The 66299-nt window shown below is 60.5% G+C and overlaps 5 protein-coding genes across 9 annotated transcripts in view; 3 read left to right on the forward strand and 2 right to left on the reverse strand.

The window, feature by feature from the left end:
• Window positions 1-5075: 5075 nt before the first annotated feature.
• Window positions 5076-19183, reverse strand: SERPING1 (serpin family G member 1). Its single transcript, XM_074998100.1, has 8 exons — window positions 19042-19183; window positions 18237-18313; window positions 14741-15557; window positions 11998-12135; window positions 10897-11100; window positions 10443-10585; window positions 6635-6854; window positions 5076-6257 (listed from the first exon to the last, which is right to left on the reverse strand). The coding sequence occupies exons 1-8, from the start codon at window positions 19166-19168 to the stop codon at window positions 6007-6009; spliced, it is 1977 nt and encodes a 658-aa protein (XP_074854201.1). The 5' UTR covers window positions 19169-19183; the 3' UTR covers window positions 5076-6006.
• Window positions 19184-19946: 763 nt separating this feature from the next.
• Window positions 19947-35767, reverse strand: SMTNL1 (smoothelin like 1). Of its 2 annotated transcripts, none has more exons than XM_074998102.1 (9): window positions 35641-35767; window positions 33277-34240; window positions 32800-32956; window positions 31345-31387; window positions 30997-31164; window positions 30506-30608; window positions 29857-30008; window positions 28796-28984; window positions 19947-20423 (listed from the first exon to the last, which is right to left on the reverse strand). In XM_074998102.1, exons 2-8 carry the CDS (start codon window positions 34237-34239, stop codon window positions 28840-28842), a joined length of 1731 nt encoding a protein of 576 aa, XP_074854203.1. In that variant the 5' UTR covers window position 34240; window positions 35641-35767; the 3' UTR covers window positions 19947-20423; window positions 28796-28839. The 2 variants fall into 2 exon arrangements, with proteins under 2 accessions (XP_074854203.1, XP_074854202.1); XM_074998101.1 differs by lacking the exon at window positions 19947-20423 and adding an exon at window positions 27874-28019.
• UBE2L6 (ubiquitin conjugating enzyme E2 L6) lies at window positions 22359-26887 on the forward strand. Its single transcript, XM_074998103.1, has 4 exons — window positions 22359-22519; window positions 24902-24997; window positions 25148-25334; window positions 25967-26887. The coding sequence occupies exons 1-4, from the start codon at window positions 22493-22495 to the stop codon at window positions 26119-26121; spliced, it is 465 nt and encodes a 154-aa protein (XP_074854204.1). The 5' UTR covers window positions 22359-22492; the 3' UTR covers window positions 26122-26887.
• Window positions 35768-38886: 3119 nt separating the features above from the next.
• On the forward strand, window positions 38887-40490 carry TIMM10 (translocase of inner mitochondrial membrane 10). The gene is made up of 3 exons (XM_074998105.1): window positions 38887-39035; window positions 39326-39467; window positions 40174-40490. The coding sequence occupies exons 2-3, from the start codon at window positions 39397-39399 to the stop codon at window positions 40373-40375; spliced, it is 273 nt and encodes a 90-aa protein (XP_074854206.1). The 5' UTR covers window positions 38887-39035; window positions 39326-39396; the 3' UTR covers window positions 40376-40490.
• A 10793-nt stretch (window positions 40491-51283) lies between these two features.
• The window catches only part of SLC43A1 (solute carrier family 43 member 1), a 16363-nt gene continuing 1347 nt past the window's right edge, over window positions 51284-66299 (forward strand). The window contains exons 1-16 of one of the 4 annotated variants that reach the window (XM_074998106.1): window positions 51286-51757; window positions 52790-52992; window positions 53599-53775; window positions 54601-54784; window positions 55078-55133; window positions 56433-56509; window positions 58254-58346; window positions 58541-58674; window positions 59485-59663; window positions 61756-61902; window positions 63258-63293; window positions 63685-63823; window positions 64136-64277; window positions 64458-64531; window positions 64936-65059; window positions 65843-66299. The exon at window positions 65843-66299 is cut by the window's right edge and continues 1347 nt beyond it. In XM_074998106.1, the coding sequence (XP_074854207.1) occupies window positions 53622-53775; window positions 54601-54784; window positions 55078-55133; window positions 56433-56509; window positions 58254-58346; window positions 58541-58674; window positions 59485-59663; window positions 61756-61902; window positions 63258-63293; window positions 63685-63823; window positions 64136-64277; window positions 64458-64531; window positions 64936-65059; window positions 65843-66037 (1734 nt within the window). In that variant the 5' untranslated portion in view covers window positions 51286-51757; window positions 52790-52992; window positions 53599-53621 and the 3' untranslated portion in view covers window positions 66038-66299. Of the gene's footprint in view, window positions 51758-51878; window positions 51894-52561; window positions 52701-52789; window positions 52993-53598; window positions 53776-54600; window positions 54785-55077; window positions 55134-56432; window positions 56510-58253; window positions 58347-58540; window positions 58675-59484; window positions 59664-61755; window positions 61903-63257; window positions 63294-63684; window positions 63824-64135; window positions 64278-64457; window positions 64532-64935; window positions 65060-65842 lie in introns of those variants that run through there. The other 3 variants (XM_074998108.1, XM_074998107.1, XM_074998109.1) reach the window with 3 other exon arrangements.

Below are 66299 nucleotides of genomic sequence, written 5' to 3' on the forward strand. Positions count from 1 at the left end.
TTTATTCTGCACGTAGCTGTTGCTGAGGACTGCTCTGGAGAATGCTGCTGTCTTGTGGCTAAGGCCCTCGGCTGGGACCCAGGACATAATGGTTCAGTTTTTGGCTCTACCCCAGATTCCCAGTATGATCTTGATCTGAGGGCGGGGTTAATGCAGTGCTGAATACCCCTCTCTCCCCAGGATGCGGTGGTGATAAGGACCTCTCTGGAGAGGTGGGAGAGTCCCCTGGAATTAGCCCCAGCCAATGGGGTCATTCTCCTTGGGAGATGCAGAACATGGGCAAAATTAGCCTGTGATCCCCTCATCGAAGTCTGTACCCTGATGTACATGGCCGGGGGCGGAGCTGGATTCACCGTGCGGGGGTGGCTTTAGTTCTGCTCTTTGCTACCTGCTCAAGGATTCACTTTGTGACCCTTCACATTCTTCTACGGTTGCTTTCTTAACATCTAATTCCCTAGGAGCTTTAAAGAACCACCAGGTGGTGGGATGGGGGAACAGAGCTCCCCCGGTGGGACTGTATGGACCTTAGCCTTGGTCCTCAGCAGGGCTGGCTCCACCACACACTGCTCAGCCTCAGGAGTTAGTGGAATAAGTGGGTGCTTTTGTAGGCTGTCTTCCACGACAGCCAGGAGCTAAGAATGGCCACACTGGGTCAGACCAAAGGTCCGTCTGCCCATGGGTCTATCTTCCACGCATGGCCAATGCCAGGTGCCCCAGAGGACACATCAGCTAATCCATCCCCTGTCGTCCAGTCACACGTTTAGGGGCACCCAGCATATGGGGCCGTGTCTCTGATTATCTTGGCTAATGGCCAGTGAGGGGACCTGGCCTCCATGAACTTAGCTAATGCTTTTTGAGCTCAGTGTCCTTTGGCCCTCACGACAGCTCCGGCAAGCAGTTCCACAGGTTGTGTGAAGAGGGGCCTAGGACCCTTGGCTGGTGGGTTTCCCAGCTATTGAATGGCAGCAGAGAAAGGGAGACACTCAGGATGCCTGGGTTCCGCCTGCAGCTCTGGAGGGGAGTGTGACCTAATGGTTATAGATTCTACTGTCCTGTCCCCCTCTGATTTCTACTACTCCTTCACCCTATGCACACCAAGGCTGCTTCTGCTCCATGATGCCTGGGCCCCAGCAGAGGAGCACTGGGAGTACAGGAGAGACAGGCTCCCAGCTCTCAGCTACAGCCCTGCCGTGGCTCTTGGCAGCCAGGATCAGAAATTGCAGCAAAAGTGATGTTGAGCCCCTGCTGCTGTGGGCTGCCTGGAGCATGCTCAGTGTGGAGAGACACACTAGAGCTTTCAGCTGCCTAACTTTAACAAGCTCTACCCAGCATATGCAAAGTGTATAAGTAGGTCAAATATAGGGGGCTTTTCACAGGCATGAGAATTGCCCTAACTACTAGACATCCCTGCCCCTGCCAGGGTCAAGAACTAACGCCAGGCTCAAGAGCACCTAAGCTGTTTCTTCCGTGGCCCGCTCTGAAGGCCACCCTGCGACGAGAACGTTTTTTTTTTTTGTTTTTGATTCATTGGCCGCTCTGAAATTCAAGGGGGAAAAAATCCACGTCAGGTCGGCCTCAAGCCAAACATTTCTGAAATTGGTGTGCGATTTAAAACTGATTTGTTTCGGGGCAAATCGCACATTTCCTTAGGACAACGTGGAAACGTTTGGGTTGATTTGGACCATTTAAAAACGTTTTTGAAGATTTCCAAAATAAAACGCCCAGGCACTTTTTTAACAAAAACTCCTTTAAAGCTGAAAAATCAAGAGGGTTTGGAACAAAAAGCAGTCAAGTAGCACTTTAAAGACTAGCAAAATAGTTTATTAGGTGAGCTTTCGTGGGACAGACTCAATATTGAGTCTGTTCTGGTCTGGATATGGTCTGAAGAAGTGGGTCTGTCCCACGAAAGCTCACCTAATAAACTATTTTGCTAGTCTTTAAAGTGCTACTTGACTGCTTTTTGTTTTGATAGCGTATAGACTAGCACGGCTCCCTCTCTGTTACTATTCAAGAGGGTTTGAGTTTTGGAGCCGTGAGGTTTTGCCCTAGCTCCCTCCCCAAACAATTTAGTGAAACCAACACAAATTCCTGAAAGATTTCTGGCTCACAGAATCTGCCTTTTTCTCCGGACAAAGAAAATTATGGCTGAAAAATATCATTTCGCCTCAGCCCCAGAGCAACTGGTTTAATGTTATGGCTGCAGTACCGGCGAAAGGGAGCAGTGATGGAGACCTAAAATCAAAGGGTCAGATCCCTGTATGGGGAGCCTTGGTGAGTTTTCCTGTTCATGTTTCCCCCTGGCTTTATAAACCTAGTTTATTTCAGTTGTGTGGTATTTTCAAGTGGTTTGCTCCCCGGGGAATGTAGTGATCTGTCAGGCAGATCTATAGCTTGGCGGCTTTTGCAAGAGCGACTTCCTGACACTTCATTCTCCAACTCACTCCTTTTGCTCTGTTCAGGAGCCGCGAGCAGCGCCGTACCTGCCTCCCTGCAAAGGGACTTTGTCCAGTTCCGGCGGTTGGTGGAAGGTCTCCATGGTGCCTCAGCTGTCCCAGGAACTTCTTGAGTACTTGAAGCAGCTGCAGTTCCCCTGTGGCTGAAGACAGACTGGAGTGCAGCTGTTGTGTGTGTCTGCGTGTGCAACAGGTGTGTGTGTGAGTGTAGAAGGTGGTGTGTTTGTGCACAGCTCTGCGTATGTGTGCATGAGAGGAAGGATTATGAGCCCATGGCTCGAATTTTCCAACGTGCCTACGTGACTTGCGCACCACGGCCCAGAAACACAAAGTCATTTCAGCTCCTGACGTCCAGTGATTTCGACAGAAGTGGGACCCCTTTGCAGCTCTGGGTGCAGGTCCCTGAGCTGAAAGACAGACCCAGTCCGACTGAGACGCTGCACCCAAGGGCTTGAATTGCATTGACAGATAGGCACTGGGAGTCCAGGTCGCTCAGATGCTTTGCAAAACGCACCTGGCTGGAAATCAAAAACACCTTGGACGCGAAGAACGTGGGTCACAAAAACAAGATGGAAACCGTCCCCAGGGTCCCTGGGTGTATGACTGGGCATCTCTACGGCTGTGCTGCTAATAATTATATTTAATATCTATTGCTGCTCCCATCTTCCCACTGAGGTGCCCCTGCCCCCACAAGAGGCTCCACTAGGTGGCATTGTTGGCGAGTATATTTTAAATAAAATACACATCTTTTTTACTCCTGTGATTTTCATATTGAGTATCAGAGAGGAGCCGTGTTAGTCTGTAGCGTCAAGAACAACAAGAAGTCTCGTGGCACCTTATAGACTAACAGATATTTTGGAGCAGAAGCTTTCGTGGGCAAAGACCCGCTTCATCAGATGCATGAGTGGCGGGGGGGTGGGTTTCCAAAGGGGTATTTAAAGAGTGGGGTCCCAGTAAGAGGGAGGGCCAGAGCTGACAAGGTCTATCAGCGTGGTGGGAATAGCCCAGTATCAACAGCACTTATCAAAAGAGGAAAAAACAAGCCAGATCAGACAGGGGGATGTGAGCCTTTGTCAAAGCCTAATGGGGAGCTATTAGCACCCAGAGCAGAGAAACTGCCTTTGTAAACTGCGAGCCACTCCCAGTCCCTGTTTAATCCTTGGTTAATGGAATGAAATTTGCAAATAAATTGCAGCTCGGAGATTTCTCTCTCCATTTGATTTTTGAAATTTTTTGTTTCAGAACTGTCACCCTTAAATCTGCCACTGAGTGTCCAGGGAGATTGAAATGTTCCTCCACAGGTTTCTGTACATTACCGTTCCTGATGTCTGATTTATGTCCATTTATTCTTTTACAGAGAGACTGTCCAGTTTGACCAATGTAAATTGCAGTGGGGCATTGCTGGAGCACGATGGCATATATTATATTAGTAGATATGCACGTAAAGGAGCCCCTGATGGTATAGTTGGTGTTAGGTCCTGTGATGATGTCACTGGTGTAGATATGTGAGCAGAGCTGGCAGCGACCACTGTTGCAGGGGCTGGTTCCAGGCCCAGAGTTTGTGATTTGTGGTGGCTGGTGAGGATGTGTTTAAGGTTGGCAGGCTGTCTATAGGCTGTCTATATGTATTTACCCACAAAAGTTTATGCTCCAAAACACCTGTTAGTCTGTAAGGTGCCACAAGACTTCTTGTTATTCATATAGAGTGCATTCCTGCAGCTCATTTGCATGCAACACACTGATTGGCTGGACTGGTTGAGTAGACTATGTTCAGTCAATCCAAGCACTGCACGCTAATTACCCCCTGCTTCTGAAGCATATCGCTGGAAGACCAGCCCACCTATGACATCCCCCAGCTACCTTTGGGTGGACTATACCATTGGAGGGTGGGGTGGGGCAGCCCCATTGGATATGGTGCTAAATTCCCTGGGGTGGGAAAAGAGAGGAGGGGCGTGGCAGCGTGGGGCAAGGGGGATTCGCTGGTGTGATGGGGTCCCATTTACATGTACGTAACATAATTCTGGGATCCCCAACCAGGAAATCCTTGAGTCCTTCCAGGGGAATTGGGGGTCACTGAATCTGAATAATGACCTCTTGCTGCACGTTGGCGGTTCCCACTAGTGGCAGGGTGGCCTAGTGGCTAGGCCCCTTGCGGGGCTTAGAGGCCGGGTATACATGTCTTCAGCCCACTGGGCTGTAGTAGTAGGTTGGGGCGTGGCCCTGAGACTCTAGTCTCCCCTCCAAAGTGTGGGGGGAGGTTCGCTGGGATTGTCCCCTCTTTCCCTGGGGAAGGGTTCAGAGCCCCATCCTCTGGCAGCAGCTCTGGCTCAGGCCCTGCACATGTCAGAGCCAGCTCCTGCCTCTTGGCCGGTCAGCCCTGAACGGGGCAAGCTTCCCTGCTTTTGTCCTGCCTCCAGGCCTGACACTGGCGGCAGGTGAATCGGGGTGGGGGTAACTGGGCAAACAGGCTCTGTTTAACCCCTGCCCTGCCAGGCCTTCCTCACACTCCCTTACACCAATGGAATTACCCTCACCCCCTCCACTCCACAGTGTTTGTTCTCACGCTGCTTGTCTGGCTGCCAGCCATCTGGGGAGTGGGAAGGAGAGGCTCGGATGCCAACGCTTTCAGACTTTCTTTACTGTTGGAAGATGCGGCAGCTGCTGGCAGGGGGAGGGGGAGGCCGAGGGGGTACAAGGGAGGGACTCCCCCAACAAGTCAGCTCTTGCCTGTACGTTTCAGAAGTCTGTGCTGTTGAGGGCTGGGATGGTCACAGGCTACAGACAGCAAAGCAGGGACAAGGAGGAAGAAAGAGGATGAAGGGGGAAGAGACAGGGAGGAGGGAGAAAAATCCAGCTTTTAAACAGTTGACAGACAGCAATACAGCCAAAGAGAGGCTACGTGCTGGAGACATGTGGATAGGTAAGAAGGCATCTGAGCCAGCCAGGAGTTGAACCTACAGCCTTCTGACCTGTATAACAATCCTCCTTAGCTTGTCTACCACCCTGGCCAGCAGCAGGGCACCAAGTGCTTTACCAGGCAGGTCAGGAGCAGTGTTCCCAGTAAGTTGAGTCCTTGGGCAGCCACTCAGGAGACATTCAGGTGCTGCCCAGCTGATCAGCAGAGGCCCCACAGCTGGCAGCGTGTGTTTCTATTGGCAATGCACATCTGCACAGGCCCTGGTGCACAGAACAAAATTTATTCTGCCCATGGATGGAAAAAATTAGAGGGAAGACTGCTCAGGATCATTAGTCCCATTTGATGGATGGGAAAACTGAGGCACAGAGCTAGACTGTATCTCGACCAAGGTCACCTTGCAGCAGAACCTGGGTCTCTGGGAGTATCAGACCCCTGTGCTGAGCACTAGGCCACACTACCTCCCAGATGAGTCCCTTCATAGATGCTGTGCGTAGGGATTGATAGCAAGGTCGGAGGGGATGCATGGATGGTTATGTGCGGCAGGAGAGAGTTAGAGATACTCTCCCCACCAAAGCATCAGAGCCAAGCAGCACTCCGTGGGGCATCCTGTCAGTGCCAGGCCTGGAGGAGGGTGGCTCACATGTGGGGGTCGCTGACGTGGCCCATGAAGACAGGGAAGCCATGGTCATCGTTCCACAGCACGAAGAGGAAGGGCTGATGCACTTCAAAGAACCAGGCGTTACGGGCCACGGAGAAGGCCGTGGCAGCCGCAGCCTCCACCCCTTCCTCGTTCAGCTCCAGCACAGCGCGGTGCTGGGCGCCCGTCACCGCCAGGTCCTCCACCTCCGAGATGCCGCACAAGTTGGCGTAGAAGAAAATGCCATAGTCTGGAGAAGGAACAGAGCAGGGAAGGGGTAATCGCCACCCCTCTGTGCCTAAAAGGCTGCCCCAGGCCTGGAGACTGCCCTAGGCAGATGCCTGTAGCAGAGGTCAGCATTGGGAATGGGTCCCTCAGAAGCAGAGGTTTGATGCCATCCCTCAGTAAATGGCACCATTGCTCACCCGTTCCCTTCCAGGAAGTGAGGTCACAACCCAACAATCCACTGACATCATTGCTCACCCGTTCCCTTCCAGGAAGTGAGGTCACAACCTAACACGGCTGCTCTGCTGTCCCTCCCTGTCCAGAGGGAGAGGGGGCTTCCTCGCCTTTTCCCACACCTCCCAGCTCCTGCTGCTCCCAGCTCTCCACCAGCTCTTTCCTTACCCATCTCTCCCAGGATGTCCATGAGGTTCTGGGAGCTGTCCAGCTTGAACTTGGGCAGGCTGACCACGGTGGACTTGAAGGTGGAGCTCATTAGCTTCTTCATCACCGCAGAGAAGGTCTCTTTGGTCAGCTTCTGCTCCACCTGGGCGAGTGTCTGGGACAGGCTCTCAGGCATAATGATGACCAGGCTCATGTTGTGGGACAGCTGCAGCCGGCCAACCTTGGGAGAGGACAAGACAGAGGCCTCTCTGTGCTGTGGGGCTGTCTGAGCCTGGATCCAAAGGCCTCGGACCAAGCCCTGATCTCTCATCTGTTTCTTTGGGTGTCACAGCTGAGCCCTCATCTCTTCACCCATCCCCCTATTCCTGACACCCTTCCATGGGGCCTCCAAGCCACCCATGGGCATGAACCAGCATCATACCACTGACTGCGGGTGGGGCCCGCTGGGGATCAGGACTATGGCTGCCAGGTGTCCAGCTTTCAACCAGAACGCCTGGTTGAAAAGGGCCCTTGGTGGTCCGGCTGGCACTACTGACTGTGGCCCACCAGGGCGCTAAGGCAGGCTCCCTGACAGCTCTGGCTCCACGGGCAGCCACCAAATCCCTGTGGCTCAAAGGGCAGGGAAGCTCTGTGAGCTGTCCCCACCCTGACTACCACCTTCACAGCTCCCATTGGCCGAGAACCATGACCAATGGGAGCTGTGGGGGCAATGCCTGCAGGCATGAGGGCAGACCTTTGGGCTTCAGGCTTTGGGGCTCTTGGCGGCTGTTCCCAGGGAATCCCAGCCAGTGCAGCAAGCCCCTGCAGCTACTGCCCCAACTCGGAGCCCCCCTCCACCCAAACTCCCTCCCAGAGCCTGCACCCCCAACCCCCGCTATAGCCTGGAGCTCCTCCTCCACCCCAACACATCATCCCTGGCCTCACCCCCTCCCATATATGCTAACCCCTGCCCCAGCCTCCAGCCCCCTCCAACACCCCAAAAACTGCATCCCTCCCCCAGAACCCACACTCCCAGCTGGAGCCCTCACCCCCTGCCCTAGCCCCAGCCCCAAGCCTCCTCCTACACCCTGACCCCCTCATCCCCCACCCCACTCCAGAGCCCACAACTCCAGCTGGAGCCTTCCTCCTGCTCCTGCTCCCCTGCAGCAGCCTGGAGCCCTCTCCTGCCCCCTGAACCTCTCATTCCCAGCCCTGTCTGAAGCTAGCACCTCCCTTCCCCCCGCCCCCGTCCGTAGAAAGTGAGTCGGGGTGGGGGAGAGTGAGTGACGGGGGGGAGGTGTAGCAAGAGGGGATGAGGCCCCAGAGGAGCCATGGAGCTTTGGGGCAGAGGTTGTGTGACTGGGAAACTGGCAACCCTGATCAGGCCCCTTGGGGCTACCTCTGCCCGGCTCCCCCAGGCAGCCCATGCTGCCGTCTCACTCCCATCCATTTCTCCCACAGGCTCCTGCTTACAATCTGAGAATGGAAGGAGGTCATTGAGTCCAGTCCCTGCCCCAAGCAGGATCAACCCCAACGAAATCATCCCAGCCAGGGCTTTGCCAAACCGGGACTTAAAAACCTCGAGGGATGGAGATTCCACCTCCTCGCTAGGCAACGCATTCCAGTGCTTCCCCACCTTCCTGGTGAAGTAGTTTTTTCCCAATATCCAGCCTACACCTCCCCCTCTGTAACTACAGCCCATTGCTCCTTGTTCTGCCATCTGTCACCACTGAGAACAGCCTCTCTCCATCCTCTTTAGAGCCCCCTTCAGGAAGTTGAAGGCTGCTATCAAATCACCCCTCAGTCTTTTCTCTGCAAACTAAACAAGCCCAAATCTCCCAGCCTCTCCTCACAGGTCATGTGCTCCAGCCCCCTAATAATTTTCATTGCCCTCCGCCGAACCTGCTCCAGCACATCCACGTCCTTTCTATACTGGGGGCCCCAGAACTGGATGCAATACTCCAGATGTAGCCTCACCAGTGCCCAGTAGAGGGGAATAATCACTTCTCTAGCTCTGTTGGAAATGACCCTCCTAATGCACCTCAATCTGCCATTAGTCTGCTTGGCTACAAGGGCGCACTGTTAACATAAGAACATAAGAATGGCCATACTGGGTCAGACCAAAGGTCCATCCAGCCCAGCATCCCATCTGCCGACGGTGGCCAATGCCAGGTGCCCCAGAGAAGGAGAACAGAAGACAATGATCAAGTGATTTATCTCCTGCCATCCATCTCCTGCCCTTGTACTGAAGGCTAGGGGCACCATAATTTATCCCTGGCTAATAGCCATTTATGGACCTAACCTGCAAAAATTTATCAAGCTCTTTTTTAAACCCTAATAGAGTCCTGGCCTTCACAGCCTCCTCGGGCAAGGAGTTCCACAGGTTGACTGTGCACTGTGTGAAGAAAAATTTCCTTTTATTAGTTTTGAACCTACTACCCATCAATTTCATTTGGTGTCCCCTAGTTCTTGTATTATGGGAAAAGGTAAATAATTTTTCTATATTCACTTTCTCCACACCATTCATGATTTTATATACCTCTATCATATCGCCCCTCAATCGCCTCTTTTCCAAACTGAAAAGTCCCAGTCTCTCTAGCCTCTCCCCATATGGGACCCGTTCCAAGCCCCTAATCATCTTAGTTGCCCTTTTCTGAACCTTTTCTAATGCCAATATATCTTTTTTGAGGTGAGGAGACCACATCTGCACGCAGTACTCAAGATGTGGGCATACCATAGTTTTATATAGGGGAAGTATGATATCTTTTGTCTTATTATCGATCCCTTTTTTAATAATTCCTAACATCCTATTTGCCTTACTAACTGCCGCTGCACACTGCGTGGATGTCTTCAGAGAACTATCCACTATAACTCCAAGATCCCTTTCCTGATCTGTCGTAGCTAAATTTGACCCCATCATGTAGTACGTGTAATTTGGGTTATTTTTTCCAACATGCATTACCTTACACTTACCCACATTAAATTTCATTTGCCATTTTGCTGCCCAATCACTCAGTTTGCTGAGATCTTTTTGCAGTTCTTCACAATCCCTTTTGGTTTTGACTGTCCTGAACAACTTGGTGTCATCTGCAAACTTGGCCACCTCACTGCTTACCTCATTTTCTAGATCATTGATGATTCATATCCAGCCTCTCAACCACTGTAATCCCCAGATCCTTTTATGCTGCACTGCTACTTAGCCAGTCGATCCCCAACCTATAACAACGCTTGGAATTCTGCACTTCTCCTTGTTGAACTGCATCAGATTTCTTTTGGCCCAATCCTCCAATTTGTCTAGGTCATTCAGGACCCTATCCTGACCCTACCTCAGTGTCTGGTGAGCAGCTCTTGAGTCAGGTGGAAATGTTAGATAATAAGGACTTGTACTTGTCAGGCTGGCCACCATCCCTAGAGTCTTAACCCACCATCCACAGGGGAATATCTGAGGACCTTCTGTGTAGAGCCAATGTTCTGTGGAGAAAAGGCTTCCCAGGCACCGACTGGACCTGCTCTCTATGAAGCCAGGGAGATTGGATACCTTGAGTCGAGAGTCTTGGAGAGCCCCACACCCCACCTGTACCTAGGGGCTGCTAGTCTGAGATGCTGGCTTCACCTGGATGGAGTGGAGAGGCTGAGGGAGGGTGGGGGAGGAAGTGGAAGGGACCTTGCTACGAGACACTATGGAGGAGGTGTGAGGGAGGAGACAACAAGGAGAAAGTGGAGGGGAGGAGATGGGGAAGATGGAGCTGCAGCTGGATGGGGAGCAAGGCAGACCCAAGAGGAGAGAGGTGGGGCACAGAGCACCTGCGAGCGGAGGAAGAGGGGTTACCTTGGCTTCCAGGCTGGGGTCATTGAAGAAGGCCAGTGGGTACTTCTTGCTGGTCATCATGGGCACCTCGATAGGGTCCTTGCCCGGGCGGTAGAACTTCTCCTGCACTGTGTTCTTTCTCTTAAAGGTTGTCTTCCACTTGGCTGGCGGGCGAGAAGGCCGGGAGATGGAGCCGGCAGGAGCCCTCCATGCGGAGGTGTCACGGGGGTATCCCTGAGGGGCCCCTCGAGGAGCTTGGACGGGTCCCTCAGGGTAAGGAGCCCAAGGTGGGCTCCCTGGGGGAGCAGGTCCCAAGGGGGCAGGGGTGGCTATACGAGAAAGGGCAGAGGGACCGTGTTCCTGGAGACTCAGATACCGGGGAGGGGGCATCCCAAGGGACCTGGGAAGCTGGAGGAGGTATGGGGGCAGGGCAGTGGGGCCTGGGCATGAAACGATCCAGTGCCCGCTCCCTTACCTTGCAAATAGATGGCGTTGAGCAGCACCAGCTGGACGTCCGGTTCCAGCTCTTTCAACAGCTTCTTGATCTTGCCCTTGGTCACCTCGCTCACCCACTTGTTGATGTTATGCAGGTCAAGGGTCTCGTTGCCAGTGAGACTCGTGGGCACAGCACCATAGAACTTCTCCGACTGCTTGCAGAAGGCTTTGTTCAGGGACAGGCCTGCAGTGTGGGAAGGAAAGTGGAGGCACAAGCCACAGCCACAGCTGCTCCGTGATGGCCTCCGTGCCCCCAATGCCACTTGGGCCAGGCAAACCTTGCCTCACTCCTACCCCTGAGCCTGATCGTGAACCTGCCTCCTGACTGTGGGGCATTAGAGCCTCTCGCCCCGTCCTGTGCCTCAGTTTCCCCACCTGTGAGGGCTGCCTCTCTGCTGAGCCGGACTAGACGTTGGAGCCATGCTGGGGAAGTCACGCACTGATAACCTGTTTAGTTTATGCCATCTCTGCATGCATTGCAGTGGTGGGTCTCAGCAGGGGGAGGGAAGTTGGGGTTGGGAACAGAGGGAGCGTACCTCTGGAGGCATGGATAATGGCCGGGGGGGTAGGTCCCAAGAGATCCATGTGTCTTGAGGGCACGTAGGGATGCTCTCAAAGAGCACATGGACAAATCCCCTCTTCCAGAGATCTCAATCCAAACTCCAACTCCCCTTTGCGGGAAACAAGTCCACCCCCAGAACTGTCGCTAGGCAGAGAGGAAACCCTTCCGTTGTTCCTGACAGCCCCTCCCCAAAAGTAGCTGGCTCACAAGGAGTGTGTCTTTCCCATGGAAGTGCTTCACCTAATAAATAACATTGTTGATCTTTAAGGTGCTACAGGACGGTTTACTTTGTTTTGTTAGCATGTCTCCAAACACTGAACACTCGCTCGCACTCTTTAAAAAAAAACAGCTTGTACAAGCTGGTGAAAGAGCACCACCTGGGGATTCCTCACACAACAACACCTCCTTCCCTGACTGCATGCGGGGGCAGGTGCTTTGAGATCCTCCATGGGAAGAGCACAGGGCTGGTGTTTCTCTGCTGATCCAAGAGCCCGCGTGAAGCCCTCACGCCCAGCTCACCTTGGCGGAAGAAGAGCTGGGAGCCAGAGACAAAGGCCTCGGATTTGAGGAGCTGCCGCAGCGGAGCGTGGACACAGACGAGGTCTGAGGGGTAGGAGAGGATGGATTCCAGGCGCGTTTTGGTCTCGTCCCGGGCCCCTGCGTGGGGAAGACAAGGACTCAGATGAGAGGCTGGACGCTCATCCCCATGGAATTGCCTGATTTGTGGGGTTTCCTCCCCCTCTCCAGAGGGGCTCCCAGCACCATTGGGAACACCCCTCCCCCCCGCATCCCAGCCACCCTGCTATGGTGCCTTGGCCCGTGGCCAACGGGGAGGAGATTCTTGGTGCTCCAACCAGGGACCTTGGCCTGGCCTGTCCCAGTGGGGGTGAGCAAGGGAAGGCTGGTGGGGGAGGGGGGAGTGTGATGTGAGCGAGAGGCGGGGGGGGGGGTGGCCGTGTTTGCGAGGGGCGAGAGTTGTGGGTTGGGCTGCGTGTGGGGTGGGGTTGTGCCCAGTGGCTGTGTGAGTGCTGGCTAAGTCTGTGGTCCGGCTGTGGGTGTGAGCCTGCTCCTGAACCTGCCTCCTGTCCGCGGGGCATTGGAGCCCCTTGCCCCGTGCTGTGCCTCAGCTTCCCCGCCTGGAAGGGCTGCCTCTCTGCTGAGCCGGACTAGATGTCGGCGCCCTGCTGGGGAAGTCACGCGCTGCTAACTAGTGTCATTTATGTCATCTCCGCAGGCCTGGCAGTGGGTCTCCGCAGGGGCGGGGAAGTCGGGGTTGGGAACGGAGGGAGCGTATCTCTGGAGACATGGATATTGGTGGGGGGCAGGTGCAACCCACACATCTAGGTGTGTTTCACCGTCCCAGCTGGCTTTTAGCTCACAACGTAGAGGCGCTTGGATGTGTAGGACAGCTGTGTGCCCCGTGCGTGGCGGACGTGCGTGCATGCTCTGGGTGGGTGTAGGCTGGTTGTGTGTCTGTGGTGGATGTGAGTGTGACAGGGGGTGGGGGGCAGGCCTGGTACGTGTGGGGGTGGTGGCTTTGTGCGTGTGATGGGGGGACGTGCGAGAGTGGCCTGTGGTTGCTGCGCATGTGTATGATGGCGCTGGGGGTGGGGGTGCACTTGATGGGTGGGTGGGTGTAATGGCCGTGTGGTTGTGTGATGGTTATATGTATGACGGTGTGTGTAGGTGACAGGTGCGGGTGTATGCAGTGGGTGTGGGTGAGGTGACAGGTGCGCGTGTATGCAGTGGGTGCGGGTGACAGGTGCGGGTGTACGCAGTGGGTGTGGGTGCGGGTGACAGGTGTGGGTGTACGCAGTGGGTGCATATGGCAGGCGGGTGACAGTTATGGGTCTGCACAATGGCTGCATGTGTGACAGGTGTGTGCATGATGGTGGTGGGTCTACATAGTGGGTGTGTACCTGACAGCTGCGGGGCTGTGGGAGGGCTGTGTGCATGATGAGTGTGTGTGTGATGGCTGTGGGTCTGTGACAATTGTATGGGTGTGAGACGGCAGTGGGCCTGCATGATGGTGTGATAGGTGTGTGCATGTCATCTGTGGATGTGTGTGATAGGTGTAGGTGTGATGGGTATTTGTGTGACGCCTGTGTAACTGTGTGATGGGTGTAGGTGTGACAGGTGTGTGCGTGATGTGTGTGGATCTGTGCGACGGGTGGAGGTGTGGCGGGTGTGCGTGACGCCTGTGGGACTGCGCGACGGGTGGAGGTGTGGCGGGTGTGCGTGACACCTGTGGGACTGCGCGACGGGTGGAGGTGTGGCGGGGGTGCGTGACGCCTGTGGGACTGCGCAACGGGTGGAGGTGTGGCGGGTGTGGACGCCTGTGGGACTGTGCGACGGGTGGAGGTGTGGCGGGTGTGCGTGACGCGTGTGGGACTGTGCGACGGGTGGAGGTGTGGCGGGTGTGCGTGACGCGTGTGGGACTGTGCGACGGGTGGAGGTGCGGCGGGTGTGGATGCCTGTGCGACTGCATAACGGGTGGAGGTGTGGCGGGTGTGCGTGACGCCTGTGGGACTGTGCGACGGGTGGAGGTGTGGCGGGTGCGGACGCCTGTGGGACTGTGCGACGGGTGGAGGTGTGGCGGGTGTGCGTGACGCCTGTGGGACTGCGCGACGGGTGGAGGTGTGGCGGGGGTGCGTGACGCCTGTGGGACTGTGCGACGGGTGGAGGTGTGGCAGGTGTGCGTGACGCCTGTGGGACTGCGCGACGGGTGGAGGTGTGGCGGGTGTGGACGCCTGTGGGACTGCGCGATGGGTGGAGGTGTGGCGGGTGTGCGTGACGTGTGTGGGACTGTGCGACGGGTGGAGGTGTGGCGGGTGTGGACGCCTGTGGGACTGCGCGACGGGTGGAGGTGTGGCGGGTGTGGACGCCTGTGGGACTGCGCGACGGGTGGAGGTGTGGCGGGTGTGCGTGACGCCTGTGGGACTGTGCGACGGGTGGAGGTGTGGCGGGGGTGCGTGACGCCTGTGGGACTGTGCGACGGGTGGAGGTGTGGCAGGTGTGCGTGACGCCTGTGGGACTGCGTGACGGGTGGAGGTGTGGCGGGTGTGGACGCCTGTGGGACTGCGCGATGGGTGGAGGTGTGGCGGGTGTGCGTGACGTGTGTGGGACTGTGCGACGGGTGGAGGTGTGGCGGGTGTGGACGCCTGTGGGACTGCGCGACGGGTGGAGGTGTGGTGGGTGTGGACGCCTGTGGGACTGCGCGACGGGTGGGTGTGACAGGCATGCCTGTGTGCACTACCCTTACCCAGCAAGAGCTGTGAAAGCCCCAGGGCCACGCTGAGGGGTGAGAAGACCATGTTGGAGCTGGTGCCCTGAACCTTGGCCACACTGGAATACAACTTCACCGAGAACTCAGTCAGTGCTGCTGCCACCCTGTGGCTCTCATCCAGGGCGTCATTCCCACAGGTGGCCCAGGGATCACTGGGTGGGCACCGCGGTGGCGTTGTGGTGGGTGCTGTAGTGGCCTGCGTGGTGGGTGCAGTGGTGGGTTCGCTGGTTGTCAGGTTGGCTGGCTCTTGGGCTAGCTCCATGGCTGACTCCCCCAGGGGCTCCATGGCTGACTCCCCCAGGGGCTCCATGGCTGACTCCGTGGTTGGGTCCTTGGCTGGCTCCTCGTCCGGCTCCTTGTCCAGATCCTTGGCTGACTCCCCCAGTGGCTTCACAGCTGACTCTGTGGCTGGCTCCTTGGCTGACTCCTTCTCCGACTCCTTGTCCGGCTCCCTGGCTGGCTCCTTGTCCGTCTCCTTGGCTGGCTCCGTGTCCAGCTCATTGTCTGTTTTGTTTGCCTCCGTGGCTAGCTCTGTGCCCAGCTCCTTGGTGCCCCTGACTTCCTGCACAAGTCCCTCAGGGACCCTTCCCATGCCAGGCTGGGCAGCAGCACACAGGCCCTGCCATCCTCCCTCTGCCGCAGGGGAGGCAGCTCTGCAGCCTGCGGATTCCTCCTGCGCCAGTCCCTGCTGGGTCTCCTCCACCTTCTTCTCTCCCCCATTCTCTGCTCCCTTCCCCTCAGCTTGTCCGAGGCCTTCCTGGGTCCGTGGGGCTCCTCTGTCACCAGTCACGTCCTGTTGGTGGGGACAGGGCAGAAGGGGGATTTCCTTATTGGCCTCCTCACCTCCACTCGTGTGACGGCCAGCAGCTTGGGAGAGAGATGTCCAACCAGGGCGCAGGTTGTCTCCTTCGATTCTGTCATAAACGACTGCTGGGGAGGGACACCGGGGGATGCCCCCCACGGGACTCTTCCCCGGACCACCCCATCCCCAGGCTCACATGTTCTCCCCTTCCTCTCCCTTCCCCACCCCGTTACCTGGTGGGGGCTGTGTCCTGGGCAGCGTCTCCTCCACTCCCAAGTGGCACGACCAGTGACCAGAAGCTGCCTGGGACTGGAGAGCAGCTGCCCCCTGCCCCCCGCACCATCCTTAGGCATGTGCAGAATACGCAGCTGCCTAGAGCACCAGTGAACTTGGGCTACCAGGGGCACCAAACTGAGTGTTGTCCTGGGCAGCTGCGTGCTGTGTATGCCCAGGGCCACCGGGGACGGGACAGGACAGCAAGATATGGGTAGTGCTGGCTCTGGCAGCCAGCCCCATGTCTCAGAGCCCAGCCACCACTCACCTACTGTGCCCTGCTGGGGCTGGGAGCAGGGCCCCAGAGACCTCAGGGATGGGGATGAAAGCCAGGACTGTGAGCATAGGGCCAGCAGCTGAGACCCTGGGCGCTGCAGATGGGACACTTGGCCCTGCGGCCAGAACCCTGGGCACTGCAGCCAGAACCCTGGGCACTGCAGCTGGATCCTGGGCACTGCAACTGGAACCCTGGGCACGGCAGCCAGAACCCTGGGCACTGCAGCTGGGATTCTGGGCACCGCAACTGGGACCCTGGGCACTGCAGCCATGACCCTGGGCACTGCAGCCAGAATCCTGGGCACTGCAGCTGGGATCCTGGGCACTGCAGCCTGGACCCTGGGTGTGGGGCTGACAGCTGGGTGCTGCAGCACCCTCCCCCACCATACATGTTTCAGGCCTACGCCTCCTGTCCTGCTCCTGCCCCCGCCCCCACAGCCCTAAGCACAGTCCCTTCCGTCCCCCTCCAACAGGGCACCCTACATTTTAAGGACCCCCCTCCCCATCCCATCACGTGGCGAGGGGGAGGCTCTGTCCTGAGCAGCATCTCCTGCTCTCCCAAGCAGCACCCCCGGAAGCGCAAAGGCGCTGGCTCTTTGGGCTGCTAGCCCCTCGCCCTTCGCCACCGTCGTTTGGGGGCACACGGCCCTTTGCACTGCCTCACACGTACCCACGGCACCCCTGTACTCCATCCAGCCAATGCGGCAGCGCCAGCACCAAGGAGGAAAGGGGAAGGATCCCTCTGATAGATAAGACACCAGGGGTGTGATGGGCTTGGGGGCACCAGCATGCAGGGCAGCATCAAGGAGACAGGATCAGGTTCACTGCCCCATGCCACTGAGGCACTGCCTCCATCAACCCAGCTGGAAGGTCAGGTGATGGGAAATTCCAAAGGGGCGGAGCAACAGGAAAGTTCCCAGGAGGTGGAGTTCTGGGGGAGTGGGTGTGGCCAGAGCTCTGGAAAGGTGGGTGTGGCCAGAGCTCAGACTCTGGTCAATATCCTTTGTTGGAAATGTTTTCTCAACCCAAACCAGCTTTTTCATCAAAACAGACATTTCTAATGGGTGTGTATGGGGCAGGAGGGGAATCTCCATTGTTGCATGTCGTTGCGGGGAGGTTAAAAGTCGAATTTTTCAGTTCGCCGCCACCAAAAACTGAAACATTCCAAGGCTTAGGTAAACGTGCAGTGAGAGCAAATATTTCTGCCCAGCTGCCTGAATTATTTTGCTTTCTAATTGTCAAAAACCAGAACATTTTCGGTCACCAAAACCCATCAATTTCCCAGTTTTAGATTTTGGTTTAAATACATGAATTTTCAGAAAACTTTGATGTTTTCAGCAGTGGAAACAAGCAACATCTCAGGTGAAAGATTTTCAATAAGCTCCTAACTTTTTGCCCCAGCTGGTGAATTTTTGCACGTTTCCAGTGCCTTAAACCCTGGAATTTTGGGAACACATTCCATTTTTAGTGGCCAAACAGGCCCTTTATTTTGCTTTTTTTTCTTTTGATTAATTAAAAACCCGAGAGAAAAATATAGGCAAATACAGAAAAACGTAGATAAAAATTAAAGAAAATTGTTGTTTTTGCCAATTGCTTGGCAGGTTTAATAAACCAAACACCCTCCATGATCATAGTGTTGACTGTCCCCAGATGGGCATGTAACAATTTGCATAGCTAGAGCAGCCCCAAGGCTGCTCCAGTCTGTGCCAGGACTGGGCACAGACGCAGCATGCTAAGCTGTGCCCAGTGGGACGGCAGACAAGGGAGGTGGTGCAGGGTTTTGCTATGGGCTTCCTGGGCACGGGTCCTACCCCATGCCCCAGGCAAAGTGGGCACATGTAGGCATGGGGTGGCACTAGGCCAGCAGATCCATGATTCTGATTGGTCTCTAGCTGTGGCTATCTGCACCGATTGGGAGCCTAGTTCTGCCCGCCTGGGAGCTGACTTTCTGGGCCGTGGGTTACCGACTGCTCCACTGACGTCAGTGTTTGTCCCTGGTGCTCAGCACCCCTGTATCTCCCACCCCAGGGGTCGCTGGAGCATTCATCTCCATCATCCAATGGGTTAAACTCCCTACTCCCCAGGAAGGACAGGGCTCCCCAGCTAGGAAGATGCACTCACATCTGTGGACGATGGACTCACGCTTGCCAACGTCACCAGCCACACCAGGATCAGCTGGGTCTTCATAGTGACAAACCCTGCCAAAGCAATGACCAGAAGCCCGTGAAAACCCTGCCGTACCTCCAGCCTTTTCTGGCCCAGCTGCCCACCGTGCCCGGCCTGGCTGGGACCTGCAGATACACCCACACCTCCCTGCCGCTTCCTCAGCCTGCTTCACTCAATGCCCTTCCCCCTGCACTTTCTGGACTTCTGTAGGTCCAGCCACCCGGTCCCCTCTGCTTCAGTCTGTCTGTCCCTGCTCTCTGTCCGCTCACCCCCTCTGTGCCTATCTGTCTGCTCTCTCGTCTGTCTGTCTGTTCATCCACCCCCACTGCGCCTGTCTGTCTGTTCTCCCCTTTTTCTGTCTGTCTGTCCCCTATTCTCTGCGTGTCTGTCTGTCTGCCCCCTCAAACTGCACATCAGTTTGCCCACTCCCTCTGCCTGTCCATCCACTCCCTCTATGCTTGTCTGTACGTTCCCCCGTCCCTGTGTCTGTCTGTCTGCCTGCGCACCTCTCTCTGTGCGTGCATCTGTCTGCCTCCCCCTCTCCCGGGCTCACCCTGGGTCTTCCCCTCCTGTTTCTTTCGCAATCCCTCATCACATGGCCAGTGCACAAGCTGGGCTCGCAGCTCACCACCCCTGTTGCTGAAGGCCAGGCCCTGAGCGACTGAGCGAAGGAGCCGGAGGAAGGGACACCAGATGGAGAAGAGAGAGAGAGAGGAAAGAAGGGCTGGCAGAGATAAAACAGGCAAAAAAAGACAGTTACCTGCTTCCTGCCTCTGACCCCAGGCCCACAGTCCCACCTGCTCTCCGCACTCTGGATCAGTGTCCAAATGCAGCCAGGCATTCTGGGCACACAACAGGGCTGGGGGGAGCAGAGGGGACTCACCCATTGGCTGGCTCTGGCCCTGGCCCGTTAAAGATTAAGGATGATTGATTCCGGGTGTGATTTCCTGTAAATCAGGGGGGAAGCGGGGTGGGCGGCAGCTGGCCTGGAGGAGGCAGGGGTGGATCGTCCAACTCTGGCTAACTCCGGCAAAGCTGCCAGCTGGAAACTGTGGCTGTGGTGTAGCTCCCTCTCCCCTGCCTGCAGTCGCAACCGTCCTGGGAGAGGGGTGTTGGAACAAGGGGCGCCAGGGGCAGGGCAGTGGGCTGACAGTGCTTTTCCTGCTATGCAGGGTTTATAGCTTGGTTCAGTAGCTTTCAGCACCCCCATTATACCAATAGTTCCGGGGCTCTTGTCCTCTGGACAGCGCACGAGGGCACGAAGCCCCTGTTCTTGTTTCCTGTCCCGGGGGCGGCTCTGCTTCCACTGGGATCCGAGCTCTGGTTAGGTCGGCAAACCTCAGCCACGTCCAGTATGTGTATTTCTGTGCTGCCCTCTCCCCAGGTTAGCCTGGACGTCCGTGGGGGATCGCAGGGGCGGAATGGGGATCAGGATCCAGCCCTGCTTGGCCTTCGAAACAAACGTTTGTGGATGGGGCGGGAATCTCTGTCCTCTTGTGCCGTCTCCCAGCTTCTCCCGAGCAGCTCAGGTGCCCGAGGGCAAAACGCTGATGCAGCATCACAAAACCAGTCCCATCCGCACCTAGGGAAGGTCATGAGGCTGGCATGGGGCTGCCGACAAATTCCTGTCCCCTGTAAACGCACAGCAGACCCGAGTCTGACCTTGCCCCCGGGCCTGATCCAAAGTTGAGGGACTTCTCTGGGTCAGATGCGAGTGGCTCCAAAGCGAATCCGGACTGAGCTCAGAATCCAATCTGAGGCTGGATCCTGCCTGATGCTCTTTGTGCGTTGGCTCCTTTGGCCCGAATGGAACAGCCACCGTTTGGACGGCCTTCCTTCCGATTTACCACAATACAAGATGGAAGTTGGCCAGGCTGTCTGCACCAAGCTTGGTGCAAATAGGGCGGCTCTGACTCAGCCTCCGGCGCTTATGGGGAAATCAGCTTGACTGTGTAAGAATATCGTGAAAGCGAGCGTGAATCTGATCAGGTCTTATCTAGACACAAAAGCTGACCAAGTTAGCCATCCCAGCACAGTCAGAGTGGATGGAATTATGCTGTTATACAGTTTATATCCACTCCTACGATGTAGTTTATAACAGTGCACACAGGTAGAAAGGTGTACACCTTGTGACGGCTATTCCTGTACAAGAAAAAGTAAAAACTACACTAGTATACAACACTGGCATACCCACGTAACTGCATTTACACGGACAACAAGAAGCCCTGTGGCACTTTATAGACAAACAGATATTTTGGAGTGTAAGCTTTTGTGGGCAAAGACCCGCTTCATCACTCCGCTACCTCTCTGATGCATTTACACTTGTGGCTGTACTAATCCAACAACATCTGGAGCAAATCACACGTGTTCGTGACAACGCTGTATGTATGGCAGGTCTAGCTCAGTGAGCTGCTGAAACATTAACCCTTGTGGAAGCTCTGCAGAGGTCCTGCCCAAAGAGAGCCAGATCCAGAGACAGAATCCAGCCTCATGTTAGATTCTGAGCTCAATCTGGATTCACTTTGGAGTGATTTGGATGCGATTCAAAGAATTCCCAACTCAGTGATCCCTGAATGGGGAGGTTCAGGCACTCAACACACACCCCTTTCTGTGATCCCTGATAGGGCTGACATCTGTTCAGATCTTCCAAGGATTGTCCCTTTTGGGGAGTAGCTGTCCTGGGGGATCTGTAAGTTTCCCAGGATGTTGAAAGTCCTGGGTTTTTTCAGTAGCAGAGAAGTGGCTGTGGTAGTCTGTATTCTAACAAAACCAACCAGCAATCATGTAGCACTTAAAAGACTAACAAAATAATTTATTAGGTGATGAGCTTTTGTGAGACAGACCCACTTCTTCAGATCAATCCTCCCTTCAGGCCTCCTCAGGGATCTAGATTTGGGGTGTGAATGGAGTGACCATCTGTCTCGTTTTTGATGGGACAATATTTTCCATCATATTTCCCCCATCCCAGCCCCATATTTTGGGTGACATTCTGGAGTCCCAATTTATTTTGCAAAACGGGCTGAATGCCCCATATTTTACAGTGGTTCACTGGCTTCCCTCACCTGGGGGAGTGGGAAGCTGGGAGACAGACCGTCCGGTGGCTCAGCTGCCACACGGCTTCACCCCCGGGGGCTGGAGCTGGGGGTGTGAACCAGGGCTTTAGTGGGGTTGGATCTGGGTCTGTGGATGTTGGAGCAGGGGCTGGGGCTCTGAGGCTTGGAGCAGGAGCCGGATTGGAGCTGGAGGTGTCGCTGTCGGGAGCTGAGCTGGGCCATGGAGGTTGGAGTGGGAGCCGGAGCTGGGGGGGTTCGAGCGGGACCACTGGAGCTGGAGCCAGGGCCAGGGGGCCTGAAGCTGGAGCCATGGGGGGTCGAGGTGGGGGGTGTGTGTGGATAAACTTTGGCTGCAATGGGGTTGGAGCCAGAGCTGACCGGCTTCCCCAACGGGAGCAGCTGGGAACTGGACCTGTGCAGCGGCGCAGGATGCCACCAACAGCTCAGGGAAACCACGTGCTTCCCTGGCGGGGCGGCAGCTCTGTTCCTGGCGCCCCAGATAGGGTGACCATCCCTTCCGTCTTGGATAGGACGGGGGTCATTCCCCATGTCCCATATTTGGTTGGGGAGATATGGTCACCTTAGGTGTGACGGGGCTAGAGGGTCCCCAGGCCTCCCCAGTGATCAGAGAGATGGGGTGTGAGGGGGCTAGAGTGTCCCCAGGCCCCCTCAGGGATCACAGAGATGGGGTATGGCGGGGCTAGAGGGTCCCCAGGCCTCCCCAGTGATCACAGAGATGGGGTGTGAAGGGGCTAGAGTGTCCCCAGGCCCCCTCAGGGATCACAGAGATGGGGCATGAGGGGGCTAGAGGGTCCCCAGGCCTCCCCAGTGATCACAGAGATGGGGCGTGAGGGGGCTAGAGGGGCCCCAGACCTCCGCAGGAATCACAGAGATGGGGCGTGAGGGAGCTAGAGGGGCCCCAGGCCTCCTCAGGGATCAGAGAGACGGGGTGTGAAGGCTGGGGACACTCTATCCCCGTCACACCCCGTCTCTGTGATCCCAGTGGCGGGGCCGCTCGCTCTGCTCGGCAGAGGCCGGGGCGGGGCGGGGGCCGCTCTAGCCCGCCCAGGCCGACGGGGCCCAGCCCCGGGGGTGGCTCCTCGATCAGCAGCCGCTCGCAGACTCGCTGCTCCGGGCGGGGCCGGCCGGGCTGGAAAGATGGCGGCGAGCAGGAGAGTGGGGAAGGTGCGGGGCCAGGCCGGGCGAGGTGGGGGTCAGGTCGGACGGGTCTGCTGTGGGGAGGGGCAGTGGGGGGGCTGGCTCTAGGGGGGCAGTGTGGGGAGGGGCAGTGGGGGGGCTGGCTGTGGGGAAGGGTGGTGGGGGGCTGGCTGTGGGGAGGGGCAGTGGGGGGGCTGGCTGTAGGGAAGGGCGGTGGGGGGCTGGCTGTGGGGAGGGGCAGTGGGGGGGCTGGCTCTAGGGGGGCAGTGTGGGGAGGGGCAGTGGGGGGGCTGGCTGTGGGGAAGGGTAGTGGGGGGCTGGTTGTGGGGCTGGCTGTAGGGAGGGGCAGGGGGGGCTGGGTGTGGGGAGGGGCAGTGGGGCGGCTGGCTGTAGGGGGGCAGTGTGGGGAAGGGTGGTGGGGGGGCTGGGTGTGGGGAGGAGCAGTGGGGGGGCTGGCTGTAGGGGGGCTGGGTGTGGGGAGGGGCAGTGGGGGGGCTGGGTGTGGGGAAGGGTAGTGGGGGGCTGGCTGTAGGGGGGCAGTGTGGGGAGGGTCAGTGGGGGGGCTGGCTGTGGGGAGGGGCAGTGTGTGGAAGGGTAGTGGGGGGCTGGTTGTGGGGTGCATGGTGGGGCTGCAGCGGGAGTTTTGCTTTTCTTTCATTGTGGTTTGGGTGCCCCCAGCTGGCCAGGGGTGCTTGACCCTGCTGTTCTCTGAGGGCCCCCTCCTGGGGTGGGGGGTCACACCCGGTCCCTCTGGCTCTCAGCAGTGGGGTTAACCCCTCCCTGTGTCTCCCCCGTCCCCTCACACCTGCCCCTGCCCTTCCTATGCACCGGGGGCATGGTCAGAGGGGCAGACATGATGCCTGTGAAAAGAGGTGTGGGTATGTGTGGGGCAGGGGGGATCTGGCTCTGGCAACCATCTGGCTGCCAACCCCGTCCGATTAGCATAAAAACCAGACAAGAGTCTTGTCGTGTAACACTCGGGGTGTCTGTGACTCACAGAAAAAAGTGGGGCTGTGGGTCCCCTTAAGGCAAGGTGGTGGGGGGCTGACATGCATGTTCCCTGTGTGTGACCTGACCAACCTCAGGGGCCAACACCTCATGCTGGCCCTGGCGGTGTTGGCTTCCTAAAGTGTGTAGCATCTTTCGAGGGACCAGCTGCAGATTGCCATGAGGGAGGGCGGGCTGTGTGTGTGGGGAAGGGAGGGTGTCGGGGGCGAAGTGGAACATGGCAGGAGGAAAGGAAGCAGAGCGAAATCTAAACATAAGTGCACGGAACAGACAGGTGCTTTCACTTTCTGTAGCTGCTGCCTGGGAAAGTCCCTGGCCGGTTTCTCGGAAAGCAAAGGCAGAGGGTGCGGAAAGGTGGGGAGTGTCGGAGTGCTGGCCGGCCTGGGAACTAAAGGAATAAGCTCTGTTTTTCTGGAGCGACCTGTTTTGGGAGCTGTCAGGTCTCTTGGGGTGGGAGTGGGGAACCCTAGAGTAGCTGGAGGGTCCCTCATCCCCTGGGAGTTGCCCCAGTCGGGGAGGTGAGGGTTGCTAGCAGCCGGAGGCTTTGCTCTTTGGGAGCAGGAAGTGAGTTTGTGTGCACAGACCTTCCCCTGCTCCTCAGGGCACCAGCCTTCCCCACCCACACTGCCAGGGGGCTGTGGCCAACCACTGGGAAGCAGTGGTCCCACACTACATCAGTACAGCTGCTGCTGGAACATTGCCCTGACTGGGGGGTGGGTCTCAGTGCTGGTCAGATTTGCCCTTATTGCTCCTCTGTCCTGACGGGAGGGTGGCCAGGCCACTCAGTGACAGACGTGGCAACCTGACGCCTGGGGTCACAGCACCACCCAGATTTGACCTGACTGCCCCTCTGTCCAGAGGGAGGGGCCGTTGGGCCAAATGGTGCCTGGGTCGGTGCCTGTCCGGCAGAGCACAGGCCAGTGTGGGAGTCCTGGCAGCATCTGCTGGGTGGATAAGAGGGCAGACTTCCTGGCCAAGGGAGACCCAGAGTCAGAGTAAAGAGCTTAAGGCCAGAAGGGGCCACTAGTTCATCTAGTCTGACCACCCCCATATCACTGGAGACCAATACCCCCTTCCCTCACTAACCCCAGCAACTAAAATGGGGTCCAGATATTACAGCCCATAGGAGACGGGAGTACTCGGTGGTACAGGCAGAGACTGGAGGGACCCAGATGCACCAGTGTGTGCGACCCCCACGGTGACGGGGAAGGGATGAAGTGAGAGAACCTGCATCATCCTAGCAAGTGGCCCATCCCGTGCACTCAGCAGAGGAGGGTGGAAAGCCTCCAGCACTGACGGGGGTGCAGGGAGTTCCAACCCTGCCCCACATATGGCCATCAGGAGCAGAGGGCAGTTGGGGCAGCGCGTGGTCTGATGGCTCTTCTCTGCCCCCTGCTGCAGGAGCTGGACGACTTGAAGAGGTCTGGGTCCCGCTGCCTGAAGGACATTGAGGTGGACGACACCAATGTTCTTCTGTGGAAGGGGCTCCTGTTGCCGGTGCGTGTGAGCAGTGGGAGACGGCGGAGGGCAGAGGCCACGTGCCCCAAGGGGTCTGGGCCGGGTTCAGGTGGGACAAACCCTTAGTTCCCCCTTGGACGTTGGCTGGTTCTGTAGCTTACTGCCCTCTTTCTCCTGCCCTGCGCCCAGGACAACCCTCCCTACAACAAAGGTGCTTTCCGAATCGAGATCAGCTTCCCAGCTGAGTACCCCTTCAAGCCCCCCAAGGTCACCTTCAAAACGAAGATCTACCACCCCAACGTGGACGAGAAGGGGCAGGTCTGCCTGCCCATCATCAGCGCCGAGAACTGGAAACCCGCCACCAAGACAGATCAAGGTACGTGCCCTCCTGGGACATGGACATGTACGTGCAGCCAGTGCTGGGGGCAGTGTGGCTGGATGGGGCTGGTGCCCTGGGCGGTGCAGCTGGCAGTGCTGGGGGCAGTGTGGGTGGGTGGGACTGGCATCCCGAGGAGGGGCTGGCAGTGCCGGGGGCAGTGTGGGTGGGTGAGGCTGATGCCCTATGTGAGGACTGGCAGTGTGGGTGGGTGAGGCTGGTGCCCTGCGGGGGGGGGCTGGCAGTGCCGGGGGCATTGTGGGTGGGTGGGGCTGGTGCCCTGTGTGGGGGCTGGCAGTGCCGGGGGCACTGTGGGCGGGTGGGGCTGGCGCCCTGCGGGGGAGCTGGCAGTGCCGGGGGCAGTGTGGGCAGGTGAGGCTGGCGCCCTGTGGGGGGGCTGGCAGTGCCGGGGCAGTGTGGGTGGGGCTGGCGCCCTGCGGGGGCGCTGGCAGTGCTGGGGCAGTGTGGGTGGGGCTGGCGCTCTGCGGGGGGGCTGGCAGTGCCGGGGGCAGTGTGGGCGGGTGAGGCTGGTGCCCGGGGGGCCCACACTGGCAGTGCCAGGGACAGTGCTGCGCAGCAGTCACACTGCCCCGCTCTGGGCCACGGTGACCCCTTCCTGCCTGTCGGTGCAGTGATCCAGGCCCTGATCGCCCTGGTGAACGAGCCCGAGCCGGAGCACCCGCTGCGCGCCGACCTGGCCGAGGAGTTCACCCACGACCGCAAGCAGTTCCTGCGCAACGCCGAGGATCACACCCGCCAGTTCAGCGAGAAGCGGCCCTGCGAGTGACCCCTCCCCCGCGCTGGAGCCCCTGCGTGCTGGGGTGGGGGGGGGCTTTTCCTTGAGGGGTGAGGCCTGTGCACTCATTGGGTGAGGTCTAGTGGTGTGGGTGTGGCCAAGGTGGCTCCTCCCACCAGTGCCTGCCCTCATGGCAGTGCACCCTCGGGATTCTGGGACATGTGCCCCACCCCCTGCCTGGACTCAGGGGGGAACCCAGCACCTCACTGTAACACTGATGTCTCCTGGGGGGCCCTTCCCCTGAGGGGGGGCCTGCAGCCCAGGTGGGCGGGGCATTGAAGTGGGTGCCTGGGCTTTCTCCTTCCCTGCATTGACTCCTTAGCTCACCCCATCTTCCCTGCGGGGGCCCCCCCAGCCTGCCGGGAGTGGCCAGGCCAGGGGCCGTTCCCCAGGCACCGAGCTCTGCGCCACCAACCCCAGCATCTCTCTCCGTTCGCCACCTGGCGCTTTAAAACAGCTGCGGCAAAGACCTGGGACAGCACAGAGCTTTGGGGTGGGGAGGGGCAGCAGGGGGTGCTTCCGCCACCTCCCAGCGCCTTCCCTGCCCCCAGGCCCACGCAGCTGAGGAATTGCCAGGGTTGTGTGTGGGGCGGGGGGAGCGTCCCCAGGAGCCCTGCAGCCGGGCTGGGGCTGCCTGCGGGCGATTCTGCCTTGAGACGACAAATGCTTTTTTTAACGTGGTCCTTTGGTTAGGGGTGGGGGGAGTTGTTTGTGTGACGTAATTTCCTTTTTCTGGACAATAAAAAGGGACGTGATCCCCCCGGCCCTGGCTCCTGTGTGCTGCGGCCTGCGCCAGGCCCCCAAGGCTGACTCCCAGCTGGCTGCCCCTCCTGCGGCAGCCCCGTGTCCCCGGGGGAGCTCTGGATAGCTCTAGATTCTGCCTGCCCTGAGCTCCATGCTGCAGGGGCCGGCACTGGGTCCTGCCCCACGGAGCCGAGTGCTGATCTGAGCCAGCTCCTTGCGTCCTCCACCCTGGGCTCCCTGGAGTCACCCAGCTCGGAGCTGCCAGGCTGGGTGTGTGGCCCAGTGTGCCCCCGGGGACCGAGAACTGAGGTCTTGGGCCCCTTGTGCCCAGTCAGAGCCCCCGGGTGGGCGAGTCAGAGCCTCTGCCAGCTTGAGTGATCGCATCCTGCCTCCCTTCCTTCCCCCGCTTGGCAGGGTCCGCTCCACTTCCTGTGCTGGGCGCAAGTCAGTTCAGTGGCCTGACCCTGGGCGCCCCCAGGCCAGTGCTGAGGGCCCTGGAGCTGGGAGAAGTTGGGGGTGGAGGGGCAGGATCCAGGGTCTGGAGCTAGAAGACTCTGCCGTGAGAGGGCAGCACAGAGCTGGGGGCCTCTTCTGGGCTGGAAGGGGGAGGGGGTCTGCTCCGTTGGGCAGAGCTGTGCCAGGGCCCCGGGGAAGGACCTGCACCCCGCCAAGGTCCTCCAGAGCACACAAGGTCACAGGCTCCCGGCTAGTCTCACATTGGCACCCACCCTTGGGGCCCGGCAGCTGCTGGAGCCCTACGTGTGGGGCGCGTGGCTGTAGCGGGTCTCAGGAGACGCCTCAGGCTGCCATCAGACATCTGCCAGGCCCTGGCTGGGATCCAGGGGCAGCGCTAGCCCTGGCCCCTGGCTGAAATGTGGCATTGGCGGGGGGCAGCTGCTGGGCATCGCTCCTGGGTGGGTCGCAGCCCCGGGCCGGAGCTGCTGAATCCCTTGACCCAGCCGAGCGAAGCTCAAGAAACCAGCCAGCGGCTGCCTGAGCTCGGAGCAGTTCAGCTTTACTGGCTCTGCCGGGACTTTGTGTGCGCTCAGCCTTGGGCTCCGGCTGGGCTGGGCTGGGGGTGGGCAGGAGGCGGCCGTGTGGCGGCAGCGGTGGAGATGCCAGGCGGGGGGAGCACCAGGACACACCTGTGGGGAGAGGGGGAGCGGGTAGCGCAGGGGTTGTGGGCACCCTGCCTGGGAGGGGATGGCTGTGCCCCATCAAGCTCAGAGGTGGGGAACCAGGGGCCATCTCCCAAGCAGTGCCCCCGGGCAGCACCCAGCTCGGCCCAGGCTGATGATGAGGGTGGGCATGGGTGGCAGGTACTGTTGGCAGCAGGAGGCTGTGCCAGGCATGGCTCTACCCCCTCCTCTGCGGCAGCCTGGCTCTCTAGGGGCTGGGGCAGGGGCTGTCCAGAGTCCTGGTGGTATCGACCACCCACCCTGAGACTCGGGGGCAACTGCAGCCATGTGTCTCCCTCCTGGAGCGCTCTGGGGCTAGGAGCAGTAGCCTGGCCTGGGGGGAGGGAGGGGGGCTCTGGGCTCATGGGGGACTGGGAACTAGCCCCTCCCAGTGGACTGAGCATGCACCGCCAATGCGGGCAGGGAGATGGCCTGAATGGGCCTGGCTTGGCCCAGCCCTGGCGGAGCTGCAGAGCCCATGTTTGAGTGCTCCTGGGGGAGCCTCCGTGTGTGCTTTAAAGGGGGACATGGTGGTGTCCCAGGGGGCTGGGCGCTGGGCTCCAGGAAAGTCCGTCTCCATCTGGCCCTCTGGGAAGAGGCCACACCCAGGCACCAGGGAGTCTGCGGCTCCTGCCTGGGCAGCAAGGGAATGTGGCCCCTGGGCGGATGAGCCTCCGTCCCCCCCAGCTGTTCTCCCCCATGCTCCCTGGGCCAGGCTGAATGGCCGGGCGGCCCCTCCTCACCCGGGCTGCTGGGCAGGCGCTGCTCTTCCTGGGCTGCCCCCGCCTCATTTCTTCTTGGTCTTCACCAGCCCCTTGGCCACCAGGCTACGGTACAGCTCCTGCACGTAGGTGTAGACGCACTTGGAGTCGGGGACGCTCATGTGCACCATGTCTTCCACCTCCAGCAGCGGGGCGCAGTCGGCGTGCTGCCTGTGGGGCGGAGGGGTCAGTACGGCCGCCCTGTTTCCGCCTCGGGGCTCTGGGTTTGCTCTGCGTCGCCCCTGGGCATGGCCGGCCCTCTGACCCCCATGCAAAGTTCCCAGCCGTGGCCTCTCTGCAACCCAGGCAATGCTCGATGTGGGGGGGGGGGGTCGCCCAGGATGCCATTGGTGGCAGGGGATGGGGGTGAAGGGAGGGTGAACACAGAGCTGTTGCCCTACAGTGGCTGTCCCTGCTGGGCCCTGGCCTGGTCGTGGCCGGGCTGGCGCTGGCTCTGGGCTCTGGGAGTTGGGGACCGAGGTGTGGAGTGCCCCAGAGTCGCAGGGTGGCCAATTATCTGAGGGCCTCAGTTACTGGGTATGAAACCCAGCCGGGCCTCCTCCAGCAGAGCTGATGTGCAGCTGCTGCACCCAGGCCCACCTGGCATCACAGCGCCTCCTGTGGGGAAGGGTGGGGCTGGACAGTGAAGTCTCCGCCCACTCTGTGGGTCACAGCTCCCCCTCCTGGGGGGAGAGGGGCTGGACATTGCAGACTCCATCCCCCTTTTAGTGTCACAGTGCCCCCTGCTGGGGAGGGCGGGGCTGGACACTGAATGCTCCGCCCCCTCTTTGGTGTCACTGCCCCCTGCTGGGGAGGGCAGGGCCGCATACTGCAGGCTCTGACCCCTCTTTAGTGTCACTGCCCCCTGCTGGGGAGGGCGGGGCTGGACACTGCAGGCTCCGCCCCCTCTTTAGTGTCACCGCCCCCTGCTGGACACCTGCAGGTTCCTGTTCTGCCCCCGCCTCCCCTGTTGGTTGTGTGGGAGAGGTCCCACCCTGGGTGGGGTTGGTGGCCCTAAGGGGGCGAGGGTGGAACACGCTCACTCGGCAGTGGCAAAGGCCAGGGCGAAGTTCTCCCTGCGGTTGGCTGGGTCGAGGGCTGCGTAGTCGAAGGCGTCGGGGAAGAACCTGTGGACCAGGGCGCAGAAGGCCAAGCCGCTGCTCCAGCTGGAGGAGAAGTTTTGGATGTCCACGTGCTGGGAGCGGGGCAGGGACACGGAGGGAGAACCGGTCAGCCCCACGTCTGCTGGTGGGCCACCTCCCTGGCCCGGCCACCTCCCAGCCCCTCTGTGGCACTGCAGGGTTCAGGCGGTGCCCGTCCCTGGGGGCTGCCCACCCCTCCCACATGCTAGGAAGAGGCAGGGGCAGAAAGCCTGGAGCTCTGCTCCATGGGCATCCCCACCGTGGCAGGGCGCCAGCGCTGTGCCCCTTGTGCCAGCCACCTGCCCCAGAGCTGCCCAGCTGCTAGCCTGCCTGACCCCCAGCCAGGCCCAGTCCCCCGCCCCTGGAAGGTCCAGGTGGCGGTGGGCAGCCTGCCTCTGGGCCCCTGCCCTTTGCTTCCATTGCCCCTCATTCCCCAAGCTCATTGTGGGGGAGAGAGGGGCTAGCATCTGCCCCCCACCCCAGGGCCTGCTGTGCCTATGAAGGGAGGGGACTGCAGACCAGGCACCACCTCACCCCGCCCGCCTCTCACCTCATAGCCACGGGTCTTGGCGCGACACCACTCCAGCAGCATGTTCTTGATGGCGTTGGCACCTCCAGTTTTCTTGATGCCGGGGGCGGGGCCGCTGGCTGCCCTGCAGGGGGCACGGGGAGGGTGGGGAGGGGACAGTGTCACAGAGCGAAGGGACACCGCTCATTCTGCTGGGTCAGTGACTAGCCAGGTCCCCTCCCCCTGCCCTGGGCCTACCAGCCCCCTGAGCTTACGTGGGGCTTGGCCAGCCCCCATAGCACCCTTGGTACTGCAATAGCTGCTCCGAGCACTTTGCTCCTGCCTGCAGGGGCAGGGAGTTCCGCAGATGACTGGGTGTCCCTCTCCACACCCCTTCTTGATGCATTGCTCTTTAATGGTGCTGGTTGGCCCCCATTGGTTGGCCGACCCTGGCCGAACCTCCAAGCTCCGCCCTTTCGTGCAGGCTGGCCCATTTGTAGTCCCCAGGGGGAGGATTTAACAGGCTGGCGCACCCCCCAAATTTCTCCATAATGGCCTTGCGGGACTGGGCCCTGGGTGCCAGCCGGGGTCGGGTCAGCTCCCTCCGATCCGGCGCTGGTCTCTTCGGCTTCTCCTTGGGAGCTGCGGCTCCCTCGGGCGCGAGGCTCTGCTCGCTGTCCTGCTGGGCTGCACCTCCAGGGCTGCAAGGAGAGGGGGCGTGGATCACGGAGCCCGCCGGGAAGAGAAGGGGTAGTGTGGTACGGGAAGGGAGGAAATCCCACTCCCTGGCCATGTGCCTTCCCTGTGCCCCAGCCTGGGACCAGGGGGCACCGTGCCAGGGTAGGAATTCTGTACCCTGGGTGCCTCCAGAGGTCTCTCACCTGGCACTGCCCTCTGCCGGGGCTGCTGGGCCTTGGGAGATACCTGAAAGGAATTCACAAAGTCTTGATGTTCAAATGAGTCACCACCGTGGGACCCACTGGGTATCTGAGATGGGGGGCTGAGCCGGGGGGCGCTATGTAGGGCAGGACTGTGCGGGGGGGACCCTGTGTGGGGGCTGGGGCTATGCTGGGGGTGACCCCTGTGGGGGGGCAGTGTGAGGGGGGGCAGGGCTGTGCTGGGGGTGACCCTGTGTGGGGGGCTGGGGTGACCCAGTGTGAGGGGCAGGGCTGTGCTGGGGAGGTGACCCCGTGGTGGGGGGGCTGTGCCAGGGGTGTCCCCGTCGGGTGGGGTGACCCTGTGTGACAAGCTGGGGATTTATATTTTGTTGCATGGCCGTTTTACCATCCCATAGTAACCCCATGTCTGTGCCTCAGTTTCCCTGGGTGGTGATGAGAATTTCAGGTGTGACTTTCCCGTCGGGAGCCTACCCCAGCTGCCTGCACCCACACAGTGGCTGACACCCTCCCTAACCTGAGCCTGGGAGAGAGTGCAGCCAGGTCACAACTCTCCCCGACACCGCAAGCAGGACAAAGGCCGGCAGAGGAGACTGGCGCGGGGGCAGGGGTGTCTGGGACCAGCAGGTGGGAGTCTGAGCTGCCTGGGGGCGCAGGCCCTTTGCCCTGGGCTCCCGTCTCCCAGAGGTGGAATTTGATGACGTTTACTGGCTTCTGTCCGTTCTATGCTGTGTCCCTGTCGCCAATGAAACGTTCTGGTCTACCTGCTGGCTGCAGAGCAGGTGGCAGGGCCCTGTGACTCCCCCAGGCTTTGGTGACAGCCTTGGAGGAGTTGGGGGACTGACGCTGGCTGTGCAGTGAGGCAGGGCTGGGGGAGTGATGCTGTGGGGTAGGGGCTGTGCTGGGGGCTGATGCTGGCTGTGCAGTGGGGCAGGGCTGGGGGAGTGATGCTGTGGGGTAGGGGCAGTGCTGGGGGCTGACGCTGGGTGCGCAGTGGGGCAGGGCTGGGGGAGTGATGCTGTAGGGGAGGGGCTGTGCTGGGGGCTGATGCTGGCTGTGCAGTGGGGCAGGGCTGGGGAGTGATGCTGTGGGGTAGGGGCAGTGCTGGGGGCTGACGCTGGGTGTGCAGTGGGGCAGGGCTGGGGAGTGATGCTGTGGGGTAGGGGCAGTGCTGGGGGCTGACGCTGGGTGTGGCGTGGGGCAGGGCTGGGGGAGTGATGTTGTGGGGGAGGGGCAGTGCTGGGGGCTGACGCTGGGTGCGCAGTGGGGCAGGGCTGGGGAGTGATGCTGTGGGGTAGGGGCAGTGCTGGGGGCTGATGCTGGGTGCGCAGTGGGGCAGGGCTGGGGGAGTGATGCTGGTGGGTGACCCTGTGTGTAGGGGGGGCTCTGGGCACACCCCCTCCTGTATTCTCCTCCTCCCCCGGCTCCCACTGTCCTCACCTGGCTGGGGAGCCCCTGTCTCCGCCCTGAAGGCAGCATCTCCTGTGGGGCTGGCCGGCCCCTCATCAGGGGAGCTTGGTGTAGGCTCACCCCACTCCTCCTCCTCGCCTCCCGTCTCCGGGGACAGCGGCTCCTCCGAGGTGCTCCCACCGCGCCCCTGGGGGGGACAAAGCCCTTTAATAGGCCCAGCACCCTGCCCCCAAATTCCATAAGGTCCAGACCCACCCCCCACTGGCCCTCCGCCCGCCTCCATAGCCACTCTGCCCCCACAAGCGAGATTTGAACCGCTCTCCCATAGGGAGTCACCAGTGGGGCTGAGCCCCCAAGGCCTGGGAGCTGCTCCCTGCTATGTCCTGGGCAGGCTTGTACACCCATGGCTTAGGGCAGGGCCTGTGGTCCTCTGCAGCACCTTCCCGGCATGCTCGCCCCGAGGGGCTTCCCTTTCCCCGTTGTCCCCCTGCCTTGGGGGGCACTCACCGGTCTGACCAGAGCATTGCTGGCCTCCTCGGCTGCGGCTCCTCGCTCCTCAGCTCTCTGTGTCTCTGGCTTGGCCTTGCCATCACCCTCCTGGGGCTCAGGCCCAGACCTTCCTACTGCTGCTCCAGCCCCCTGCCCCTCCTCTGGCTCAGCTCCAATGTCGCCTGGGCCCCCTGCTTCACCGCCCTGCTTAGCATCACTCCCAGAATCCCCTGCTCCCTCAGTCTCCCCACCCTGCTTAGCATCACTCCCAGAATCCCCTGCTTCCTCAGTCTCCCCACCCTGCTTAGCATCACTCCCAGAATCCCCTGCTCCCTCAGACTGCCCACCCTGCTTAGCATCACTCCCAGAATCCCCTGCTCCCTCAGTCTCCCCACCCTGCTTAGCATCACTCCCAGAATCCCCTGCTCCCTCAGACTGCCCACCCTGCTTAGCATCACTCCCAGAATCCCCTGCTTCCTCAGTCTCCCCACCCTGCTTAGCATCACTCCCAGAATCCCCTGCTCCCTCAGTCTCCCCACCCTGCTTAGCATCACTCCCAGAATCCCTTGCTCCCTCAGTCTCCCCACCCTGCTTAGCATCACTCCCAGAATCCCCTGCTTCCTCAGACTGCCCACCCTGCTTAGCATCACTCCCAGAATCCCCTGCTCCCTCAGTCTCCCCACCCTGCTTAGCATAACTCCCAGCATTCCCTGCTCCCTCAGACTGCCCACCCTGCTTAGCATCACTCCCAGAATCCCCTGCTCCCTCAGACTCCCCACCCTGCTTAGCATCACTCCCAGAATCCTTTACTCCCCTGGCCTCACCACTCCCCTTAGCATGACTCCCAGAATTCCCTGCGCTCCCCTTCTCCTCCAGACCATCTTTGCCCTGAGCCTCCTCCACCCCTTCAGCCTCCCTGGCTGTGGCCCCGGGCTCCTCTGCCGTCGGCGTGGGGTGCGAGCTGCCTGCCTGCGCCTCCATCCTGGAAGGAGACAAGAGGCGTGTGGGTCACACAGGCAGCAGGGAACTGCGCTGGGGCTGTGCATGACTCCCTGGCCTGCCCAAGGACCAGCCACCCATATCCCATACACCCTCCACCCCAAGCCCCACACAACACTGGCAGGTCTGGGGTGGGAGTGGGGCAGGCAGCAGCTGGGCGCCCTCTGCTGGCCAGGCCCTGGGATTGCGACAGCTCTGATGGGCCCTTGCATCACTCCAGCACAGCTCTGTTTGTCGGGGTCAGGGCAGGACTGGGGCTCCTTGCTGTGTGGGGCAGGCAAGGGGGGCACACAGAGTCCTTGGGGTGGGGGCGCTGCAGGGTATCCCTGCATGGGAGGGGATGGAGGGTTGCACCCTGGGATCAAGGGGTGCAGGGAATGGAGGGTGATGGGAGCCTTTGGTTCGTGCAAGGAGCTGTACCCATGCCAGAGGGGTGTGGCTCTGCAGTAAATACCATACGGCCCACCTAGCCCCAGGGGAAGCAACCGGGACGGGGGGCTTGGGGCTGGCTATGCGGCACCCAGGCTGCTGCTGGCCCTTTAAAGCTGGGGGCACGGTCGCCTCCCCTGCTGCCCACCTCCCACCATCACTCAGCAAACAATCCCCACGAGCTGCATCAGGCCTCTGACTCAGGCACCAAACTTGCAGGGGCGGAGGGGTTGCAAAGGGGGCAGGGGACCCCCCTCGGCTGCTAAATATACCCCTGACATTTACTGTTCTGCCAGACCCGGGCCACTGGGGATTTGCCAACACCTGCCCCCACCCCCATGGTAACTGCCTACACCCCCGGCTCCCCCAGCACAGCCAGTGCCCTGTAACCCACTGCTCCACCCAGCCCCCAGCTCCCCCAGTGCAACCAGTGCCCTGTAACCCACTGCTCCACCCAGCCCCCAGCTCCTCCAGCACAGCCAGTGCCCTGTAACCCACTGCTCCACCCAGCCCCCAGCTCCCCCAGTGCAACCAGTGCCCTGTAACCCACTGCTCCACCCAGCCCCCAGCTCCTCCAGCACAACCAGTGCCCTGTAACCCACTGCTCCACCCAGCCCCCAGCTCCTCCAGCACAGCCAGTGCCCTGTAACCCACTGCTCCACCCAGCCCCCAGCTCCTCCAGCACAGCCAGTGCCCTGTAACCCCACTGCTCTACCCAGCCCCTGGGACCCCAGTGCAGCCCCACAGCCCCTCATCCCATGAGTTGCCTTTGATACAGGAGGTCTCTCCCAGTGCCTGCGAGAGGGAAGGGGGCTGGGGATGGTTCCAAGGCATCCCAAGCCAGGGTGGGGGAGATCTACAGCCCCCCCACCTCTACCTACTGGCCTGGTTGTCCAATGCCCCCACCTGCCCCATCCCTCCAGGAGCCAGACTGCTGGCCAGGGCTGCACCCACCTCCGACTGCTCCGTGGGGCAGGCTGGATCTGGGCTCGGTCCCCATCCGCCCTGCCTTTGTGTCACTGCCCTTGGCACAGCCCCGCGGGGCAGCTCAGCCTATTTTTACCCGGAGAGGAACAGGTGCTACTTTCATTCATTCCTTCCCCCACCCCCGGTGAGGGGGGCTGCACTCTGCCAGCGCGATGGGGGAACCCCTGGGGGGAGCCTGAGGGGCCCTGTAGAGACCCCCACCGGGCAGGGGAGGGGCCCCTCGTGCCGAGGTGGCAAATGGGGCTCCCACCCTGCCAGCACCAGGAGCCCCTCCCCCACCCCCAGTGCTGCCCCTGCTGCGTGGGCACCAGCTGCCCAGTTGGCACCAGAGCTGGAGCTAAGAGAGCCAGGGGGTGCCAGGTGGACCCTGCTCTCAGGGCTCTTACTTCCACAGGGCCGAGGGCCAGAGGGTTATCATCACCCCTCCCCCAGTCCTGGCATTGCTTGGGGAGCTCTGCCCCCCTGTGACCAGACTGAGGAATTACAGGTGCCCCCAGGGTAGCAGGGATTGAACCAGGCTCCTCTGGGTACACTCCAGTGGAGGGAAAGGAGCCCCTGCTCTGTTAGCCTAGGCTGGTGTGGTCAGCTCAGCCCCCACTGGAAGTGGACGAGGCCAGGTCCTGTTAGCTTTTCCCCCACCTCTGCATGGGGTCCCCCCACTCCGGAGCCTGGAGATTCAGGCACGTGGGGGCTGGGGCAGCCAGGAATCACTCCCCACTGCACAGGTGAGACACAACTTTCTGGCCAATCAGGAAGGAGATTCCCCCCCACCCCGTGCACACACCATAAATGCCTCTGGTGAGCATCTAGGCCAGGGGTCAGCAACCCCCGGCACTGCTACCCATGGCAAACAAGCCAATTTCCAATGGCACATGAGGGGGGGAGCTCAGCCCCCCTCCCCTCTCCCCATGTAGCTGGGGCCTTGTGCTGGGGCCAGCTGGGGCAAGGGCTGGGGCTGGAACCCCTGCAGGGGCATTTATCTGCCAAGATTTTCAGAGCACCAAGTGGAGAAAAATCAATGAATGTAACTCCTGAATACACTTCGGTAATTGGAGACCACACTGTGGAGACTGGCAGGGAAATGAGCAGTTTATGTTCACACACCAAAACATGCACCCAGGGAAACAAGACCTGGTCGCTCTCTTGTGCCAATACAAACAGCCATTACAGCACAGTGTGAGAGAGCCAGAAGAAATGCTACAGAGTATCAGTAGCTCAACAATGCTAGTGCTTTCATGTCATCGGGGGTGGAGGGGGAAAGTTCAGATCCCAGCAAGAAATGGCCCTTTGTAAACTAATTCTTGATACAACAATTGGGGCCGGGGGGGCGGGTCACGAGATGGCAACTCTACCTCACTGGAAGTCAGACTTAGTGACTTTTAAAAGTAACATCAGGGCTCCGTCCATACATAGATTTCAAAAGGTCAAATTTCACCACTCTGCTTCAGAAAAGTGCCGGTCCCTCCTCTAGGCCATTCAAGGTAGCACAAGGGGTCTCAGTCATCATGGACTCATACGGCTGGAAGGGACCTCAGGAGGTCATCTAGTCCAGCCCCCTGGTTCAAGTGGGATCAACCTCAACTAAGCCACCCCAGCTAGGACCTTGTCAAGCTGGGACTTAAAAACCTCTAGGGATGGAGAATCCACCACCTCTCTAGGCAACACATTCCAGTGCTTCACCTCCCGCCTGGTGAAGTAGTTTTTCCTAATATCCAACCTCCTCCTGCAACTCCAAGGGCAGACAGCTCCGAGGCCTGGCTCGCCGCATAGTGGGATGCTAGTTGGTTATAAGGCCACCATCCAAGGGGCAGAAGGCAAAGACAGGGGAGATCCCACCTAATTCAGCTTCCGGGCAAGTTGCAGTGCGGCTTTGTGTTTCAGGCTCAGCCACGCCCAGAGCCTCCCTCCTAAAGGCAAAAGCTACCTGCTCTAGAGGATAGAGCTGGGAACTCCGGGTCAGGAGAGCTGGGTTGTTCTGTCCTGATGTTGAACTCGGGCAGGTCCCTGCCTCATTCTGTGCCTCAGGTATCCCCATTTGTAACACAGGAGTGGGGCATGACTAGCTAGGCAGACACTGCTGAGGACAAACTGCCTGGCTCTGTATTTAGCCGGAGGACTGGACCGTCACTGGCTCAGGGGTAGATGGTCCTTTGCATCTAACGCAACAGCTGCCCAAGGACACTGAGCCCTGGGCACTTGTAAACAGCAGGCAGATGGTAACACTGGCAGCTGGGTGAGGGCATGTTCTTGTAATGTGTATAGTGGATTGACTGGGCAGGGCCCACACCAGCCCCACTGGCTGGGATGTTGGTTCCAGTTCTCCCACTGTGTGCTGCTGCTTTTCCCAGGGGCCAATGGGGCAGGTGCTGCCTGAGTCAAAGGGCAAGAAAGGCTGGTGGTACCCAGCAGTTTTTCCTGTAAGCTGAACGCTCGGGTGGCCGCCCAGCAGAGATGCAGGTGCCGCCCAGCTGATTAGCAGAGCGCCCACAGCCGGCAATGTGTGTGTCTATGGGTGGTGCACATCCACACAGGCCTTTGTGTGTCGAACAAAATTTATTCTGCCCCAGATGGAAAAAAATTGGTGCTCAGCCTGATGACGGCATAGGCAACGCCGGGTTCTGGTGGCTCTGCCCCTGCCCTGGTCCTGATACAGGGGACTCTGGGGGCCCCCCACCAGCCCCGTCTGTGATCACCCCATAGCCCGACAGGTCCCAATGTGATCAACCCCAACCTCCCCCCTTGTTACCTCCCAGCGACCACCCCCAGCCCAACCCCCCCATCTCCCAGCTGCTCCCCCCACAGCTCAGGGGGTTCCCGGGCTGCCCTAGAGCCTCTCTCGCTGCCACACCCGCCGTGGGGCTGTGCCCCTGCGTAGCGCTCCCCCTTCAGCTACGCTAGGCTCATCGGTCCTCCCGGCTTGTCTCGCAACCACTAGATCTTTATGGTAACATGGCAGCGCCCATCATGGCCTTCCCTTCCGGGATGTTCTAGCCTAGGTCCTCCGAGACCTCTATGCTCTAATTGGGTTCCCCTCCTTCCCCAGGACTCTGCGCTAGTCCCGGCACTTCTCTATGGTTCGGAGCTGGCCACTCTGGCCTCCTGCCTCGATCCTCCCTCTCCCTGGCGGGAAACTCTGGGGTAGCTGAGTCCGCCACATACCGGAAATACGCCCCTCCCTTCGCCTGACTCTATGGTAACTTGAGGAAAGAGGGGCCCATCGCACCGGAAACGCCTGCTCCCCACATGTTTCCGGGTGGCGGCTGGGAGGGGAACGCCTCGTTACTTCTCATTGGAGGAAAGCGGCTGCTGACCCCTGACCTCTGACTCCGGGGCTCAGTGACCTCCCCACGAGGAGCTCGGAGGTGAGGGGTCCTTGCTCGGCGCCTGGGGCTGACCCGGTCTTGGGGGGCAGGGGAAGGAGCGGAGCTGGGCCCCCCGTGGGACGTGCCCCCCCTCGGACCGGCCCCCCGGCCTGAGCCCCAGTGATCGGCTGGAGTCGGTCGGGACCGACGTGCAGCGGCGCCCCCTGGTCCTTGGGGGCGACCGTCGTGGCCTGGGGCTGCCCTGGGGGAGCGGTGGGGGCCCCGAGGGGCTGGGGAGGGCCACGCCGGGGCCCCGACTGGCGGCTGTGACGGGCTCTGTGTATTTTCAGGTGCAAGTCGCTGTCACCCCCCGCCCCCCCCCCCTCCCCACCGCTGGGACTCGCCGCTGGCTCGGGGCGCGATGGATCCGCTCAGGGCCCAGCAGCTGGCGGCCGAGCTGGAGGTGGAGATGATGGCCGACATGTACAACAGGTAACGAGCCCTCTCGCAGCTCCTTGGCAGGCCGGGTCGCGTCCCCCCAGAGTGCGGCTTGCTGGGGAGTCCTGGCTTTGACAGCTAGCAGGGGCCCTTGTCACCCTCTGAACTGGAGAGAGTCCAAGGCGGAGGCAGGAGAATGGCTAAAGGGTTAGAAAACCTCCTAGTGACAGGCGCAAGGAGCTCAGTCTGCTGAGCGTAACCGAGAGATGGTTACGGGCTGACTCGGTCAGTAGGTTGGTATTTGCCTGGGAAATGGACCCTTAGTAGTGAGGCGCCAAGCAGAGAACGGTCTAATATGATCCAGTGAGTGAAAGTTGAAGCTAAATAAATTCAGACTGGAACTAAGGTGTCAGATATCAATGGTGAGAGCAATTAACTATTGGAACGAGTTGCCAGAGGTCGTGGTGTACTCCCCTCAGTGAGGAGTTTTAAACCCACGTGCATCGTGATGAAGGTGAGTTGGGGGAGCTGTAGATGTCCTGGAATTGAGGATATGCCTTGGGACTGAGAGGAATTGGTAGATCCCAGAGCTGCACCAGCAGGTCCTGTAGGTTGTTATTCAGGGCACTGGCATAAAGCTGAGGAGGATGTGGAAGGAGGCCAGGGCTGGGATAATAGGAAGGTCTGTGGAGAGGAAGTAGGACTAGGCTCTCAGGGGCATCTGTGCATTCTCATGGTCTCCCCTTCCTTTGTGGCCCAGAATGACCAACGCCTGTCACCGGAAGTGTGTCCCTCCCCACTACAAGGAGGCTGAGCTCTCAAAGGGTGAGTCTGTTTGCCTGGACCGCTGTGTCTCCAAGTACCTGGACATCCATGAGCGCATGGGCAAGAAACTGACAGAGCTCTCCATGCAGGACGAGGAGCTGATGAAGAGGATGCAGCAGGGGGCGGGGCCGGCATAGGGACTTCCTCTTGCACATGGACAGCGGGCATAATGGCGTTGTATCCCCCCTCATTGCAACCTGGACTCTCCCCTGTGCCCCCTTCCCCAAATAAAACCTCTGCAGTGGGAAGTGAGCTAGACCTGCAAGGACATTTCGGAGAGCTGGGATATAACAACTGCATGTTTTGCCCCCCAACACACCCCTGCCGTATGGCCTTGCTCCGTCCCTGGACGGATATCCCGATTTGCCCTGTCCAGCTGATTCTCCCATTTAACAGGCCGATCCCAAGGGAACTGAGTCTATGTCTGTACTTGTACCAGCTCATGGGAGGAAAGGGTTAATCGAGCTTGTTCCCAGGGGAAGGGGAGTAGATCTGTGGGGGGCCAGTTTGGTATCTGGCTGCCTTTTCCTCTGCCTGTACCCCAGTGTGGCTCGCAGGAGGGCAGCCTTTTAGGCCAAGAGCCACCTTTGAACAGGGAAATTGTATGGCAGGCCATAAATATTTCTTGGCCCGACCGTCTCCCAGTGCTAGATTAGCCCTGCGTCAAGGGGTGTGCCTTGGGGCCCCAGCCAACTGGGGGCCATGGAAAAATGCGCACCCTGCTCCTGCTACCAACCCTGACCTCCCACCCAGTGTTGCAGGTGGGAAGCAGCAGGTGGAGTGGGGCAGGCACCTGACCATACTCCCCAGCGGGAGCTCAAGGGCTGGAAGGAGAGGTCTGAAGGGCGGCTGCAGCCTGTGAGTCCTGGTTTGCACCCACCTCCCACTGATCTAGGGGGCACTTCGTCGCTGGGTTGGAGGCATTTCTTCCTGGTGCCCTGCAAAGCTCTGCCCCTTCCGTTGTGCTCACTAAGAGATTAATTTCCACGTGTCGACGGGAGACGTGTGAAATGGAACTATCTGGGCTCGGCAGTCGACCCCGTATGCCCCAGTAGTGCGAGGAGTATGTGAGGTTGAGGGGAGAGTCGGCCTCCCTCTGTGAGGAGGGCCAGGGAAGTCGATTTTCAGATAAGCGGCTCCTAGCTAGGCAATTGCAGTAGCTGGAGTTGCATATCTGCAGTCGACTTTAAGCTCTAGCATAGATCTGGCCTGAATCCCCTTGGTGCTGGGAGCGTGGATCATAGAACACTAGAACTGGAAGGGACCTCGAGAGGTCGTTGAGTCCAGTCCACTGCCCTCATGGCAGGCCCAAGCACCGTCTGCCATCCCGGATAAGTGTCTGTCTGACCTGCTCTTAAATATCTCCAGTGATGGAGATTCCACAACCTCCCCAGGCAATTTATTCCACTGTTTAACGGCCTGGACAGTTAGGAACCTTTTCCTAATGTCCAACCTAAACCTCCCTTGCTGCAGTTTAAGCCTATTGCTCCTTGTCCTGTCCTCACAGGCCAAGGAGAACAATTCTCCCCCCTCCCTGTAACATTCTTTTAGGTACTTGAAAACCACTAACACATCCCCTCTCAGTCTTCTCTTTTCTACACTAACCAAACCCCGTGCGTTTGTCTTCCCTCCTAGCTCATGGTCTCTAGACCTTTGCCCATTCTTGTTGCTCTTCCCTGGACCTTCTTCAGTTTCTCCACCTTCTTTCTTGAAACGTGGTGCCCAGGGCCGGACACAATCCTCCAGCTGAGGCCTGACCAGTTTGGATGAGGCTCTCCCTGCAGGTATTCTTTCACTTCCTGTCCCAAACTCCAAGGCTTCGTCTACACGAGCCGCTTCCTTTCGGAGGGGGCACGGTAATGAGCGAGTTGGGATAATGCTAATACCTCATTATGCCTCATTAGTGTAATGGCAGCTACGGCAATTCGAAAGTGCCTCTTTCAAATCATGCACTGCCCAGGTAGCCGGGGGCCTTTCGAAACGATCCCCCGGGCTTCGAAAGCCCCGTCTTCCTAAAACCAAATAGGAAGACGGGGCTTTCGAAGCCCAAGGGGTCCTTTCAAAAGGCCTCGGCTACACAGCAGCGCACGATTAGAAAAGGGTCCCTTTTGGATCATGCGTGGCTGCCATTGTGCTAATGAGGCACTGCATATTCATGGCAGCGCCTCATTAGCATCTTCTGACCTCGCTCATTACTATGCCTTTTCCGAAAGGAAGGGGCTGGCGTAGACGTAGCCCTCGTGCGGTGGTGTCCACAAGGGACGTAAGGGATTGCCACGGCCCCCTCCCTGCCCCAGGCCAGGTGCCTTCCTGCCAGGCGCCCCCTCCCAATTACTCTCAGAAACCACCCCAGAACGTGGCTGGAGCCGGCTTCTCCACAGCCCCTGCCACGCACTCGTCCCACCACAGCGTGAGGTGTGTGCGTGGAGTGGCCAGAGGGGGGCCCCACGTGTGCGGCTCTCCTGAGCCGCTCTTCGCCCCACTGCCCTGTTTGCCACACGTGGTGAAGGGGGAGCGTATTGGACACTGCTGTGCTAGCGGGTGAGTGTCTCTCCTCAAGCCCGGCCCACTCCAGAGGTGGCTGCAGATCCATGCCAGCCTGGAGGAACTTCTCCCTTATTTCCTCCTGCCTAGCCCAGGTGCCAGTGGTGCCTTGTGTGCCCACGAGGGGGCAGGCTGGGCCCTGTCGAGCACGTGGGTTGCAGCAACCATGTGGGTCTAACAGCTCCTGGCTGTGGTGCGTGTTTTACAACCCAGGATATTCTCTCCTTCCGATGCTGACCGCAGGTTAATTACACGGCAGCTCTGTTTAGCCAGAGGCTGAGTTCTTCTGTCCCAGCTGCTGACAGAGCAGCAGTGGATTAAAAGGCAGCAGCTGGGAGTTATTTTTAATACCCCCTGACGTGACCTTTGGGAGGTTTGGTTCATGCTGGCCTCTGGCGGGGGAAACCTAAGAGCAATGGGCTGTAATACTAGGGAGGCTGCCTGTGTTGGAAAGCTGCGGGGGGCTGCCTGGCTTCTTTAACCTGACCTGCCTAACACTGACTCAAGGGCTTCCCTGAGTTAGTTCCCCCTGGAAGCAGAGCAGATCTGGGAGCCAAACATCCCAGCTGGAGTGTCAGCTGGGAGCTCGTTCCCAGGTTAACCCCCCTGATGCATCATTGCTGCTCTGAATTCCTCTTGCTACTGGTGCTCAAGTTGTGGGTCCAGACCCTGCCCTACTGCTTATGGCTTCAGCTGGGGGGCACGGAGGTTACAGACCCCAGGGCTGGGAGTGGGCTCAGGCCTCCATCCCTCCCTCCTGGGATGGTAGAACAACTTCTGCTGGCAAGAGGAGAACTCGGTTTAATTCCTTTAGCTTCACCTTCCAGCCAGAGCAACTTGGTCATTCTGGGGCTGCTGGCCTGGGGTCTGAGGCTTCCCAGAATGGACCGCTCCCAGGTCCTATTTAATCCTGGCCGGGGCACAGCCTGCGGGGGACACAGCTGTACAACTCGGGCATTCACATGGGCAGCATGGAGCCAGCTTATCTCCACCCACCGCTTTCCCCTCCCTGCAGAGCTATCTCCAGCACCCCTGCAAAGGGTTTGCAGTGAAGATAAACAGGTGGTGGGTTCTCAGGCACAGTTCCTGGCAAGCGCTCCTCTGGTGGGAAGTAGTGCTGATTGCAGGGCGCTCTCCCATGCCAGGCTGCAGCCTCGGGCTGTACCAGCAAAGGGACGTTCCCCGCCCGGTCTGTGTGTGTTTGCCTGGCTGTAAAAGATTGCCCCCTAGCCCCGCCGGCCTAGCTCTGCCCAGGGTACACAGCCATGATGCAGGGATTGGGGTGGAAAGGTGTGTCAGGATGCCTGGAGGGCAGCGTCCTCCCTTCTCCCCCAGAGCCAGGGCGGGGTGCGGCTGTGGAGGGAGGGGTGCAGACGTGTGTCGGGGCTGGAGGCTGTGGCTCAGGACAGACCTATGGCCAAGTGCTGAGGGGGTGGGCCAGGGCAGAGCAGTAGTGGGTGCAATCATGCTGAGGCTGGGGACAGGGCAGGGTTGGGGCTGGGCAGCCCTCTCCGCCCCTCTGGGAGCTGGCCTGGCCTCTGTGCCCCTGAACGTCCCTCTGGGGGGGTAGAGTTGGGGGTCCTTTGCTGTGGCGGGTGAGGGCTCCAATCTGCCTCCGTCCTCAGGGTGGTGCCGGTAGATCAGCACTGGCAGCCAGATGTTTGTGGTTACTCCCCGGGCTGTGGGTGGGAGCCGAGGGAGTGCTGGAGAAGGATTCTGGTGGGGATCACGCCCACAGCTGGCAGGGCTGGGGACGGGGGTGGGGCTGATGGCAGAGAGGCAGAGGTGCTAAGTACCCACCCCAGCGGCGTGTTCAGCCCCTCGCCCAGGGCTGCCTGCCTGGTGGAGCCAGAGCGGAGGGTTTAAGGAGGAAGAGATCTGCCCTCCTTCGGAGGCTCAGAGCCAGGGGGACTCCAGCCCCCGCCTAAGTGGGCCCCCTCCTTCGGGGGCTCAGAGCCAGGGGGACTCCAGCCCTGGCCTAGATGAGCCCTGAGGGTTCATTGCTCCCAAATAAAAATGATACCGAGTTCTAGCTCCATTTGCTCCCACTTTGAGCCACTGGCATGAGACGGGGCCGGAGAAGCCCCAGGGGAAGGAGGCTACATGTGGGTGGAGTGAGGGCCCAGCCAACAGGCGTGGGCGGCTGTGGGCGGCAGGGCAGGAATGGGGGCAGGCTCTGAACGCCCTTCTCCCCAGTGCAGTGGGGATGCTGTGCTCTATAGTGGTTTCATACAGCCCCAGAGTGGGGCAGGGGAGCCTGCCCCGGTGTGGCGGGTTGTGGGAGGAGTGGGCACTCGGAGCTGCAACCTGATGCCAGCTGGTGACTGGATGACACCTGGGGGGGAGCAGGGCACCTCACCAGCTGCACTGTGCCACCCATCGGCCATGCCCACCGGAGCCCCGTGCTCAGCCAAGGCTACAGGGCAGGTGTTTGCTGCCTGCGGCATCTCCCCAGCCCTGCTACGGCCCCCACTGGAGCCGTTAACCTGTCCTCCGGGTGTGCGGAGGTCCACAGGCTGCCTGGGTGGGACAGCTGCCTGCTTCCTGGCCGTGAATGGCTCTGGTCACAGGCTGGGGGAGCTGCCCTGCTCCAGCCCTTAACCACCCCTTCGACACTGCATTGTTACCCGCTGGGGAAGGAGGATGGTGTTCTCAGGGCAGGCAAGGGGACCTCGGTGCGACTGTCATGCGTCTGTTGGAGCCTCAGCAGCACTGGAAAAAGGAAGGACCAGAACAGTGACACATCCGCTCACCAGGGCATGGACGCCAGGCACCTGTGCCCCAGAGGGAGCTGGATTGCCCCAGCTCTGCGTGGCTGGAGCCCAGAGGGCTGGGAAGGTGGGGGCGGGGCAGGAGAGCTGGTGGCAGGAACTGTGCTCCCCTAAGGCCCCCTGTGCCCTGACAGCTGAGTACTAAGCCCCGTTGCCATGGCAATACCGAGGGGGAGCAGACAAGGGGGGTTCCTGGGGGAGAGCAGGGTGGCCAGGTGGCCTGGCCTGAAGGAAGGGTGAGACCCTCTGGGGGTCAGGCTCATTGACAGGTTCCCCTAAGACAACGTTTCCTGAGTTCATTTGGCGATGGAACCCTTTTGCAGAACCCCATTCCCAGGCTCTACCCCGCCTTGGCCCCCAACCCCACCCCCTATCTCCAGGCTCTACCCCTGTCAGCCCCCCAACCCCACTCCCCATCTCCAGGCTCTACCCCCCCCAGCCCCAACCCTGCCCCCTCATTTCCAGGCTCTACCTCCCCTTGGCCCCCAACCCTGCCCCCCCATCTCCAGGATCTACTCCCCCCAGCCCGCCCCCAACCCCACCCCCCATCTCCAGGCTCTACCTCCCCAGCCCCAACCCTGCCCCCCCATTTCCAGGATCTACCCCCCCTTGGCCTCCAACGCAGCCCCCCATTTCCAGGCTCTACCTCCCCCTTGGCCCCCAACCCTGCCCCCCCATCTCCAGGATCTACTCCCCCTCAACCCCCCCAAACCCCACCCCCCCATCTCCAGGCTCTACCCCCCCTCGGCCCCCAACCCCGCCCCCCATCCCCAGGATTAACTCCTCTCAGCCCCAAACCAGCCTCTGGGATTAACCCATCCATGGCGCTGGCTGGGGAGCCTATGCTGGGTGGCAACGGGTGCCCAGCAGAAGGAAGGCCGGTGTGGAGGTGTTCCGTTGGCGGGGGCGAGCTGAGCCATGCCCGTCGGAGGGGTGTGGCCGCTTGGGTAGCGAGGCGAGCGAGGGGCTCTCTGCGACTTCCTGCCCTGCCGCCACTGAAATAATGGAACTACATTCAGTTGGTTTAATGGCTGGATCCCTCCTGCTGGCCATTAAACCAATTAAATTTAGTTCTGCTGTTTCAGTGGTGGCAGGGCAGGGAGCCTGTTCCAAAGCTGGGGGTGTAGCACAGAGCCTGTGGCCATGCACACAGTCGCACACAACCATAAACAACCCATGCACAAGAACACACATACAGACACAGTGGACAGCCACGCCCCATGCACAGTCGCGCACACAACCTCCTACACCCCAAGCACAGCTATAGAGATACGAACACACTGTGCGCAACCACACGCTATGCAGTCAGACGTGTCACCAGAAACACCCCATGCACAACCACTGTTACAGGCATGCCCCAGGCACAGTCACACACGGAACCACAAACACCTCCTGCACAACTACACAGGTACCCACACACCCTGCAGTCACAACCACACTCTCCAGAGCCACAAACCCCGTGCGCAACCACATCTAAACTACCATGACTCTGGGAGAGAGAGACACCTGTGTGCACACCCCAAGCACAGTTGCACATACCCAATGAACAACCACATGTGCGCAACCTCCTACAGCCACATACGCCTGTGTACACACAAACACCGTGTTCACCCACCCACCCTACACAACAACACATGCACTCACTCTTCAGTCACCACCATATGCACACCCACACACACCCACGGCCCATAACCCCCCAGGCCAGCTGGGGAGGAGGCACCCACGGCTGGCACCTGGGGATCGCAAGGTTGAGCTGTAGGTTGTGTTTGCACAGCTGGACTCGTTGCAGCAGCTCAGCTCTGGTCCGTGGCCGATGAGGAAATGAGGAAGGGCCCTAACTGATAGGGTGATGCCCCACAACCTGAGTGGAGATATACCAGTCTGTCTCTTAGAGGTAGGAGGGACCTTAAGAAGACATTGAGTCCAATCCCCTCCAGGGCCTATCACCCTCCCTGGCTGATTTTGTTTCCCTTCCTTTAAATCTATTTGTCCCACCTCCTTAAATGGCCCCCTCAAGAGTTGAGCTCACACCTCTGGGTTCAGCAGGCCAGTGCTCAAACCAGCCAGCTATCCCTCCCCTCAGTACCTGGCTCCTCCCCACTGCTCCCTGAGGTGTGATCTTGGCACTTCTCAAAGCAACCCCCCACTGGTGAGATCTGCCAGCCCCCTGTATAGGGTCAGCCACCCTCTGCCCCCTGATGTGTTCCTGGCTTCTCCCTGCCCCACTTTCTTCTCTCTCCTCTGGCTCCCCACACCCTTCTCCCAGGGTGAAAGCAGACACTGGACTTACCTGGTGCATCCTGCACCTGCCCCTCCTCCTCAGCAAGGCAGGAGTAGTGACCACTGAGAAGGGGTGGGGCCTCGAGTGGAGGGGCGGGGCCTCAAGTGGAGGGGGTGTGCCCTCGAGTGGAGCAGGTGGGGCTATAAGCAGAACATTCCCCCCCACAGCCAGTCCTTCGTGGCCTGTGAGTGGCAGCCCCTGGGCCTTTTAAGTCACTGGGCCCCAGGGCAGTCGCCCCTTTTTTGACCCCCGTGTCAGCAGCCCTGCTGGGAGGATCCACTTTAATGTCACAGCTCTATTGGCAGGGCCACCACTCTGGAGGAGAAAGTCAGCCAAGGCCGGCCCAGTGACTGATTCCCGTCAGAGTCCCACATCAGCCCTCAGTCACCTCTGCTCTCTCTTCCCTCCACTCCTTCCAACTCTCTCTCCTGGGACCGTTTGTTCTTTCCTGGCTCTCACTCTCTTGTCTGTTCCCCTTTTCATTCACTCTTTCCTCCCTTTTCTGATGTGGTCTTCACTGCATTGTTCATTCCTTAGGAACACAAGAACGGCCACACTGGGTCAGACCAGAGGCCCATCAAGCTCAGTATCCTGTCTTCCGACAGTGGCCAATGCCAGGTGCCCTAGGGGGAATGAACAGAACAGGGAATCATCAAGCGATCAATTCCCTGTCACCCATTTCCAGCCTCTGGCAAACAGAGGCTGGGGACACCCTCCGTGCCCATCCTGGCTAACAGCCATTGATGGTGGACCTATCTCCCATGAATTTATCTAGTTCTTTTTAAACTGTACTACAGTCTCGACCTTCACAACATCCTCCGGCAAGGAGTTCCACAGGTTAACTGTGTGTTGTATGAAAAAATATTTCCCATTGTTTGTTTTAAACCTGTGGCCCATTCATTTGATTTGGTGACCCCTAGTTCCTGTGTTGTGAGAAGGAGTAAATAACAATTCCTTGGTTATTTTCTCCACACCAGTCATGATTTTATATACGTCTGTCCTATCCCCCCTTAATCGCCTTTTTTCCAAGCTAAAAAGTCCCAGTCTTATTAATCTCTCCTCACATGGCAGACGTTCCACACCCTTATTCATTTTTGTTGCCCTCTTCTGAATCTTTTCCGATTCCAATATATCTTTTTTGAGATGGGGCAACCACATCTGTGTAGCACCCCTAAATTGCTAAGTATATTTTAACAGAGCTTTGTATTCCTATGTATCTTGGTCTCACCCTGTATTACCCTGTATCTTTTTAATAGGCCACAGAATTTTGTATTACTTTTTAGATCTGTTGTTTTATATGCTGCTTGCTACCTTTGTATTGTCCTTTCTATTGGTTATTTTATATTCATAAGGCACTTTGTACCAGACTCCATATTGTACCTAAACCTCCATTTTACTCTTGTATGAACCTGTAACCTTGTGCTGTCTCTGTGTGAGAATGGGTGTGTGTGAGATGCATCTGGCAGTGTGAATGTGGACGCTTAGAGAGTTACCCTCTGGAGCCAGCCTGTCTGGACAACAAAGACTTTGAGGCTGAAGGACAATAAAAACGGGACTCTACAGCAGTGACCCACCCAGGGAGGAAGATTAAGTCCCATCTGTAGGTGATGAGTCACACAGAAACCTGGGGCAGTGGGAAAGGATCAAACCCGTCTGCCATTGACTGGTGACTCGTGGTGCCTGGGGCAGTGGGACAGAACTAGGACTGTGGACTAAGAGCTCTAAAAGATACATGCCTCCCTACAGAATTGGGTTCCTCTTCCTATCTTGTCAACATTGGAGCCTTGATCCGGATCAACAGAACCTGGCTCCACCCTCACCTCTAATCCAGCTGGCCAAGGGATTAGAGTGAGCAACCTTTGACAACTATGAGCAACCACAAGACGGTGTGTGCAGGGGTGTGCATTTGCGGTCGCATGTGTGTGTGCCTCTGAGCAGACGATGTATATTATATGCATATAATGTAATGGTGCTGTGTTCTCAATAAACGCAGAGTTCTTGCTTTGTCCCTCTAAAAAGATCCCGTGTGCTTCTTATTACATCTGTCTACAGTATTCCAGATGGGGACGTACCATGGATTTATATAGAGGTAATATGACATTTTCTGTCTCACTATCTATTCCTTTCTTAATGATTCCCAACATTTTGTTAGCTTTTTGGACGGCCGCTGCACACTGAGTGGATGTCTTCAGAGAACTACCCACAATGACTCCAAGATCTCTTTCTTGAGTGGTAACAGCTAAGTCAGACGTCCTCACTTAATTCTTTGTTTCATTCTTTTCCCCGTTTTCTCTCCTTGGCCCCTTTCTTTCACTTATTCTTTCACTTGTTCTTTCCTTCCATCTTTAATTGGTTTTCTGCTCATTCCTTCCTTCCTTTTTTCACTAGTGCATCCCTTTCCTCCTTTAGTTTTTGGCTTCATTGCATTGATCTTTCTTATTTTTATTTTCCTTTGTTAGTTCAGTCCAAGTATTTTGTTTCTTCTGTCTTTTGTTCATTCGTGAATTCCTTCCTAAGACATAGGAATGGCCAGAGTTGGTCAAATCCACCTCTGTCTAGTCCAGAGTCTCAGGCAACCATGCCCCTTGCCGATGGCTCCTTAGGGACTGGACAGAACAGTTATTGAGTGATACCTCCTGAGTCATTCAGTCCCAACATCAGGTAGATGAAGATTTAGGGACATCTGCAGCCTGGGGTTGAACCCGAGGAGCCTCTTGGCTGATAGCCATTGATGGACCATTCACAAACTGATCTTATTTTGAACCTAGTTATAGTTTTTGGCCTTCACAACATCCCCTAGCAGGGAGTTCCACAGGTTAATGGTGTGTCATGTGAAGAAGTACTTCCTTCTGTTTGTTTGGAACCTGCCGCCTATTCATTTCCTTGGGCGACCCTCTGGTTCTCCTGATACGTAACACTCCCCGCTTCAGTTTCTCCACACCACTCCTGACTCACGCCTCTTTCACGTCCCTCTCCCTGAGTCATCTCTTTTCTAACGGGACGTTTCAGGCTTTTTAATCTCCTCACACGGAAGCTGGTTTGCACCCTGATTATTTTTGCTGCCCTTCTCCGAACTTTTTCCAGCACTAATGTAGCTTTTTGAGATGGGGCAACAAACCCGCGGGTAGGATTCCAAGTGTGGGCAGACCTGGTTGGACTGTTTTACTAGCTGTCCCTTTCCCAGTGGTTCTAATATTCTGTTAACCTTTTGACTGCCCGTTCACTGGGAGCAGATATTTTCTGCTCCGCCTCTTTTCTGAGTAACAACTACCTCAGTCCCCTCATTTTGCATGTAGAATTGGAATTATGTTTCCAACCTGTGTTACTTTGCACTTATCAGCACGCTTCCTCCCATTCAGTTTTGCTTGGTTTTTTTTTTCTGAAATTCATTCTTTTTCACTCACTCTTTCCCTCCTGGGTTTCTTTTTCATTTGTTTTAAATTCTGCTCCTTTTTCTTTCTATCTCTTCTGTCTGTCTGTCCTGTCTTGCTTTCTTTCGGTCCTATCTGTCTGTCTACCTCCTCTTTCTTTTTCTTTCTGACAACCTCCTCTTTTCTTTCTTTCTGTCCTGTCCTGTCTGTCTGTTCTTTTTCTTTCTTTCTGTACTATCTCTCTCTTCTTTCTTTCTTGCTTTCTCGCCTATCTAGTTCCTTATTGGACGTGTCCCCCTCCTGCTCTCTCCCTCGCGCGCACACACAGTTGGTGCCCTTATAAAGCAGCCACACACGCTCCTTTCACTTCCTGCCCTGCACACGCACACGCACACCCACACCCACACACACCCACACCCCAGCGCCCTGGACTCCCGCGGCGGGAGAACCCCAACCCCCTCCGGCCGGGGGCTGCAGCCGGAGCTCGCCCGACCCCTCCTTGGCCTGTGCTCGCGGAGCGGAGCCCCCGGACCCAATCCCTTCCCCAGCAGGGTACGTGTGGGCGAGGGGGGCGCTGGCGGGGGGGGCGCAGGCGGGGCGTGGGGGGGGGGGAGCGGAGTGTGTCCTACGTGCGTGGCTAGGGCACAGCCGCCCTGGGGCGGTCCACGTGGCAGGGCAGCCGGGCCTGGTACTGACTGGCGGGGGGCGGTGCTGGGCCAGCAGGAGACGGGGGGGCTCGCGGGGGTGCTGGGGGCCGGCGGGGCTTAGAGAACTGGGCTGCTGGAGGGGGCCCAGCAGGGGGTACCCGGGACCCGGAGAACCCCGGAGAGCTGTCAGGGAGCTCCTGGCAGCTGGGGGAGGCCCAGCACCTCTGCCCCTGCCGGGGGCCTGGGCAGGCGGGTTTAGGGGCTGATCCTTCCCCGGGGCACAACTCTTTGACAGGATCCAGCCATCCCGGGGTGCTGGGGGAGGCAGTGACGGGGGGGGGTGCTGCACCTGTGGATGTCCCTGGGGGCGCAGTGACGGGGCCCCGGGCCCTCTCCTGGGGCCATTCCCCCCTGAAGCCATTTCCCCCCCAAAATTCCTCTGGCTTTGGAGGCTGTGAGCTCCCCGGAGTCCCGAACCATTCGGCTCCCCTTGGAATGGGTCCCCCGGTGGGGTCTGTCTGGCCTGGTTTCCAGCCCTGGGGTGCTCCAGCTTCCCAAGAGGAGCCACATGTCTGGGGGTGCTGCCTTGCTCCCCCACCCGGTCGCTTGCACTGGCTCTGCCCCCAGATGGCTCTGGGAGCTAGTTGCTCCAGCAGGATTGGTTGTCTCTTTCCCCAGGGCTTAATCTGAGCCCAGCACCCTGGGCCTGGCAGTTTCCAGCATCCCCCCTCCCCTGGCACTCCTGGGCCTGGCAGTTCCCAGCCTCCCCCAACATCCCCTGGCCTGGTCCCCAACGTCCCCTGGCCTGGTGGTTTCCAGTCCCCTCACTCTCGGCACCCCCAGGCCTGGTAGGTTCCCAGCACCTCCCCAACACCCCAGAGCGCCCCCTCTGTTGCTCCAAATGGCTTCCCGAGTGACATCTGTGCCGGTGTTTCAGAGCCTCACAGCTCCCAAGGCCAGAGTGGCCTCCTGTGACCATCCCGCCTGACCTGCTGCCCTGAGTGACTGTCCAAACGAGAGACCTGGGGGTGAGGTGACCCTGCTCGCTGCCCCAGCAGCCAGCACAGCTACAGCTAGCCTGCACACCCGGCTGAGCCAGCACAGAGCTACAGAACCAGCTGGTTTCCATCTCCTGCCCAGGTGGGTTAGCCCTGCACCCTCAGGGATTTCCCTGGCCTCGCTTCTAGCACCTGTGACTTTCAGTAGGAGGCAGGATGGCCTTGTGGTTAGGGGCTGCTAGTGTGGGGCTTGCTAGACCTATGTTTTGTTCCTTGCTCTGCTACAGACCTGACACAAGTTGCTTGGCCTTTCTGTGCCTCAGTTTCCCCATCAGCACAACAGGGATAATTGGCCTGCCTGTATGTAAATACAATGGGATAGAGGGGCTCAAATGCTACAGGGGAGGCCAGGTGAGTCACTAAGATGGGTGCATTCTGTGCTGTTTACTCCCTTGCCCAGATTGGTGCAACAGAGGTTAAACCAGACCAGGTCCCCCCAACACCGGCTTCCTTTGCTCTGCTGCTTGTTCAGAGAGGGGAGGAGCAAGTGGAGAAAGTGGGAGGGGCCAAGCAGGAGAGGGGAGGGACAAGGGGAGAAAGGGGGTGAGGTCAAGCAGGAAAGGGGAGGGGCAAGTGGAGAAAGTGGGAGGGGCCAACCAGGAGAGGGGTGGGGCAAGGGGAGAAAGGGGGAGGAGTCAAGCAGGAGAGGAGCAGGGCAAAGAATGAACCAGTTCCTCTGTGTCCCCAGCCTGTGGCCCCTGCGGAGCCAGGATGGTGCTGAGGCTGCAGCAGGCGTACCGCCGGCGCTGGTGGATGGCATGCACTGCTGTGCTGGAGAACCTGTTCTTCTCCGCTGTGCTGCTGGGCTGGGGCTCTCTGCTTATCATGCTCAAACAGGAGGGCTTCTACTCCTACCTGTGCACAGGTGAGAGGGGAGGGGCCCAGGGAGCCCAGGGAAGGTGGGTGGGGTTGAAAGAAGAGCTGGGCACAGAGAGAGCGGGAGGGACTAAGGCAAAGAAGGGAGGGTCACAGAGAAAGGGGAGGGGCCAAACACAAAAGGGGAGGGACCAAAAGAAAATGGGAGGGGCCAGGCTGGGGAGGGAAGAGGGGAGGAGAAAGTGGGGCGGCCAAGCCAGAGGAGTGGGGGGGATAATATGAGGAGAGGAGGACAAAGGGAAGAAGTAGGAAGTTGCCCAACTAGGGGAGGAACTGAGATGAAGAGGGGCAAGGCCAAGCAAGGGGGGGTGGAGCCTGAGATGGGAGGGGGCGGAGTTGAGATGAAGAGGGTGGAGCCATGGGGAGCTGGGAAGGTGTGGGAATGGGGGGGGTGTGTTTTGCCCTGGCTGGGGGGCATGGAGGGAGGGCCCATGGCCATGTGGGTGAGGTCCCGCCCCTGCCAGAGGCCCCTCAGAGCGGGGCTCCTCCTCAGGCTAGCTGAGCTGGCTCTGGCCCCCTGTCCCAGGTGAGTGGGGCAGACCCTGTAAGGTGGATGGGTCTGGCAGGGCCTGGGTCTCTCTGCCTCACCTCTGCCCCCCAGTGGGATCCAGCTGCCTTCCATCCCCCCATGCCTCCTGCCCCGCAAGGGATCCCCAAGCCTTCCCCTGCTCCCCCATTGTCCCATTCCCCCAGGGGCCCCTCTCAGCCCCCCCATGGGACCCCTGCTCCCCAACAAGCCCTCCTTGCCCCTTGTGGGTCAGCCAAGGGGTGAGAGGCTGCGTCAGGCTGGGGCTGATGTTGCAAATGTCCCTAGGTGAGAATGGGACCAATGGCTCGGCCTGGGAACTCCACCCCCACCACTGGCCCAGCTGCGTGGAGCAGGAGGAGATGCTGAATCTGGGCTTCACCATCGGCTCCTTCCTGCTCAGCGCTGCCACCCTGCCCCTGGGGGTGCTCATGGACCGCCTGGGGCCCCGGCCCCTCCGTCTCCTCGGCAGGTGGGGGGGGGGCCCTGGCTGGGGGGCAGGGAGGGAGGGGCCATGGACATGTGAGTGGGGGCTTGTGGGGGCAGCCCTTGGGGAGGAGGCCTGGGTCCCAGGATGGGAGGAGTGGCTGGGGGAGGCGGCCATCCACGGGCGGCATCCCAGGGTGGGGGCTGTAGGAGGGGCCAGGTGGTGAGGGCCCTGGGGGAGAGGCTGATGGGGGCACCCCAGGTGGGGGAAAGGCCCATGGGGGGTGCTGGGGTCTGGGGCCCCTTGGCTGCTCTCATGGCTGTCCTGTGCCCCTGTAGTTTCAGCTTCGCTGTCTCCTGCGCGCTGATGGCCCTGGCTGCCTACGACCCCCCAGGTGAGGGGAGGTGAGGGGAGGTGAGGGGAGGGCCCCTCCCCGGGGAGGGCCCCTCCCCAGCCCACGGCACCCACAGGGTCCTCAGCCCCCTGTCCTGCTCCCCTGACAAACCTCCACTGATCCAGCCCTCCAGTGCCCCTTCCATGCGCTGGTGTCCCCAAGCCCCACACCCCTCTGGTCTCCTGTCCCCCACACCCCTCCGCTCTCCTGAACCCCCGAGCCCCACACCCCTCCGCTCTCCTGAACCCCCGAGCCCCACACCCCTCTGCTCTCCTGTCCCCCACACCCCTCCTCTCTCCTGAACCCCCGAGCCCCACACCCCTCTGCTCTCCTGTCCCCCACACCCCTCCTCTCTCCTGAACCCCCGAGCCCCACACCCCTCCGCTCTCCTGTCCCCCACACCCCTCCTCTCTCCTGAACCCCCGAGCCCCACACCCCTCCGCTCTCCTGTCCCCCACACCCCTCTGCTCTCCTGAACCCCCGAGCCCCACACCCCTCCGCTTTCCTGTCCCCCACACCCCTCCGCTTTCCTGAACCCCCGAGCCCCACACCCCTCCGCTCTCCTGTCCCCCACACCCCTCCGCTCTCCTGAACCCCGAGCCCCACACCCCTCCGCTCTCCTGTCCCCCACACCCCCTGCTCTCCTGAACCCCCGAGCCCCACACCCCTCCGCTCTCCTGTCCCCCACACCCCTCTGCTCTCCTGAACCCCCGAGCCCCACACCCCTCCGCTTTCCTGTCCCCCACACCCCTCCGCTCTCCTGAACCCCCGAGCCCCACACCCCTCCGCTCTCCTGTCCCCCACACCCCTCCGCTCTCCTGAACCCCGAGCCCCACACCCCTCCGCTCTCCTGTCCCCCACACCCCCTGCTCTCCTGAACCCCCGAGCCCCACACCCCTCCACTCTCCTGAATCCCCCAACACCCCTCCCCTCTCCTGTCCCCCAGGCTCCACACTCTTCCCCTCTCCTGTCCGCCCCACACCCCTCCCCTCTCCTGTCCCCCGAGCCCCACACCCTTCCCCTCTCCTGCCCCTACACCCTTCCCCTCTCCTGTCCCCTGAGCCTCACACCCCTCTGCTCTCCTGTCTGCCCCACACCCCTCCCCTCTCCTGTCCCCCCAACCCTAACCCCCCTCCATTCTTCTGTCTCCTCACACCCACAGCCCTTCGCTGTCCTGTCCCCCAACCCACTTCTCACCCCACTGCTGTCCTCTGCTGTCCTGTCTCCCCAGCCCCACACTTCTCTACTCTCCTGTCCCCCCGGCCCAGACTCATCCGCTCTCCTGTTCTTTCCCCCCAGTTCTCTCCCCACTGATTTTCCTTGGCCTGTCCCTGAACGGCTTTGGCGGCATCTGCCTGACATTCACCTCCCTGACAGTGAGTGTGGGCCCATGCCCAATGCCCAAGGCGGGGCTAGAACTAGCTGGGGCAGTGGGGGGGGTGGGGCTCGGCTTGTCTCTGTGGGCAGCAGGGAGACCTGTTCCCCTATCCTGGCCTGGCTGGGGCAGTGGGGTGCGTGGGATTACCATACCAGCCCTCCCCAGGGCCGCAAAAGGTCTTTGGTCCCAAGACCCGACTCTCCTTTGGGTGCCCAGAGGGGACGTGGCTCGGCATGGGGGGCCTGAACCCAGAGCTGGGTGCCCAGGGGGCAGCAGCCTGACCAGGACACGACAGCAGCCCCACCGGCTGGCCCCCTTGTTACTGGGGTGGGAAGAAGGAGACACGTCCCCCTGGGTGCTGGAAGTAGTAACTAGTGCTCCCCATGAGGGCCAGCCCCGGTGGGGAGTGGCTAGCCCTCCCTGACCCACACATCCTTCCCTGGCTGCAGGACGGGGGCTGAGTGCTGCCAGGCCTGGCAGATGGCTGGGCTCCCCTGCCCCTTTGGGGGGTCCCGCCCCGCTAAGGAAGGTGGGGGCATCCTAGCTCACTCAGCTGCTCCCGCCCCACATCATGGGGCCTGACACTGCACCCAGCTCTCAGGAGGCCCAGCCTGGACCCCATGGGGAGCAGTGCCCATTGCCAGGTGGCTCTGTGCCTTCTCTCTCCGTCTCCCACAGCTGGGCACCTTCCCCTCCCGCCTTCCTTGGCCCCGCGCCGAGCACTGAGTCATCTGCCCCCTGCTGCCTCTGCTTGGCCCTAACTGTACATATGGGCGGGGCACAATGGGGCTGGTTGCCATGTGGGGCGGGGATGGGGCCACGCTCTGAGCCTGGCATGGAGGGCCCTGTGCGCCCACGTGGGCCGGCAGGGGCGGGGGCTGGCAGCAGGGCACGCAGGCAGGGGGACGTTGCTGCAGATTTCCCACTGAGCTGGCTGGCCGTTGGGCAGGGGGTGTTCTCGGGGGCTGTGGCCCCATGCCGGGCACAGGGCTGGCCGGGGGCCTGCACGCCCCCGTCTCTCTGGGACAGCGTCTGAGCACGTGCTGGGCTCAGTGTGTGGGCTGGGAGAGCTGCCAGCGAGCCTGGGGACCAAGCTGCTGGTGACCTTGGCAAGGGGCTGGCAAGGGCCCTGTGGGGCAGGGTGGAGGGGAGCAGAACGGCTCTGCCTGGCTGGGGATGAGAGCTTTCCACCCACCCCTCCCCTCCCCTCGCTTCTGGGCAGGGACACAGGCCCCTGCCCCCCAAACCTGCCAGTTGTCCCGTGACCGGGGCAGGTAGCTGAGTAGCCAATAGGCAGGCAGGATGCGGGTCACACCCCCTGCCCCAGGGCTCCGGGGAGGACGCATGCTGGAGTCCATGTGCTGGCCTGTTTGCCAAACCAAGGTGCCCTGCAGCCCGCTGGGGGAGGGGAGGAACAGCTCCGATCCCCTCCTCAGGGGACCCCCACCCTGCTCCAGAGCTGGGCTGAAGCTGCGACCTGCCCCTTGTCCTGTCAGGCACCTGTTTGCATGAGCCCCTCCCCAGCTGGCCCCCCGTTGGCCTGGCCCCAGCTGAGACCCCTCCCCCGGGCTCAAAGGGCAGCATCGCCCCCCAAACCTGGGTGGATCTGGGCCCCCCCCAGCGCTGTGGGGAGGGGGCTGCAGCAGGGAGAAGCAGCATAGGGGGAAGAAATCAGGGTGGGGGCTTTCCTGGCACCCAGGCTGCTCCCCCTCCCCACATATCTCTCCCCACGTCCTCCCCAGCTGCCCAACATGTTCGGGAACCTGCGCTCCACCTTCATGGCGCTGATGATCGGCTCCTACGCCTCCTCGGCCGTCACCTTCCCCGCAGTCAAGGTAGGGCAGGTGGAGGGGGGTCTCGGTGCGGGGCGGCCCCATCTTGCCCTGGATGAGCAGTGCCCTGGGCTGTGTTGGGGGAGGGGTACACAGCGAGGTCTCAGCTTCCCAGGGGTGCGGGGGTGACCAAGACGCCAGCCAGGCCCTCCCCGCACCAGCACCTGCCCCCTAAACTCCTGTCCCCCTGCTCCCAGCTGATCTATGACGCCGGCATCTCCTTCATCGCCATCATGCTGGCCTGGTCGGGCCTGGCCTGCCTCATCTTCCTCAACTGCCTGGTCAACTGGCCCAAGGAGGCCTTCCCGGCGCCGGAGGAAACCAGCTACACGTGAGAGCGGGAGCCGGGGTTGTGTGGGGAGCAACTTGTTACTTCAGCTTCAGCCTCTCCTACTCAGGGGGGCCGTGGCAGGTCTCCCCCAGTGCGGGTGGGGGATGCAGCAGGTCCCCCCCAGCGGGGGTGAGGGAGGCAGCAGGTCCCCCCCAGAGGGGGTGGGGGTGGGGGTGGGGCAGGGGCAGGGGCAGGTCTCCCCCAGTGGGGGTGGGGGAGGCAGCAGGACTCCCCCAACAGGGGCGGGGGCGGGAGCAGGTCTCCCCCAGCGGGGTGGGGGTGGGGCAGCGGCAGGTCTCCCCCGGTGGGGGTGGGGGCAGGGCGGGGGCAGGTCTCCCCCAGTGGGGGTGGGGGAGGCAGCAGGTCTCCCCCAGCGGGGTGGGGGTGGGGCAGTGGCAGGTCTCCCCCAGTGGGGGTGGGGGAGGCAGCAGGTCTCCCCCAGCGGGGTGGGGGTGGGGCAGCGGCAGGTCTCCCCCGGTGGGGGTGGGGGCAGGGCGGGGGCAGGTCTCCCCCAGTGGGGGTGGGGGAGGCAGCAGGTCTCCCCCAGCGGGGTGGGGGTGGGGCAGCGGCAGGTCTCCCCCGGTGGGGGTGGGGGAGGCAGCAGGTCTCCTCCAGCGGGGGCGGGGGCAGGTCTCCCCCAGCGGGGTGGGGTGGGGCAGTGGCAGGTCTCCCCCGGTGGGGGTGGGGGAGGCAGTAGGTCTCCTCCAGTGGGGGCAGGGGCAGGTCGTCCCCATGGGGGCAGCGGCAGGTCGCCCGGGGGGGCGGGGCGGCGGGCGTGCCAGTTCTCTCACCCCACCTCGCCCGGGTCAGGAAGAAGATCAAGCTGAGCGGGCTGGCGCTGGATCACAAGGTGACGGGGGATCGTTTCTATACCCACGTCACCACCGTGGGGCAGCGCCTGAGCCAGAAGGGGCTGTGTCCTCAGGAGGGCAAGGAGCTTTGCCCATCCACACAAGACCTGTGCCAGGGAGCCACGATGCCCACCGAGCGTGAGTGCTACATGGCTCCTGGGCGCAGGGTGCCAGCTGGACCCAGCCTGGGGCAGCCCCAGCGCCCATGGGAGCAGAGAAACGGGGCTCAGGGTACTGGGGGAGTGCGGGGGGGGCGACCTGCTGCAGGGCCCCCTGCTGGGTTGGGTGTGCCCTGGCTGGGCAGGCTTGGGGGCTGCTGGGCCTCCAGGGTGTGCATGTGAGGAAAGGTTGGGGTGTATGGGGGTGGGGGGTTGGGGGTGTATGTAGGTGGCTGGATGGGGGTTTGGGGGTGTATGGAGGCGGAGGAATGGGGCTTTGGGGGTGTGTGGAGTTGGGGTGGGGGTTTGGGGGGGTATGGAGGCAGTCGGTTGTGGGGTTTGGGGGAGTATGGAGGTGGGGGATGGGGGTTTGGAGGTGTATGGAGTTGGGAGTGGGGTTTTTGGGGATTATGAAGGGGGAGGGGGGTTTGGGGTGTATGGAGGCAGTTGGTTGGGGGTATGGGGGTGTATGGAGGCAGGGGTGGGGTATGGGGGTGTATGGAGTTGGGAGTGGGGTTTTGGGGAATTATGGAGGGGGAGGGGGGTTTGGGGTGTATGGAGGCAGGGTGGGGTATGGGGGTGTGTGGAGTTGGGAATGGGGTTTTGGGGAATTATGGAGGGGGAGGGGGGTTTGGGGTGTATGGAGGCAGGGTGGGGTATGGGGGTGTATGGAGTTGGGAGTGGGGGTTTTGGGGATTATGGGGGGTATGGGGGTTTGGGGGTGTATGGAGGTGGGAGTGGGGTTTGGGGTGTATGGAGGCAGTTAGTTGGGGGTTTGGGGATGTATGGAGGCAGGGGTGGGGTATGGGGGTGTATGGAGTTGGGAGTGGGGGTTTTGGGGATTATGGAGGGGGGATGGGGGTTTGGGGGTGTATGGAGGAGGGGGGATGGGGGTTTGGAGGTGTATGGAGTTGGGAGTGGGGTTTTTGGGAATTATGGAGGGGGAGGGGGGTTTGGGGTGTATGGAGGCAGGGTGGGGTATGGGGGTGTATGGAGTTGGGAGTGGGGGTTTTGGGGATTATGGAGGGGGGATGGGGGTTTGGGGGTGTATGGAGGCAGGGGTGGGGTATGGGGGTGTATGGAGTTGGGAGTGGGGGTTTTGGGGATTATGGAGGGGGGATGGGGGTTTGGGGGTGTATGGAGGAGGGGGGATGGGGGTTTGGAGGTGTATGGAGTTGGGAGTGGGGTTTTTGGGAATTATGGAGGGGGAGGGGGGTTTGGGGTGTATGGAGGCAGGGTGGGGTATGGGGGTGTGTGGAGTTGGGAGTGGGGGTTTTGGGGATTATGGGGGGTATGGGGGTGTATGGAGGTGGGGGTTGGGGGTGTACAGGGGAAGAAGGTTGGTGTGTATGGGGGCGGGGCTTTGCCAAGGCGGGAAGCCTGTCAGGGCCACCCAGGTGTGTGGGGGCTCAGGGAGTCGGACTCCCCTGGGGGTGGGGCTGGGCTCTTGCTGGCCGGGGGCAGGGTCTTATGCAGGGCTCTCGCAGGCGGGGATCTGGTGGGGGCGGGGCCACACGGGCCGTGAGTGGGCGTGGCTCCCGCCTGGGGGGCGGGGCCAACTGGGCTGCGGGCCAGCAGCTGCTCCCTGCACGCCCGGTTGCCTCTTGCATGAGGCAGCTGCTGTGCGCTGCCCGGGCGCGTGGCTCCACCTGCTGGCGGGAGCGGGGAGCTGCGCCTCCCCCAGCCAGCGCCTCTGACACTGGGGAGTCACACGGGGTCCCGCCCGCCTGCGTGAGCTGCGGCTGGGACGGGGATGGGGGGAGCGTTGGGAACAAGACCAGCTCCTGGACTGGGCCTGAGTCTGGAGAGAACCCAGGCGTCCGGGCTCCTACCCCTGCCACTCCCCTGCTCCAACCACTAGATCCCACTGCCCTCCTAGAGCTGGGCTAGAACCAGGAGGCCTCCCTCCCGGCCCCCCAGCTACATCCCAGGGACAGAACCCCCAAGTCCTGAGTCCCAGCCCCCTACCTCTGCCTGGTCCCCTGGAGCCGGGGATGGGTACAACTGAGTTTGGTGCAGGAGATGTGGGGAGAGTCTGGTGTTGACGGTGTTGCCTCCTCCCTCGCCGGCAGGCTCCACCCCCTTCCGACGCAGCGTCTGCTCCCCCATCTTCCTCTGGAGCCTGATCACCATGGGCATGACCCAGCTGCGCATCATCTTCTACATGGCGGCCATGAACAAGATGCTGGAGTTCCAGGTCACTGGCGGTGGCCAGCACGGTGAGGGCTGGGGGGCTTGGCATGGGGCCACCGGTTCTGCTCCCTGCCCAGCTCCCATAGCCCCAGGGGCAGGTCTGTGGGCCCCGCTGCCTGTCTCTGTGGCTCCCTGCAGCAAAGCCAGCCGAGCCGCCTCCCTTGGGGGCGTGTACCCTCCCCCAGGGGGCTGGGCTGTCTGTGACACCTGCAGTGCCAGTAGCCGCCTGGGCTGCGGGCTCGGAAGGGCCTCGGGGGTGGCCCAGAGAGGCAAAGGTTGAGCCATAGTCTGGCCTGGCCAGTGCTGCGGTAATCGGCCAGCCAAGCTGTTACTGCCTCTGTTTCCATCAGGCTGCTTGGCAGCCCCAGGCCTGGCCACCGGCCTCCTCTCCCGCTGGGGATGTGTGCTGCTCCCAGCCGAGGGCGGGGGAGTAGCTCCCGCCTCCTGGCTGGGGGTGAGCCACCCGGCCATTGGGGTTCCTGCTTTCTGCCCAGATTCTCCATTGATGGGGGTCGGTTTCCCCTGGGCCTTTTTGGAGCCTTCGGCCCAAACCAGCCAGTCATGGGACACCCCACCCCCCAGCCCCAGGGCTGTGCGTCTGCCCCAAGAGCAGCTGGTTAACCCTTTGCACGCTTGCCCACAGCTGGGCGAAGTGCAGAGGGAAACTGAGGCACACAGAGGTCAGGTAAACACAGTGCCAAAATTCCAACTTGGTCATAAGGAGAGGGCCCTGGGGCAGGGCTGGGCTCATGGATCTGCAGGGCATGTGCTGCGTCCTGGTTTCTCCCCAGCCCTGCTTTGCTGAGGGCCCAACTTGTCCTTAAAGGCAGTGAGCTCTGCCTGGTGAGGCCGAGCCAGCCAGGCTCCTGGCTGCAGAGCCACCTTCCCTCTGTGTCTGTGTGATTTTCGGGGCAGACCTGCCCTCCCGCTCCCCTGGCCGGCTCCATCTATCCTCCGAGGGCTGCATTGGCTGCCCACTTGGCCAGGGGCTCCCCAGGATTGCCAGGGCCTCCTCGGGGCTTTGCAGACCCTCTGCGGATGTAGAGCCAGGATCCAGAGGGTTGTGGGCCCCAGCACCTGCCCTCAGAACCACTTGTAACCCTTTTGTGGCCACAAGTAGCAAGAGGGAAACTGAGGCACACATCCGCTTATCTTAGAAAATCACCACTTCATGACAGGAGGGCAGCTGGGGTTGGGGCAGAGCAGAGGGGGGAAGGGGGTCTGGGGAGTGGGGTGAGGGGGTGGGAGGGGAGGCAGAGGCCATCAGGGGGAAGGGAGGGTGTGGGGAGAAGGTGCTGTGGGGACACAGGCAGGGTGGGGGATGGGACCGTTTCTCCAGGCCCGTTATCCCTGTCTGTCTGTCTCTCCCCTGCCAACCCAGTGCCGGAGGAGCTGATGGAGCAGGCGGAGAGCACAGGTAGGAGCCGGTGGGGGTCCCAGCCGCCAGCCCTGCTAGGCAGGCGGGCGGGGAGGGGAGGGAGAGCTGTGGGAACGGTCCAGAGGCTATTCCTGGCCAGCCTTGGCCATGCATGGAGCTGCCAAGGGACTGGGGGCGGGAGTCGGGGCCCAAACCCTCCCCATCACTCTGTGGGTGGAGCCTGGGGCAGGGTCCCTGCCTAGGAGGCAGAAGTGGGGGTCTGGGTGTGGGGTGCCCTTGGTAGGGAAGGGGGTGGGCAGAAGGGTGGCCTCCCTGAGGGGCAGCTGGGGTTGGAACGGGGCACAGGGGGCTCTGCCCCAAAGGGGACAGGGTCTGGGGTCTCCCCGCGGTGGGGCTGTCACTGGGCCCTCATCCTCTCCCCGCCGGACAGTGGGGTTCTACGCCTCCATCTTCGGGGTCATGCAGCTGCTCTGCCTCCTCACCTGTCCCTTCATCGGCTACGTGATGGACTGGCACATGAAGGACTGCGTGGATGGGCCGCAGGGCGCTGGTGCCACCGCTGTGGCTGGGTGAGAGGGTGTGCTGGGGCGGGGGCACCGCTGGGAGGGGCTGGGGGCAAGTTCTGGGGCGGGGACCCCACTGGGAGGGGCTGGGGGTGAGTTCTGGGGTGGGGACCCCGCTGGAAGGGGTGGGGGGCGAGTTCTGGGGCGGGGACCCCGCTGGGAGGGGCTGGGGGCGAGTTCTGGGGCGGGGACCCCGCTGGGAGGGGCTGGGGGCGAGTTCTGGGGCGGGGACCCCACTGGGAGGGGCTGGGGTGACTTCTGGTGTCCGGGGCACAGCCCCTGCTGAGCTACCTGGTTACTTCCTCCTGTTGCTCCCAGGGCTGGGGCTGAGCTGTCGTCCACCCGGCCCCGGTATCGCAAGATCCAGAAGCTCACCAATGCCATCCGGGCCTTCACCTTCACCAACCTGCTGCTGGTGGGCTTCGGGGTCACCTGCCTCATCAACAACCTACCTCTGCAGGTATCCCCCTGCCCCACGGAGCTGGCGCCTCTCCCGTCCTCCCCCTCTGGCCCCAGGGTGCTTTGACGGTTCCTTGTCTGCTGCTGATCCCCCCCAACATCCCCCATTCTGACCCCCCCGACCCTCCATTCTGACCCCCTGGCACCCCCATTCTGACCCCCCATCTCTCTTTCGCTGCAGTTTTTGACCTTTGTCCTTCACACCATGGTGCGAGGCTTTTTCCACTCTGCCTGCGGGAGTCTCTATGCCGCCGTGTGAGTTCCCACCCTCCCGGGGAGCCCGTCACACCCGGAGCTGGGGGGCTGGCCAGGGATGCCCACAGCAGCCCGACCCCCAGCTGGGGACCTGTCTGGCCCCCGCCCTGATCTTCCTGGGCGCTCAAGCCCAGCTGTCCCCATCCCTCTTACTGACCAGCTGGGGGGCGCTAACCTGCTGGGATGTGGGGCAGGCAGGAGAGGAGATGGGGGGGTTGCCCCCTTGGTCCCACTCGTCCCCCTGTCTGCTGGGGCTGTGGGAGAGGTTTGGGGGTTGCTGAATGGGGGAGGGGCCCTCCTAGGGCTTTGGGGGTGGGCCCTGGTTACCCAGAGTGGGAGGGATACTGGGGTCGGGGGGCGGGGGAGGCCAAGCCCTCACTGGCCGCTGGGCCTTTGGTTGGCAGGTACCCATCCAACCACTTTGGCACTCTGACCGGCCTGCAGTCACTGATCAGCGCTGTGTTCGCCCTGCTGCAGCAGCCACTTTTCATGGTTGTGCTGGGGCCCCTCAACGGGGACCCCTTCTGGGTAAGCGCAGGGACGGGGGGCCCTGCAATCCGGCTGGGGGAGCCCTCACCCCGCATGGGAAAGGGGCGGGGCAATACCAGGGCCTGTCTCCGCCCCTGGGGTGTAGGCTCCCTCCTGCTCTGGGGAAGATCCACCCAGGGGAGTGGGGGTGAATCTGGGACCTGGTGCCCCCTCCCCTGGCTGTGCAGTGGGGGCGGCAGAGGTGCCAGCTCTGTTAGACCGGAGGTTGCCCTGTGCCCTGGGGTAGGGCCTTAGCTGCCACTGGAGTGCTGAGGGGTGGGCCTAGACACAGGCTCCTCCCACCACCCCAGAAGTCGGCGCTGGGACCTCCTACCCCTGGAGAAAGGGCACCTGTTCTGGCAGGCTGGGAAGGGCGCAGGCTGGCTCAGGAAGAGGGCAAGGGGCTGGGGAGGGGGTTGCGTTTTGCCTCCGGGGTGGCTCCAGGATGGACAGGCAGGCTGGGCGGGGAGGTGGGGCGTGGGACCCTGTTCCTGTCTTGGGAGCACCGGCCCCCACTCCTGGCTGCCTGGGGGGGGCAGGTGCCTGCGTCCAACTCCAAGACGGCACAAAGAAGGGCTGGACTCTGAGCTCCTTTCCCACCGGGGGGAGGCGCGCAGGACTGGGGAGCGGGCCCCCTTTCCCCGCATGCCATGCAGCTAATACAGGGGTGAAGGAACATATTTTGGTGGCTGAATCACTGAGTGGGTAGCTCAGCTGTGAGATGAAATCACCGATTTTCTCCCCCCCCACATCTCTCCCACTTGCCTCACATCCCCTCCCCAGGTCAACTTCGGCCTCCTGGTCTTCTCCTTCCTGGGCTTTCTGCTGCCCTTCTACCTCTGCTACTTCCGGTGCACCCTGCTCCGGGCCCAGGCGGCGGCGGCAGAGAGCCCGGACCTGGCGGAAGGCGCCCAAGTCAAACTCCAAGCTGGTGTGGCCCTCAACGGCGTCTTGGGCACTGACGACACTGCGGCATAGGGGGGGGCTGGGGAACGGGAGATGGGGAGCGTGGGTGCCATGGAACAAAATGCCAGATCCGCTCATCAGACGCTTGCCGAACAGATGGGATGAGACACTAAGAGCAGGAAAAAGAAACACTTGTAGGTTTCGATACGCGGGAGCCATGGAAATAGCCGAGCTGCGTCGAATTTCTAATAGTTTTTATATATATATATCTAGAGAGAGGGAGAGAGGGAGAGAGATATCTATATATTTTTTCAGGGAACCTTATAAAGTTCTA

The sequence above is a fragment of the Carettochelys insculpta genome, chromosome 6 (assembly GCF_033958435.1).
Source record: "Carettochelys insculpta isolate YL-2023 chromosome 6, ASM3395843v1, whole genome shotgun sequence".
Lineage (NCBI taxonomy): Eukaryota > Metazoa > Chordata > Testudines > Carettochelyidae > Carettochelys > Carettochelys insculpta.

Coding starts and splice junctions, on each gene's coding strand:
- SMTNL1 (XM_074998102.1), bottom strand. CDS start 34,239: ATGGAGGCGCAGGCAGGCAGCTCGCACCCCACGCCGACGGCAGAGGAG. Junction 30,609..30,996: donor ATTATGGAGAAATTTGGGGG/GTGCGCCAGCCT, acceptor TGCCCCCTGCAG/GGCAGCCAGCGGCCCCGCCC. Junction 28,985..29,856: donor CTGGCCTTTGCCACTGCCGA/GTGAGCGTGTTC, acceptor TCCGCCCCACAG/GCAGCACGCCGACTGCGCCC.
- UBE2L6 (XM_074998103.1), top strand. CDS start 22,493: ATGGCGGCGAGCAGGAGAGTGGGGAAG. Junction 24,998..25,147: donor GGAAGGGGCTCCTGTTGCCG/GTGCGTGTGAGC, acceptor CCCTGCGCCCAG/GACAACCCTCCCTACAACAA. Junction 25,335..25,966: donor CGCCACCAAGACAGATCAAG/GTACGTGCCCTC, acceptor CTGTCGGTGCAG/TGATCCAGGCCCTGATCGCC.
- SERPING1 (XM_074998100.1), bottom strand. CDS start 19,168: ATGGGTGAGTCCCCTCTGCTCCCCCCAGCCCTGTTGTGTGCCCAGAAT. Junction 18,314..19,041: donor GGGTCAGAGGCAGGAAGCAG/GTAACTGTCTTT, acceptor TTGCTTTGGCAG/GGTTTGTCACTATGAAGACC. Junction 11,101..11,997: donor CCAGCTCTTCTTCCGCCAAG/GTGAGCTGGGCG, acceptor CCCACACTGCAG/GCCTGTCCCTGAACAAAGCC.
- TIMM10 (XM_074998105.1), top strand. CDS start 39,397: ATGGATCCGCTCAGGGCCCAGCAGCTGGCGGCCGAGCTGGAGGTGGAG. Junction 39,468..40,173: donor ATGGCCGACATGTACAACAG/GTAACGAGCCCT, acceptor TTTGTGGCCCAG/AATGACCAACGCCTGTCACC.